This window comes from Microcaecilia unicolor, chromosome 8 (genome assembly GCF_901765095.1).
Source record: "Microcaecilia unicolor chromosome 8, aMicUni1.1, whole genome shotgun sequence".
NCBI classification, from domain to species: domain Eukaryota; kingdom Metazoa; phylum Chordata; class Amphibia; order Gymnophiona; family Siphonopidae; genus Microcaecilia; species Microcaecilia unicolor.
The window spans coordinates 46,346,920-46,419,008 of record NC_044038.1 but is presented as its reverse complement, the minus strand read 5'-3'; positions in this window follow the sequence as shown (position 1 = coordinate 46,419,008).

The window sequence follows — 72,089 nt, the reverse complement described above, 5'->3', positions numbered from 1 at the left end:
TGCTGGTTACTCTTATTGACACATAATGCCTTTACATGCCTTCATGGATGACATTTAACATATTTTAAACCCCAATTATTTCAAACACTTAACACTAAACCGAATACAAACCTATGGAAACAATTCAACTGTGGACCAGAACCTATTGACCCTTCCCCCACCCTCTGTCCTTCACCTCAAAGCCTGGAGGAACTCCACCTTTAGATACATATGACCCAAACTTTGGAACAACTTGCCCTTCTCCATCAGAAACCAACCAACCCAATGGTTTTTCTGCTCTTTTGGACCTTTAGCTCAAAACTAAAACTTGGCACTATCAATGGGGGCAACGTTATAAAGTGGCAATTCTATAACTGCATTAAGGCATGCCTATCTCATTATATTAAAGTAGCACAAAGCCACTGGGGCGCTGAAATTTAGGCATGTTATTTTATGCCAGCTCAATGGCAGACACTACCTGGTACACCTGAGTGCGCCTTGAGCGCGCCTTGCAACGCACACATCTGATACTATTCAATGGGCGGAATGCCCATGACACGTCATAAGTACTTAAGTATTGCCATATTGGGACAGACCAAAGGTCCATCAAGTCCAGCATCCTGTTTTCAACAGTGGCCAATCCAGGTCACAAATACCTGGCAAGATCCCCAAAAAAGTACAAAACATTTTATACTGCTTATCCCAGAAATATTTTCCCCAAGTCCAATTTAATAATGGTCTAAGGACTTTTCCTTTAGGAAGCCGTCCAAACCTTTTTAAAACTCTGTTAAGCTAACTGCCTTTACCACATTTTCTGGCAACGAATTCAAGAGTTGAATTACACGTTGAGTGAAGAAACATTTTTTTCCGATTTGTTTTAAATTTACTACATTGTAGCTTCATCGCATGCCCCCTAGTCCTAGTATTTTTGGAAAGCATAAACAGACGCTTCACATCTACTGGTTCCACTCCACTCATTATTTTATAGCCCTTTATCATATCTCCCCTCAGCCGTCTTTTCTCCAAGCTGAAGAGCCCTAGCTACTTTAGCCTTTCCTCATAGGGAAGTCGTTCCATCCCCTTTATCATTTTCGTTGCCCTTCTCTGCACCTCCACTATATCTTTTTTGAGATGCGGCGACCAGAATTGAACATGATATTCGAGGTGCGGTCGCACCATGGAGTGATACAAAGGCATTATAACAGCCTCATTTTTGTTTTCCATTCCTTTCCTAATAATACCTAACATTCTATTTGCTTTCTTAGCCGCCGCAGCACACTGAGCAGAAGGTTTCAATGTATCAACGACGACACCTAGATCCCTTTCTTGGTCGGTGATTCCTAATGTGGAACCTTGCATGACGTAGCTATAATTTGGGTTTCTCTTTCCCACATGCATCACTTTGCACTTGCTCACATTAAACATCATCTGCCATTTAGATGCCCAGTCTCCCAGTCTCGTAAGGTCATCTTGTAATTTTTCACAATCCTCCCGCAATTTAACTACTTTGAATAACTTTGTGTTGTCAGCAAATTTAATTACCTTACTAGTTACCCCTATCTCTAGGTCTGCTCTGTGCCCAAATTCATTAGATAATGAGGCATTGTAGGCAAATCCATCTCATGTATATTCATTGTGGATATCCTGAAAAACAGACTGGCTTGGCGTGTCCAAAGGACTGGGTCGAGAACCCCTGATATAGAGGAGTAGGGTAAACGGAATTGTCCTGCAGAAGAAGTAGGAGTTATCTTTACTAAATTCAATAACAAGTTCAAACAAGGTCTTCCCTGAAAGGCCGAGGGGACGCAAAACGTTGGGAGGCCAATGTTAAAGACCAAATGTTGCCTAGAGACTTGGCGTAGTTTTGGATTAAGTTCATTTGAATCTCAAAACTGGTGTCCGTAACCTTATCCCTTTTCTTTGTGGCTCATCGATCATTATGGATGTTGGTAAAAGTAACTAAATTAAGCAATATTTCTGATGTGTCACTTGGACAAGGGAACACTTGATCATATAGGACTAGATTGAATAAATCTCAACCAAACTTAGATGCTTGGATGATTGATGCTAAGTTAATATTAATAATAAATCTTTATTTCTAACCCGCTATATCTCAAACAATCCAAGCGGGAAACAAAAAAAACCATTCATAATAAAATTCAAATCAATAAGCTGTGTGGACAGCCTTTGGAAAATACTAGCTTAGTGCCTGTTTCACAGCTAACTTGGGGTGTGAGCATTTATGCCTGCCAAAGACTGGTTTAAATGCTCATGTCCAACTAATGGCAGTTAGGCGTGGAAATGCAGGCATTCTATAACAGCGCAGCTACATTCTGGAAACACCCTTGACTCATCCATGAACCTCCCATGACAGCACCCCCTTTTAGCCAATTACATTGCACATGGATCTATGATCCATGTCCACAATCTGAGGAATACCGTATTGTTCTCTTGCAGAAATCTTTTGCATTTCTGGGCTGCAGTCTGGGATCGCATTGCACAGGCTTATCCAAGTTCAGTCCTTCAGGGCTGCAAATAGACCAGGTTTTCAGGATATCCCTAATGAATATGCATGAGAAAGATTTGCATACCTACTACATCCATTGTATTCAAATCATATATATTCATTAGGGATATCCTAAAAACCTGGTCTGCAGCCCTGAAGGACTGAACTTGGATAAGCCTGGAATAGCCAATATTTTAAGTCTGCAAGAGCCATTGTACTCCAAAATAGGGCTCAATATGAAATTGAATAAAGACAAGATGTATTTACTAACTTTCTATCTTTCTGCAGCAATAAAATTAATTGTTGATCATTGGAAGGACAATGCCAGAATGGATATGAATATGTAGTGGATTTCGATGTGTTTAGCTGTTAGATATAAGCTAGCAGCTGCTGAAAAGAATAACCATTTTCTCAGCTGCTCTGAAAGATGGGCTGCTGTCCAGGTCTGTTTGGATTCTTGAAAGAAACTGTCACCTCTAATCTATTCTTTGTTTTCCTTAGTGGTTTTCCATTCTTTGTAGCACACACAATTTGTTAGCAAAACAAACAAACAAACACACATAAATTTACAAAAGAAATAGGGAAGCATTTAAACTAAATTTTGGTGTGAAGTCAAAGGTCTCTGAGGCACACATAGTTTGGAGTACGATATCTTCAAAAAAATGCTGGTAAAACACTGATTTTAGAAAAATCCAATACGGAATTTGTGGTAAAGGCGCATTTTTAAGTAAAGAACAGACAGAGCTAAATGATACCAAATTAAAGCAGGTGGGATTACAAAACATTTCAAATTTTCATTAGGTACACACCAAGGGCTAAGATTTACTGTAAGTAACAGCTCTGGCTGGAGCTGGTGGTTGTGGTTATTTTTTTTTGTGAATGAAATGATATAAAAATGAACAAATTTGCCCTCATGGGCCCGCAGGTTATTTATTGACCTTTTGAGTTGCAAACTCTGCTCCATGGAGGAGTAGTGGACCAAATACTGGTTTGGGTGGGGTGGGATTACAGAGGAAATGGTATCATGTATGCCATTCAATGGGTGGAGGAGTGGCCTAGTGCTTAGAGCACCTCTCTTGCAATCCAGAAATGGCCAGTTCAAATCCCACTGCTGCTCCTTGTGATCTTGGGCAAGTCCCTTAACCCTCCATTGCCTCAGGTACAAACTTAGATTTTCAGTTCTCCTGGGACAGAGAAATATCCAGTGTACCTGAATGTAACTCACCTTGAGCTGCTACTGAAAAAGGTGTGAGTAAAATCTAAATAAATATTCTGTTTTTGCAAATGTAAGTGTTGAAGATGTTTGTATTGTTTCCTTTAAATTAATAAAAAGGATTTAAACATAAAAATGAACAAAATTGTTTATATTTCTTTTGTATTAGAAACAAAATGAAACAGAGAAACAGAGGGGTAGATGTTTAGTTGGCAGTGATGAACATTTTTTTTTTTAGCGGACACCAGCATTATTCCTGGATATTCAAAGCTGGGTGATGTCTAGGCACTGGCATTGGATATTTTGGTTTATGTGGCCACTATCTTTTATGAAGTTTATTTATTTGTTACATTTCTATCCCACATTTTCACACCTATTTGTAGGCTCAATGTGGCTTACATAGTACCGGAGAGGCCTTTGCAGGCTCCGGTGTGAACAAATACAGGGTGATGTTGTGGTAAAGATCGGGTTCATGTGGCACAGCCACATTAGGGAATCGGAGAACGGAAGAGTTGTGTTATGTCCATTTCGTGCTTTAGTTTGGTTGTGTTGCAGAGATTAGGCATTTAAGTTGGATTGGTAGGGTATGCCTTTTTAAACAGGTTGGTTTTTAGTGATTTCCGGAAGTTTAGGTGTGCGTACGTTGTTTTCAAGGCTTTTGGTAATGCGTTCCACAGTTGTGTGCTTATGTAGGAAAAACTAGATGCATAAGTTGTTTTGTATTTAAGTCCTTTGCAGCTTGGGTAGTGCAGATTTAGATAAGATAGTGTTGATTTGGATATATTTCTAATTGATAAGTCGATCAAATCTGTCATGTAACTCGGGGTTTCTCCATAGATGATTTTGTGAACCAGGGTGCAGATTTTGAGGGCAATGCGTTCTTTGAAAGGGAGCCAGTGTAGTTTTTTGTGGAGGGTTTTTGCGCTTTCAAATTGCGTTTTACCAAATATAAGCCTAGCTGCCGTGTTTTGAGCGGGACCAGAGCTTGAGATACAGAAAGGAAGGCACGCCGAGCAAAGAACACGCGCTTCGCTGCCGACGCACGCCGCCAGAATGAACTCCGAGGAGGTACGCTTTTAAAATTTAAGAGGAGAAGGGGGGGGGGGGGTTCCTGGTGCTGGGAGGGAGGGACGGACGGGCGGGTTGATGGTTGCTTGTTTGGTTGGAGGGAGGGCGGGCGGGAGGCAGGCCTGGTGCTGGGAGAGAGGGAGAGTGGGCGGACCAGCGATGGCGCGAGTGCCAAGGGAGAGGGCTCTGCGTGCCCTCTCTGGCACACATGCCATAGGTTCACCATCACTGGTCTATTGTATACCTATGGGCTACATGGCACTTAGTGGGCCTTTTACAAAGGCGTGCTAGCGTTTTTAGCATACACTAAAAATAAGCATGTGCTATAGGAATATATGGGCATCTCTAGCATTTACATAGTTACATAGTAGATGATGGCAGAAAAAGACCTGCATGGTCCATCCAGTCTGCCCAACAAGATAAACTCATATGTGCTACCTTTTGTGTATACCGTACCTTGATTTGTATCTGTCATTTTCAGGGCACAGACCGTAGAAGTCTGCTCAGCACTAGCCCCACCTCTCAACCACCAGCCCCGCCTCCCACCACCGGCTCTGCACACAATCATTACCGTGTGAGCTAAAAATGCTACTGCTCCTTTGTAAAAGACCCCCCCTTAATGTACACTAATTCTTTACCACATGCTAAGTCTGTTAGCACACCCTAGTAAAAAGGACCCTCCACATGAGTAATTTCCCAATCAATTTCTGGGACCCTTTTATTAGTGGCGTAGCCAGACAGCCAATTTTGGATGGGCCTGAGCCCAAATTGGATGGGCACAACATTTTTTCTGCCCCTGTCCTACTCCCACATGTCACCCTCTCTCCTACTTCTATGTCCAACATTTCTCTCTCTCTCTCTCTCTCTCTTCTTCTGCATCTCTCCCTCCCTCCCACTCCACATCCAGCATTTCTTCCTCTCTCTCCCCCTCCATCCTCGTGTCCATTTCTCCCTCTCTCACCTCTACCCCCCTGTGCAGCATCTTTTCCTCTTTCTCCATCCCATGCATGCAGCAGCTCTTCCTCCCACCCCACCTCCAACAGTTGTCTCCCGCAACCCATGTAGCATCTCTCCCTTCCATCCCATGTCCAACTTTCTCCCTCACTCCTTACCCCCCTGTGCAGCAACTCTCGAAGAACTTCTGCTTGAAATTCTTCTCCCCGCTGCTGCTGGTAAGCTACATTTGGATACAAGGATTTCAGCGGCGCAAAGGCAACAGGCAAGACAGGTCCACAGACACAAGTCAAAGTTGATACTCAACAGGCAACAAAGCGGAAAAAAAGGAGGCATGGAGAGAGAAAAGAAAAAGCGAGAAAACGAAAGTATTCTATAGATCAGAACGTTCCTACATTATTATTGTAAAGTGTTCGGAGGGTTAATATTGCAAAGCGTTGCCCGGTTTCTAATAATCATCAGCCTCTCAAGCCCACAGTCAAGAGCAGCAGCAAGAATCTCATCCTGGAGCAGCGACCGCACAGACTCTCAGAGAGAAACATGTACGTTTCAAACAATCTTCCATGTTTATCCTTACGAATGCTCCGCTCCTCTTCACTCTCAACGGACATCGACGTGTCAGGAGGGGAAAAGCGAGTAGAATTAATCAGATAGGCCTCTGCACACGTCCAATGGGCTTAGCAGGTTGTTGCACAAATTGCCTCAAAAAGTGTGGCACCAGTCAGCCCCCTTTGGAGGAGGAAGTTGAAGTTCCCTGCAGCATTCTTTTTTTCGCCTGTCGCCGGCAGCGCTACGATTCACAGAGGCCGCTCCGCTCCCCCCTGCAGCGTCCATCCGGCCCTCTCTGATGCACTTCCTGTTTTCATAGGGCCAGATGGACGCTGCAGGGGAGAGCGGAGCGGCCTCTGTGAATCGTAGCGCTGCCGGCGACGGGTGAAAAAAAGAATGCTTCAGGGACCGAGGCAGCAGCGGGGAGAAGAATTTCAGGCAGACAACACTCCCGGCAGCGATGTTGTTGGGTTGGGGCTAGTTAGGGTGGGCCTGGAGCAAATGTGGCTGGGCCTGGGCCCGTCCAGGCCCACCCATGGCTACGCCCCTGCCTTTTACTAAGGTGCATAGGCGCCTATGTGTGTCCAACGTGTTTCAAACTGGAACTACCGCTTGGCTACCTTGTGCCCTGGATGGTAATTCCATTTTCGATGTGCGTCCAAAACATGAAGTAGAAAATATTTTCTATTTTTTTACCACGTGGCGCTTCCCCCATGGTAATTGGCAGTTTAATCATGCTGACGCTGTTCGGTTGGCGCATGAGACCTTACCGCTAAGTCAATGGGTGGCGGTAAGGTCTGAGGCTGAAAATGGATGTGTGCTGGTTTTAATTTTGACGCACGTCCATCTTCAGCCACAAAAAAGGCCTTTTTTCCAGGCGCACTGAAAAAATGGACCTGTGTGCGTACAAAACACGTACCTACACCAGCGCAGGCCACTTTCGATGTGCCTTAGTAAAAGGTCCCCTCTATTGTTAAAACAGTGCTTTATGCGTGGAAATGGGCTTTATGGAAAATGATTTAACTGGTAGGCCAGCAAAAGTGTGACCATATAACCTGGGGGGGGGGGGGGGGGGGGGAGGGGAATAGGGTGAGACATTACTCAGAGCAGGGTTAACTTGGGATTTTCATTTCTGTGCATACTTTTGAAAACCTGTCTGGCGCTCTCCAAGAAGCGGGTGTAAACGTTTGTGCACCATTTTCCTGATGTAATTTTCAAAGCAGGAGTGCACATAATATTTCTCTTTGAAAAGTCAGCACAGTTTGCACAGAGGAAAATACTCATATTCCTCCCCTCCATTTTTTTTGTCTGAACTGCTACCAATTGCTATGCAGTATCAACGGACTCTCGGAGATGATAGCCATGCACAATGATAATAGCGTTTTAAATAATCAACAGTTTACCATGTCTAAAGAAAGACAGGGGAATAATTACATGCTGAAGGGCAAAGGAGAGCCATCCTATTATGCCATATCAATTTATAACCCATCTCGCATGATTATGCTTTCAGCCTCAAAGCAGTCAATTTCTTCTTTTGAAGGCTAGTATTTACTGTTGATTAACGTGCCCATTTTGTTGGTAGCTTTCAAGAATACTAAATGAAATTGCCTCTGGTTAACCATCAAGAGAATTGTGTCTACTGGATGAAATGAAAGGTATGTTGCTTCAGAGGTTGCACATAAGCTGCCCTCGGTTCTCAATGCAAATATAATTAATCTTCAGTAAGGACTGAAAGAGGAATCCCTTTAATCCCATGATCAGACTTGGTGGAAAACTTTCAGGTGATGTGGGGGTTTTTTCCGCTTTTGTTAGTGTCCTCTTTAACTCGGTATATAATTTTCATAGGGGGCAATATTCAAATTCCTGCCCAGTTAAATCGCCTGTGCGAGGTTATCTGGGGATATTCAGCAGCTCTTAAATAGATAGTGCCACAGAATATCCCCTCTAACCTTCTAAGCTGAAACCAGCTATGTTGTTGGTGATTCCTAGGAATAATTACACCAATTGTGACTTCCCTACATTGGTTATATATAAACTTTACATTGTTAGACTCAGCATTTAAAAGGATCCTTTTACTAAGCTGCACTGAAAAAATGGCCTGCAGTAGTGTGGACGTGTGTTTTGGGCGCATGCAGAGTTATTTTTCTGTGCACCTACAAAAAATACCTTTTTAAAAAAAAATGTTTTGCCGAAAATACATGTGCGGCAAAATAAAAATGGCTGTGCGCCCATTTTGGGTCTGAGAACTTACCGCAAGCCATTGACCTAGCAGTAAGGTCTCACACGGTAACCGGGCAGTAAGGGTCTACGCGCATCAGAAAATAAAAAATATTTTTTTGGACGCATGTAGCGGATGCGTGCCAAGATTGAAATTACCTTAAGAGCCAAGTGGTAACTGGACAGTAACTCCAATTTGGTGCGCGTTGGACGCATATAGGCACCTACACAGCTTAGTAAAAGGGACCCAAAGTTTGTCATGGTAATAGTCCAGTTCTCTGCTTGATAAGACATAAGCATCGCCACACTGGGACAAACCAAAGGTCCATCTAGCCCAGCACCCTGTCTCCGACAGTGGCCAATCCAGGTCACAATCACCCGACAAGATCTACGGAGCAAAGCATTTTATACTGCTTGTCCCAGGAATAGTGGATTTTTCCCTACGTCCATTTAATAACATTCTATGGCCTTTTCCTACAGGAAGCCGTCCAAACCACATTCTCCGGAAACGAATTCCAGAGTTGAATTACATGTTGAGTAAAGAAAAATTTTCTCTTGTTTTAAACTTACTGCATTCCAGCTTCATTGCATGCCCCCTTGTCAGTATTTTTGGAAAGTGTAAACAGACGCTCCATATCTATTTTTTCCACTCCATTCATTATTTTATATACCTCTATCATATCACACCTCAGCCGCCTTTTCTCCAAGCTGAAGAGCCCCAGCCGCTTTAGCCTTTCCTCATAGGAAAGTCATCCCATCCCCTTAATCATCTTTGTCGCCCTTCTCTGCACCTTTTCTAATTCCACTGTATCTTTTTTGAGGTGTGGCGACCAGAATTGAACACTATACTCTAGGTGCGGTCGCACCATGGACTAATACAGTGGCATTATAATATCCTCATTTTTGTTTTCCATCCCTTTCCTAATAATACCTAATTTCAACGTATCATCAATGATGACTCCCAGGTCCCTTTCTCGTTCCGTGACTCCTAACGCTGAACCTTGCATGAGGTAGTTGTAGTTTAGGTTCCTCTTTCCCACATGCATCACTTTGCACTTGCTCACATTATGTATCTGCTTATTCTTTACACTTGCAGCATGAGCAGTTGTTGTCTCTTGTGCCTGGAGGTATGTTACAGCTTGTAAAAGCAAGAGCATGTGGTAGTCTACTATTGGTAAACTAGTAAAAAAGCCCTGTTTCTGATGCAAATGAAACGGGGGGCTAGCAAGGTTTTCTTCAGAGTGTGCATGTGGGAGTGTCCCTGCCCTCTGCCCTCTCTCCCTCCCCCTCCCCCCTCCGAGTCCAGTCCTTCAGTGTTAAGTTTCCTGCTGTGCTGTGTTTGTGTTACAGAGAGAGTGAGGGCATCTCTCTCCCCTCCCCCCTCTGAGTCCTTCACTGTTTCCTGGGATTTCGTGCTGTGCTGTTTTCCTTCACTCATGGGGAAGCCGGATATCTCTGGCGCTTCACACTTCCGGCTGGAGGCTTCATAGAACGTTGGGGTTGCCTTTTATATATATAGATATATAGATGTTTATATTCAAAATTATTAAGGTGCTATGAGGAGAATTGCACAAAGCAATTCAATCCTTTTGCATTTCATAAAAAAATCAATACATAAAAATGTCTTCAGATGGCCGGTTTTAATTTTTCAGCTATCCTGCAAACATTCATGTACAGTTTTGCTACTCAGCTCATTTGAATGGGTTGAAAAGTTGTGCACAAATGAGGCCACATTGGCATCCGATTTCTGTCTTCAGGTCTGAAGATGTGCTTCACATCTAAAAAAGAGACCTTTGTGATCTCCAAAACCTTTGGGTTATTACCTTTTTTCTTTTTTTCCTTGAACCAGAAGAAGATGTATCACAAGCTATAGAAATTGCAATTTTCTCCAGAATCATCGCAGATACTCTGCATTATTGATTCCTCTGGATTTTCGTGGCTGAAACTGCATTTAAAAAAGGCAAAAAGGTTGGCCATGTTTTCTGTATGCTTTCCTTCAGCACTAAGGTCAGTGTGATATCTTACATGAATTGTAGCAGGACACATTCTAAGATCTCCTGCAAAATGGGTGTACACACAACCTCCAAGATGCCTCTAACCAGTGTTAGGGGCCCTTTTAACAAACTATGGTAAAAAGTGATTTTAGTGCATCCTTAACGCGGGTCATTCTCAAGCACTAAAGCCATTCTTTCTGCAGGAGTAAAATGGCTGATATTTCTGTATTAATGATCATGTGCTAATTTCCCATTAGTGCGGTAATGGCTTACATGCTAACCATGTTACTCGGTTAGCGCACAACAATGCAGCTGAGCCAGTGGCTTAGCTATGTGGGGCCTGGGGGGGGCCTGGGCCCACGTAGATTTGGTCCTGGACCCCTCTGCCGAAGACCCACCTGACCCCCCCCTCCCGCCGCCAGCCCGCCGTCGCCTGCCTTTGCTGGCGGGGGACCCCAACCCCTGCCAGCCGAGGTCCTCTTCTTCTCGCAAAAGGCTTCCTTCTGTTTCTGACGTCCTGCACCAGACTCACAGAACGAAGCCTTGCAGAGAAGAAAAAGAGGACCTCGGCTGCTGGGGGTTGGGGGGTTGGTGGCAGGAGGGGGTGGGAGAGGGTCGGTGGCAGGGGGGGTAAAGTCAGCAATGGCAGGGGGGGGATCGGAGGTGCCGGGGGGGGGGCTAACATGTGCCCCCTCATCTCGGGCTCTGGACCACCCTCCTGCCGAAGTCTGGCTACGTCCCTGAGCTGAGCTAACTGATTAACACAGAACACTTCCACTCTCTGCTTCCAGACCCACCCCAGCACTGAAAAATGGCTTGTGGTAGTGTAGGCACAGGTTTTGGGCGCGTACCAATTTATTTATTAGCGCTCCTGTAAAAAAGGCATTTTGGGGTTTTTTTGTCGAAAATGGATGTGTAGCAAAATGAAAATTGCCACGTGTCCATTTTGGGTCTGAGATCTTACTGCCAGCCATTGACCTAGCGATAAAGACTCGCACGGTAACTGGGCGGTAATGACCTACATGCACCAAAGGCCACTTGGCACGTGTCCATTATGTGTGCCAGAAAATAAAAAATATTTTTCAGATGCGCGTAGCGGACACACATCAAAAATGAAATTACCGCATGAGACACACAGTAGTCAGGCGGTAACTCCATTTTGGCATGTGTTGGGCGCATATAGACACTTACGCGGCTTAGAAAAAGGACCCCTAAGGCGTGTAGGTGCCTACGCATGTCCAACGTGTCTCAGTTTGTAACTACCATCTGGCTACCGCTGGCCCCAGGCGGTAATTCCATTTTTTATGTGCATCCGATATGTGCGGCAGAAAATATTTATTTTCTACCGCATGGCGCTAAACAGAAAATAGGCATTTTACACGTGCTGACAAATTACCGCCCATTTAATGCGTGAGACCTTACCGCTAAGTCAGCTGGTGGCGGTAAGGTCTCTGACCAAAAATGAACACACACCAATTTTTATTTTGCCGTACGTCCATTTTCTGCCCCCCAAAAGGTCTTTTTTTGCATGCGTGCTGAAAAATGGACCTGTGCCCGTCCAATACAGGCACCTACAACAGCACAGACCATTTTTCAGTGCACTTTAGTAAAAGGACCCTACCATTTTTTAGTGCTTGGGTAGCGTGCATCAATCCCAAAATTACCATGAGACTCCTGAGCATGTTCCCCAGTAAGGTATATTTAACTGCGGTAAGCATGCATTTGTATTTTATTTTATTTTATTTGTTACATTTGTATCCCACATTTTCCCACACATTTGCAGGCTCAATGTGGCTTACATAATACCGTGAAGGCATTCGCCAAGTCCGGTATGGGAATAGTACAAAATGTTATAGTGGGATAGGGAAGATAAGATTCAATCAAGTTGGGTTTGAGGTAAAAGGGTTTGTCAATGTTCAATATGATCTTTGATAGTGAAGTGTTGCAGGGTTGAGTCACCTAAGTTGGGTCATTCAGATATGCCTTTCCGAATAGGTGAGTCTTTAATAATTTTCTGAATTTTAGGTGATCATAAGTTGTTTTCACCACTTGTGACAGTGCAGGCGCGTGCTTATGTAAGAGAAGTTGGACGCATGGGTTGTCTTGTATTTTAGTCCTTTGCAATTAGGGTAGTGGAGATTCAGATAAGACCGTGATAAACTGGTACTATTTCTGATTGGGAGATTGATTAGGTCAATCATGTAACCTGGGGCTGCACCGTAGATAATCTGAGGGACTAAGGTTCAGATTTTGAAAGAGATATGTTCCTTGATAGGAAGCCAGTGCACTTTCTCACGGAGTGGTGTGGCGCTTTGGAATCGTGTCTTACCAAATATCAATCTGGCTGCTGTGTTTTGTGCTGTCTGGAGTTTCCTTGTGAGTTGTTGCTTACATCCCGCATAGATCCCATTGCAATAATTGACGTGACATAATACCATTGGTTGAATTAAATTACGGAAAACATCTCTTGGGAAGAAAGGCTTTAAATGCTTGAGTTTCCACATTGAATAGAACATTTTCTTTATGGTGGAGTTGACTTGGACTCAAGTGTAAGATTTCGATTGATAGTAACACCTAATATTTTGAGACTATCAGAGATGTGAAGGGAATGATCTGGAGTAAACGATCTTGTACTTAATGCAGCATAGTAAAAGGACCATTTAATTATTAATATATATATATAAGATCTGATTTGTTTTTCAGGGAACATTGTCCTATATAATAATTCTCACCTCCAACAGGATGTGCTTGGGACCGTGCCTGCCGGAAGTGGTCTTCTAGGCAGGCAAGCACTGACCTCAGTGACAGACAATTTGGCAAAGCAAAACAATCTGCTGGCCATTAGGACACGGTTGATAGGAGAGTTTTAAAAGACTGAAGGAACCCAAAGTGTTAAATGGGGGGAGGGGGGGAGTTCTGAAGGACTGAAAGACATGAACATTTGGGAAAGGAAAACAATCTGAATGCTGGCCATTAGGACACAGGGTAGATAGGAGAGTTTTAAAAGACTGAAGGAAACGAAAGTGTTAAACTGGAGAAAGGGGGGGGGGGGGGAGTTGTGAATGACTGAAAGACATGCAAATTTGGGACAGGAAAGCAATCTCAATGCTGGCCATTAGCACACAGGGTACATAGGACAGTTTTAAAAGACTGAAGGAACCAAAAGTGTTCGGGGGGGGGGGGGGGGGGGGGCAAGTTCTGAATGAATGAAAAAAATGAAACTTTACGAGAGGAACACAATCTGAATGCCGGGCATTTGTACACAGGGTAGATAGGACACTTTAAAAAAAAAATGAAGGACGTGAAAGTATTACATCTTGGGGGAGGGGTGAGGAGGAAAGCGGTGGGGTATCCGGATACTGGGCGTTAGGGCCACGGGGGTACATAGACTTTTGAAAGCCTTAAGGAACCCAAAGTGTGGGAACGAGGAGGAAAAGGAGGGGAGGGAACGGGTTGAGGGGCATTAGGAACAGGGGAGGGGGCCCTGTCACACACTCTCATTCTCACACACACACTGTCACACAGACAGTCTCACTCTGTCACATACCCGCACATTCACTCTGGCTGGCTCTCTCTCTCAAACATACACACTCCCAAGAAAAACCTTGCTAGCGCCCGTTTCATTCGTTCCAGAAACGGGCCTTTTTTACTAGTTCATCTATAATTTTCTCTTGAGCCCAACTTTTATTTAATTAAACTCGCACCTATTTTATTTTAATGTATAAAGGGTGGCATATAATACCTGCGGCTTTAATTACTGCACAGATAAGTTTTCTTTATTGATGCCTCAGCACTGCAGTTCTGAGGAGGCTTTTTCTATTTTTTTTTCTAGTAAACCATCTGACATTTGAAAGCTTTTGAAATGTTTTTTATTTGAATTCTTTATTTTAAATCTGGAAGCACATTATTTGAAATGGCAATGCTGAATTTATTTGCAGTGCATAGTTTCTGACAGTTGGTACAATAGATTAGCTGTTCAATTAATTCCTAAGGGGTCCTTTTACAAAGCTGTGGTAAAAAGTGGCCTGCAGTAGTGTGGGCGCTTGTTTTGGGTGCGCGCTGGGCCATTTTTACCACAGCTGGGAAAGCTTCTTTTTTTTTTAATGGGCCAGGTAATGGGAGTGCGCTGAAATTAAAACTAGCGCGCACCTATTTACAGTCTGAGCTCTCACTGCCACTCATTGACTTAGTGGTAAGGGCTCATGCACTACCCACATGGTAACCATGCAACACGCGCCAACTAATGATTACCACCAGGAACGCCCTCCCTTTCCCGCAGTAGATAATAGAAAATAATTTTCTACCACAGGATTCAGCTCACGCCAAACTCATAATTACAGCCAGGCGCACGTGCTAGCCTGGAGGTAATGCCAATTTGGCACATGCTACCTGTATGTTAGCCCTCTTGTGCCTTAGTAAAAGGGCTCCTAGATTATTCATCATTGTGAATTTTAGATATTAGGAAATTATTTTATGGCAAGCAGATTTAAAATAATTAAATTGTACATCTACATCAATACACGTGTCTACACCAGCGCAGGCCATTTTTCGGCGCACCTTAGTAAAAGGACCCCTCAGTCCGCTAACCAATTAAGCGGATAAAGTTAGGACAACCAAAAGAGCTAACTGAGTGGTGGACTGAATATCATCTGGTACACAGTTAGATTCTATGTTGCTGCTCTAACCTGGATATTCAATGGCAGAAGTCAGACAAACCCCTGCATTAAATATTTGGGATTAACTCCGCCCATGGCTATAAGTGGCTCACAAGCCAATTACCACCGTGGGCTGAATATCAACCCCTTTTTTTCTACCTTTGGGGCCCCTTTACTAAGCAGCGCTAAAAAGTGGCTTGTGCTATCACTAGCACAGATCTTTTGCATGCACTAAAGGCCACTTTTGACTCACAAAATACTACACCTTGGTACACTATCTTATCTTGCCTCTGTAGTTAAACTCTACACCCCCTTCTCATGCTCTTCATTCACTAGATTCTCATCGGTTAGTTCTCCCGTCTCCCAGGATTGCACACAAAGAATCTACCCATTCTTCTCCTTTTTATTTTCTTGCACCTTCACTTTGGAATTCACTGTCCCCCTACATCCAATCTGAGTTGTCTTTTACTAAATTTAAGATTTTGTTTAAAAATGTATTTATTTGATAGAGCTTTCAAATTCACATCATGCTGTTTTTCGGCTTCATGGTAATCTGTCTGTTTCAACAGCTCAACACGTGTACCTAGACCTCGTTGGTCTATATAGTATGTAAGTGTGAATGACTTTTGCTGATTGGTCTTTTGCTTTCCCATTTTAATTTATAAATTTGTATTTGTTCTAATTGTTATCCTCTATGACCTGAACTCAGAAATGGTAGGATATCAAGCTTTTTAATAAACATAACCATAAACTTTTAGGTTGAAATTTACAACACAGGCATTCGGCATTCACTCAGTCACCCCCTTCTATCCAAACACCACACCAGAAGCCAATTTCATTAACGAATGTGGATTTATTTAGGCCGCAGCCAGGTCCGCAAACATTTATTTACCGTAAACCTTCACATAAACAATCATTGGTAAACATCATTGATAAACATCTCCCTCCGAGTACACAGCCCTTCTTGCTTATATTACTACAGGCTGTGCCGTCCAAGCACCCTGTTCCTCCTCAGTGCTGTCTGCTATAGCTCGCTGTCCAATCAAATGCATCCCGTACAAGGATGCATTTACCACTTTAACCAAAGCTATTGGCCCCCTGGCCGTCCAAGCCAGGAGACTAGCCGTGTCCATCTTGTTCTGTAATCCTGCCCGCATGCAGGCATAACATTTCGCTCAGTATTGTAACTTTCAACAGGTCATTAACATATACATAGTAACTCACTTTGCCATATTATCCGCTGAGGTGCTGTGTACTCGTCGCTAATGTTACCTAAGTTCCATAGCTTATGCCTTGCTGCGACAACGACCCTTTCCCTGTACCTCATGGGCAGGAGGGCGGGTCAACACTGCTCCCTCTGCTTGCTGAAATCCAAATGGCGCTGTGTTTCCCTTCATAGCCCTTCTTCACCCCTCCTCCCTACCCGCCCCTTTACCCATCACCCTTCAATCTCCTATCCTTCCTATCCACTCCCACTCCTCCCTCCCTCCCCCCACCACCCCAGATTCTTCCTGAGCCTTCAGCCCGGTTGTAATCGGCTCCCCTTTAAGGGTGAGCCTTTCCATTTTCTGCAATAATGGCCACATGCTAATTTTCCTATTAGCTTGTGGCCATTACCAAATGAGTCCTCAACTACACCTAGGTGTCCTTTTACTAAGGTGCGCCAAAGAGTGGCCTGTGCTGTTGTAGACGCGCACAGGTTCATTTTTCAGTGCACCTGCAAAAAAGGCCCCCCTTTTTTGCCGAAAATGGATGTGCGGCAAAATGAAAAATTGGCACGTCAATTTTGGGCCTGAGACCTTACTGCCATCCATTGACTTAGCGGTAAAGTCTTATGCATTAACCGGGTGGTAACGTCAGCATGCGTACAATGCTGTTACCACCGCATGCCGGAAATTTTCTGGTGCTTGTAAAAAAAAAATGAAATTACGTCCCGGGCCATGTGGTAGCCGGGTGGTAGTTCTGAAGTGGCGCGCATTGGGTGCATTTAGGCGCCTATGCGGCTTAAGAAAAGGGCCCCCTATTTTTTAGGCAGTAAAGACTCGTGTGCTGGGCACACTAATCAGATAGCGAGCGGGCGACGTGTTTGCGCTAATCAGTTAGCACAACTTCACCTACTCTCTACCCCAGACCTGCCCCAGCACTACAAAATAAAAGCTATATTTTAGCATGTGGGTAGCAAACATACATGAAAAAAACTACCATTGAATGAAGGCACCCCATGTTAGTGCTTTTTAGCCTGCGGTAAGCACATGTGATGCTTACTGCAGCTTAGTAAAAGCGCCCCTTACCTTTTAAGAATATAATATTTTTAAAAAAGATCTGGCCTTATTATATAATCTGAAAGCACTTTTGTTTTAGAAATGTACAAACAGGGCAAATAGAAATCATAGAAATGTAAAAAAAAAAAAGCATAGTATCTTGTAGAAATCTGTGCACCCTTCTATATTTTTTACATTCTGCAGTCTAAAAAATACAATTTAAAATTAAGTAGGAGTTTTTCACTGGTCTAAACAATAAAGTCTGCATTTTCAGTGTGGCAGAGCAATTATTGAATTACACTGTAGACCCTATATAAAACGGCTCGATATACTGCAGGATCGCAGGTGTGGTCCCCCTTTTTCTGTTTGCTATTAGTTGTTATTCTTGACTTTGGTCCATCCTATAATGCGGATTCACTTATTTAATTTTTTATTTATAACCATTTAAATGTTTACAAGTGATAAAACAACTTGCCAGAAATACAGAGAAAGTAATATAGGAATTATTTCAATCAGGTAATTCTATTCTCTTCCTTTGACCACTAAATAGGGAGAGTGAAACAAGACAAGGAGATCAATTAAACAGTAAACAGAAAAATAAAAGTGCTATTAACCTGATTATCCCCAGATATTACTCGTCTAATTCATTATTCCACATTGATCATCTGGTTGGCTTCTTCAAGGCCAATACGGTGTATAGTCAAATCATTTCATTGAAAAACATACTTATTGTCCAATATTAGTTAGAAATAATACATCTGATGGAGGATTCACTTATAATGTGTTCAAATATCTTGGAACCCAATCATCAGCATTATATGGGTTCTGCAGTATATTCACAAAGTAATCATTTTGCTACTTTCAGATCCTCGGATGCCATCATGCCACGGCCTCACTCCTGGACCGTGCACATCAGCTTTTCTGTCACACACGCCTCCTTTGGATTTCTGCACTTCTCATTAAACTTAACTGCCAATCACTTGAACAGTCTTCCAGTTTTTATATAACCCTCTTCTTATTTTGTCTACTTCCTCAAGGGTGTCTACTTTGTTGCATACCTTCATGTCGTCCACAAAAAAAATAAACTTTGTCTTTTCATCTTTGGCAATATTTTTCATAGTGTTGAACAGACATGGTTTTGTGACCAGTCCCAAAGGCAATCTACTATTCACCTTTCTTTCCTCTGAATGAATACCTGAATATCATTTACCACTATCTTCTGTCAATCAACTAGTGAACCATAAACATGATCTTTGCTGTCATACTTTATTCATAAGGTTTGCTTTGACAAATAACCTCTTAACTGTTGTCTGACAGCCAACACATGAAAGTAGTGAAGGAAAACAGCCTGCCGTGCACTGTTCCAAAATTCTAATCAAGATCTAGGTGCAAAATGAACTCAAAATAAACGTGACTGTCTTAAAGGATGATTTCTCATCTGTGCTTTTCATTACAAGAGGTATCTTCCAGATTGCTAAATTATTGTGCCAGAGCTGTTAAATCTTTGAGAATAGTCATTGTAAGAAGCTTTACTGAAAAGCTTATGCAGCAAGCATTTTATAGATGAAGCATTATGCAAACATAGAAATTGATGGCAAATCAAGGCCACTAGACACCTACTCCACACCTTAATTGATTTATGGCTTTAGTCTTGCATACTCATCACTAAAGATCTTCTAAAACAGTGGAAAATGTATAGAGGAGGATGGCATGCATGAAAAGTGAAAGGGAGGAAATTGGTAGAGGGTTGCTGGGAAAGAGCAGAAATAATAAATGATTTTGTTAAATGTTCTTTAAGGGTCCCTTTACTAAGCTGTGGCAAAGAAGTGGCCTTAGCGCGCCCTTACTCAGGTCTTTCCCACGTGCTAAGGCCATTTTTACTGCAGAGGTAAAATGGCCGATTTTCAGAAGTTTCCATTAAAGGCCACACACTAATTTTTCCATTAATATGTGGGCTCCTACCACCATCTATTTTGTAGGAGGTAGGGACTTGCATACTAAACCTGCACAAATCAGCAAGGGCGCATCCACTCTTGCCCCCGCATTAAAAACTACATTTTATTTCCTAGTGTGTGGGTAACACACGCACATGACAAAATAACGGTGGAATGCCTCAGCATGCCATGCGGTATGTCATTTTCTTGCAGCATTAAGTATGCATTAATGCTTATTGTGGCTTAGTAAAAGGGCCCTAAGTGATTAGACGTAGCAGACTGATAGTTGGCAGGGATGTTGGAAGTCTGCCGGAGCAGAGGAAGACTGAAATCCCACGAGGACAGACAGACAAACAAGGATAGTGGGAAGTAGACAAAGCTGCCCAGGAACAATGCGGAGACTTCTAGTGATAAAACATTTTGGAGACTCAACACAGACCTGTGTTTCGGTGGTAAGCCTGCTTCAGGAGTCTTCATATAATATGTGTAAAACACAAATGGGTGAATGGTGGTTGGCTACAGTGGACTTGAAAAACTTTGTAGGGAAAATGAAAATATAGTAACAGCGAGCTCCGAAATGAATGGTTTATCATCATTAGAAGTCTCCGTGTTGTTCCTGGGATGTAGGGATGTTGGAAGTCACATCGACTACTGAAGTATGAAAGTGTAATATCTTAACTCTTTTTCTATCCTTCTTAATGGGGGCTAATTAGTCACTTCAGATTTTAACAAATTCTGTAGTCAATAGATTGTTCCATCCCTCCCTCAATCTTCGAGATCCGATTGTTCTGTATCTCTCCCTCAATCTTCCAGATCCTACAGTAGATTAAACTATAGCCAGAGATTTATGATCTGTGGTATAGAAGTGCTTACATGTCAGTCAAGAAATTCAATCAAGATAAATGTGCTGTGAATATTTATGGTAAATTTTTGTAAATCAGTTAATGCAAAATTTTACTCTTTGCTCATTCTACTATCTACAGTTTGCTAGCAATGGTAATGTATAGTGACGGCTTTGAAAATGAAAGATAATTTCAACAGTCCATAAAGGGGTGGGGTTGTTTGTTCTGACTGGTCATAAAATGACCTGAAGCATTTTCCAGTCTCTTGAGTGTATGATGCACGCTTATTCTTGCAATTGTTAATTTATGAATTTTTATGTTCAATTTCTTGGATTGATGTAAAAGATGGAAATAGAATCATTAAAATACTTAATTGAAAAGATGAATCTTACTGTTAAGAAATATAGAAACTGAGAGGAACCCCTGAGGGTCAGGGAAGAAGGGATCCGGGAGAGGAGCAAGATGGGTAGGTTTCATACCCAGGATTCCAACTACAAGTCCCAGGATCCTAGGGGCTTGCCCCCACGGAGGCATAAGTTTCCCAAGAGCCGGAGGACTACAGTTCCCAAGAACCCCTGCAAAACCCTGGGGGCAAGCAATGGAAGCAGCAAGGAAACTACAAGTCTTAGGATCCTGAGGGAGAGGAGGGGGATTGGCTGAGGAGGAATAATCATGAGGGAGAGGAGTCCATGGAATGAGGGAGAAAGAGGTCGTACAGGCGATCCAAGCCCAAGATGACTGGGGAAGTGAGCCCATGGAGATTGCTGTTCTAGCTCAGGTACAAGAGAAGAAGTTGAAAGGCTTCATAACAAATCTTCTTCAAGGCTGGGGAAAGCTTGGTGGAAAAGTTAAGCAGCTGTTCTACTCAAGGGGGAGAGAGGTGCTGTGCTGTAAAGCAGTGAATGATTTCAGCTGTGGCGAGAAGTCAGACCCGGCTGGAGAAACAGGTAGTGACTTGAACTGTGTCCAGGAACCTGGCCATGCTGGGGAAGCAGTGAGTGATTTGAACTATGTCCAGAAGTCATGCCATGCTGGTGAGGCAGTGAGTGATTTAAAATGTGTTCAGAAGTCATGCCATGCTGGGGAAGCAGTGAGTGATTTGAACTGTGTCCAGAAGTCATGCCATGCTGGGGAAGCAGTGAATGACTTGAACTGTGTTCAGAACACTGCCATGCTGGTGAAACAGTGAGTGATTTAAAACTGTGTCCAGGAATCAGGCCATGCTGGGGAAGCAGCAAATGATTTAAACTGTATCCAGAAACTGTGGCCAGCGGGGGTAAGGAACAAGGGGTGATATGTGCTGTAACCAAGGACTGTGTCTGGAAGAGGAAATGTGTTGGCCTTGCAGTTTTAAGCATATTTTGGAGTCTGTTTCTGGGAGTGCTGTGTCCAGGGAAGGGCCCTTCCAGGGTCAGCCGAGTTCATACCTACAGGAAGGCCTGAAGGTGGTGGCCTGCTGACAAAACACAAATGATGTCTTGAGGACCACTTGATCCACTCAGTCTACCCATTATGCACTGCTCTACCAAAGAAACTGAGGGGCCCTTTTACCAAGCTGCAGGAAAAAGGGCCCTGCACTGACTGCGGGGGCCATTTTTCCTATGCGCCAGGGCCCTGTTTACCGCAGCAGGTAAAGCCCCCAGCACACATGGCCATGCGGTAAGAGAACTCTTACCGCACGGCCATGCGATGGGGAGCCCTTACTGTCAACCACTGAGGTGGCGATAAGGGCTCCTGTGTTAACCTGGCTGTAACCAGGCAGTGTGCGGCGATGCCCGGTTACTGCCACACAAGCTATTTCAGGGGGTTTTCTTTTTCCCCTGGAAATGGCGCATGCTCAGGGCGGGATTACCGCCGGCGGCTGCATTGGGCAGGTAGCAGTTCCAAAAGAGCGAGCGGTAAGCTTACCACTGTTTTTTTTAAACTTTGAATTTTTATTGAAATAACATCTCAAACATAACAACGAGCCATTGGCTCCAGCACATGACAATGCAATAATTTAATTTTTATTTTAACATTATGCTTATAACCCTTTTATCCCCCCTATTCCCCCCAACAGGCTTACCACTGTTTTGGGCTTACCACTGTTCTGTAAAAGGGTCCCTTAAACTCTACTCTTCCTTCTTTGTTCTGTAATTAAGACTTCCTTGTGTTTGTCTCAAGCATGTTTTTTTGTATCTCCTGTGCTATAAGTCTCTTCCAAGTGTTATGGAGGCAGATTTAAATCGGAATTTATTTATTTATTTATTGCATTTGTATCCCACATTTTCCCACCTCTTTGCAGGCTCAATGTGACTTACGATACATCATGAATAGCGGAAGCATATAAGAAGATATACATTTAGCATTATAGAAGGATCTTGGGTAACATGATAATGATAAAACATAATTGTAGTTTAACAAGCAAATATTGTAAGGCATTTCTGGATATTTGTATTGGAGTTCATATTTGTTGGTCTTTGTGGTTGCCTTGTTAAAGAGATGGGTCTTCAGTAATTTGCGGAAGTTGTTTAGTTCATAGAGCGTTTTTAAGTTGCGCGGCAGTGTGTTCCAGAATTGTGTGCTCAAGTAGGAGAATGTTGACGCATGCGTTAGTTTGTATTTTAGACCTTTACAGTTGGGGAAGTGAAGATTAAGGAATGTGCGGGATGATTTTTTGGCATTCCTGCGTGGTAGGTCTATCAGGTCTGACATGTAGGCTGGGGTGTCTTCGTGGATGATTTTGTGAACTAGGGTACATATTTTGAACGTGATGCGTTCTTTGAGTGGCACATGTCTAATTCTACTAGTATTTCAGAAAAGGGTCTGCCAATATAATGCCTTCTAAAATAAATGCAGGAATGCATGTATGTAAACTCAGCAGGGACAACAATTTTATGTTTGTCAATGTCTAAAACATCAATGGAACTAGCTTGGTAATGTACACTTCTAAATGGTAGCACTTACACATGAGCAAGCAAAAAAAGAGGACGATAAAGTCCCTCAAATGGACTCACAGAGGATGTCAAAAAGCCTTTAATTCTAAAAAAAACCATAAAATTGACCAGACACGGCCGTGTTTCGGTACAAAGGCCTGCTTCAGGGTTCAAGTGGATCTCTTGTTTTGTTGCGAGAAAACTTAAGTTTAAAAGTGAAGTTCCTCGATAGGAAAAAAAGTGCAGTAATTCGAACACCGTCTGACTGGCAACCGTCGGTAACGAAAACTGTGCAAAGCACTTACACACTTAAATGAGTATTTCAGAACTTACCAAAAGAAACGAACAAAACTCCACACTCTGCAATGCAAAACAAGAAACAGAGGAGGTGTCAAAATAAGCACATTTAAAAAAAATGCATCATTAGATTTATTTGTATTTGTTATATTTGTATGTCTTTATGATATGTGCATATGAACTGTACTTATTTATATTTGACTTTTTACATAGGTGTCCTTTTACTAAGGTGCGCTGTTTTGGGCGTGCGCAGAATCACTTTTCAGCGCACCTGTAAAAAAATACCTTTTTAAAATTTTTGCTGAAAATGGACGTGTAGCAAAATCAAAATAGCTGCACGTCCATTTTGGGTCTGCGACCTTACCACCAGCCATTGACCTAGCAGTACACTCTCATGATCACCTACATGCATCCGATAATTGTGTCCATTTTGGCACATGTTGGGTGCGTGTAGACATTTACGCGGCTTAGTAAAAGGGCCCCATAGACTCCTGAGGCAGGCTTTTAGCCAAAACACGACCCGTGTTGAGTCATTCTATTGCTGTGAAGAAATGTATTAAAGGACAAAAGTGCACCAGATGTTCTTTGTTGCCTCCTACTGTTTCTTGCTTTGTATTTCAGAACTTAGCCTTTCAAGTGTGAACACTTAGGGGCCCTTTTACAAAGCTGCAGTAATCACGATCGTGTGCTTAACTGGCTGAGGTGTCCCACGACAATTTTGCCATGTGCACGTGCTACTCGTGCACTAAAAAATAGGGTTGTTTTTTTTCGGTGCAAGGGTCATGTCTGAAGGCAAAGAGTGAGCGTGCCTGCACTAATCGGTTAGCGCAGCTATATTGCTATACACTAACCAATTAGCACAGGTTTAGCGCGCAAATCCCTACGCTTGGAAAATAGGTAGCGCTAGGGGCTCATGGGCTAAGGGCCACGTGTGAAGATTAGGGTGTGGCTATTATTGAAAATTTAAGAAAATCAGCCATTTTACCCCAGCAGCAAAAATGGCTTTAGAACGCAGGAATGACCCAGGTAAGGCTGCGCTAAGGCTACACTTTACTGCTGTTTGGTAAAAGGGCCCTTTAGACTTGTATATGTGCCATTTTGTAAACCTACACATCTAGATTCTCCGGGGGTCCCTTTTACTAAAGGGTCGGTGCACAACAGGCTTGTCGAGCGCCAATCCAGAACTACCACCGTGCTACCCACCCTCGGCGCGCACCATTTCTGGCGCTAATCTGGAACTACCACCGGGTTACCCCCCCTTCAGCACGCACAACTGCTGTTGCTACAAAATATTTTCTATTTTCGTAGCACTGGTGCTTACCCAGTGGTAATCGGGCAGTGCCGTGCGCTGCCTGGTTACCGCCGGGTTAGCGCAGGAGCTTTTACTGCCACCTAAAGGCTGCAGGGCAAGTAGTTCACTTACCACATGGCCATTTCATTTTGAGAAATAAAGCCTTTTACTCCTCTGCAGTAAAAGGGGGCCTTTAATGTTCATCAAAAAAAACCACACCCTGACACTAGCGCAGGCCTCTTTTTACCGCAGCTTAGTAAAAAGACATCCCCCCCAATTAGGTACAGAATCTGCAATCATTTGGCACTTTGATTTTTTTTTTCTTTTGGTGGTAGGAGGAACACTGGAGACTAAGGGGCAGAGCTCCCTTAATCCCTCTTGTAGGATGTTGGCCAAATTGAGCACAATGACCATAGATATCTATTCTCCTTCTGAAATGGGGAATACACTTGTCATTTTTGGCCCTCTCTGAATTCTTTTCCGGTTATAAAATAGCTTAAGATTCTCTATAATTTTCTTATCTGGTGACATACAGAGCTAGTGTTAAACTCAGTGGGTGCACTGCTGCAATTTTAATGTTCCAAGCAGGAAAAAATTTAAAACACTCATTTCTGAGCAAAGCCCAGGCTAAGCTGTCAAGCCCTGAAGCCTTTAAATCTCAAATGCAAACTTCTATAAGAAATATCAAAGGAGCACCAGAAATGAATTTTCATGCTACTTTAATTTTATATCTTTATCCTTGCTCTCTCATTCTCAGCAATGAATCTTTAATGTTCTAGCAGAAGTGAATTAAGTTACTAAGGGGCCCTTTTACAGAGCGGCAGTAAGCCCAACGCGAGCTTACCACAAGCTCTTCCGGGAGTACCGCCGGCCCAACGCGGCTACCGGCAGCAGACCCGCCCCAAGCATGCGCCATTTCCGAGGGAAAAAGAAAACCACTGGAAATGGCTTGCACTGTGGTAACCTGGCGGTAATCGGGCATCACTGCGCACTGCCCGGTTAGCTCCGGGTTAGCGAGGGAGCCCTTATCGCCAACTCAATGGGTGGCGGAAAGGGCTCCCTGTTGCATGGTCATGCGGTAAGAGCCCCATGTGTACCTGGGGTCTCTATCCATTGCAGTCAAAAGGGCCCTGGCGCTGCGTACGTCTAGTAGTGTTATAGAAATGATTAGTAGTAAGTAGTACAAACAGCTCCCACTGCTAGCCCAAAGCCCTTTTTCCCACACCTTTCCCTACATCAGCGCCTGTTTGTGGAATAGTTTACCCAACACAGTAAAAGCTACCTCCGATAAACAAGCTTTCAGAATTTCATTGAAGACCATTTTATTCAGGAAAGCTTATACTGCAGCCCCGCATAGCCTTAGTGTTTTCTGACTTGTTACTGTTATGTGACCCTACTGTATACCTTACCACCTTACTCTGTTCTCTCCCTCTGTCTCCCCCACCACTGCCTTGCCCTTAAAGTGTCTGTTTGTTTATTACTAGATTGAAATGTCATTGTATACTGCTGTTAGCCTTTTTGAACTAATCTAAGCCACATTGAGCCTGCCCATGGGCGGGAAAGTGAGGGATATAAATGCCATAAATAAATAAATAAAAGGACCCGTAAGCGCAGTAAGATTTTGCAGTCAATACATATTATTTCTCAAAATTAACATGATGTAACTGTAAAAACCTCTGTATTAACTCTTGATGCATTCCAAACAATTTCCCATTCAATTAGCACAGACAAAAGGTTGTGGGGTCCCCCCCCCACACTTCATGTTAACTCTTTCTATTTAGTTGGTGTTTACTGCACCATATTATCTGCTGAATTAACAGGGTCCAATATTCAGTAAAAGCTGAATTCCTACATTTGGATTCCTAAGTTATGCCCCTAAATTTTTGCTCTATTTTCAGCTGAAAATTCTCTTTTGTACAGAATACAGCAGCTCACTTGCCTGCATGAACAAAAAGATTTGAGCATGTTTTTCCTACCTTGAAATGTTTACATTGGTTGCCGGTGAAATTTCATATACCGTACAAAATATTGACATTGATTAATCAACAGCAATGTATATATGGTGTTAAACAATATTGTATGGATTCTTTGATCATATAGGAAGCACAATGAGATCTTCGTTCCATGTCGAAGTAGCTATCTGTGCCTGTCTGTCATTTCTCAGAAACGCGGAATCAAAGTTTTTCAGTAGTTTGGGGGGGGGGATTTGTGGAAGTTATTCCTATTATATTTTTGATAGTTGAGAATTTTTGATAGATGAGAATTGTAATATTATGTGATTTTTAATGTATGTTTTTCTTTTGTAACCCGCGTTGATGTTAAAATGGGACATAAATCTCTGAAATAAATAAATATTAATATTCATTTACTTAGATGTAGGAAATTAATTTATGAGCCTAGTGCTGAACATCTATGCTAAGCTGATAATTTTTTTTCTGCTCATTAGCCAATTAAGGGCCCTGTTTACTGAGCCACACTAGAGGCACGCTATGGGCATCTATACGGTTAGCACGCTTTAATTTTTAGCATGCACAAAAAACAATAAGTACATAAGTATTGCTATACTGGGAAAGACCAAAGGTCCATCAAGCCCAGCATCCTGTTTCCAACAGTGGCCAATCCAGGTCACAAATGCCTGGCAAGATCCCCAAAAAAGTACTAAACATTTTATATTGCTTATCCCAGAAATAATGGACTTTCCCTTTAGGAAGCCGTCCAAACATTTTTTAAACTCCGCTAAGCTAACCGCCTTTACCACATTCTCTAGCAACGAATTCCAGAGTTTAATTACATGTTTAGCGAGGAAAGGTTTTCTTCGATTTGTTTTAAATTTACTACATTGTAGCTTCATCACATGCCCCCTAGTCCTAGTATTTTTAGAAAGCGTAAACAGATGCTTCACATCTACCCGTTCAGTGTCTGTTTGCACTTTCCAAAAATACTAGGGCCCTTAGTTACATGCACTTGTCAGAAGTACACCCAAATCTGGTCATCATATATAAAACCTGGGGGTAAATGAAATTTTCAGCAAAGATTTAAGCATTCAACCCTAGCAGATTTTCAGGGAGACCAGTTTTAAGACTATTAAGCATGATATTCAGTCTGCAGCAGTAAGTGGCTTGTAAGCCATTCACAACCATGGGCTGAACTAACCCTAGATACTCAATGTTGGGGCATATCCAGCCTCCTGCATTGACTAACCAGTTAATGCAGCAACCCAGTTAACCGGGCACTGGCATATAATCGGACAGGCCCAGAGATCTTACATTCTGTTAAGAGAAATGGAGGCCTCCATAAGGCCTGGTGCCAAACTCATCAGTGTTAACTGTATCCTAGGAAGAATAATTCATTTTTGTTCATTAGCTGCCTGATCTGTGTTAACACATACCTAGGTTTAAATGCTATGTACTACTTTTAGCAAAATTACCAAATGAAGGCATTATAACAAATTTGGTCGTGATGCCCTCATGTGCATGCATGTTAGCATTACCATCACCATCTGTGAAATCAGCTCAACTTCATGTGATATGTCGTCGTACATTACAAGCATTTAATAAACCTATTCATAAAAGCCATTTAAATTTGCAATTGTAGAGCAGAAGTAAAAAAAACATTTAAAAAGCCAATATCAAACAAAAATAATAACAAACCCTTTATGGCTTTGTTCCTCATTCCACCTTCTGCTGCTCTTGCTGGTGGGGAAGGGGATTTGGGAAGAGGCCCTGTTTTTCCCTCTCCTCTTAACTTGTGGCTTTAGCCACTCCTGCAACTGCAAAAGAAGAGAAACTTCTTAAGATGCTAGATACCAGAACAGGGGCGTAGCCAGACACCCAATTTTGGGTGGGCCTGGGCCCAAGATGGGTGGGCAGAAGAACTCTGCCTTACCCACAAGTGCTTTGGCCTCTCCCTCTCTCGCCTTTATACCATATGGTCTCTCAGACATCCCCCTAACCTTTTAAATAGCAGACTTTCACCGGCAGCAAGCAGCAACTAATACACACTGCTCATGTTGGCCCCATAGCCTTCCCTCTGATGCAACTTCCTGTTTCTGCATAGGTGGGAATACATCAGAAGGAAGGCTGTGGGGCCGGTGTGAGCAGTATGTATCAGTTGCTGCTCACTGCAGGTGAAGATCTGCTATTTACAAGGTATGCAGGAGGGATAGTTGGGAGTTTTCGGCTGGTGGGGCTTAGGGATCCCTGCCAGCCACATCATAGGTGTGCTGCTACTGGGTGGGCCTAAGCCCAAAGTGGGTGGGCCTGGGCCCACCCAGGCCCACCTTGACTACGCCACTGTACTAGAAGCGCCTCTTTAATCTGGCTCACACCTGGTCTGTCCCAATATTAACCAGAGAACGCCACAATAATAAGAGTTAATATTCAGGTGAGTCTCATAAATGCACAGGAGGCAAGTCTCTTTCAATGAAAGGAAGCTCTGTCACGAGGGGTCATAGGATGAAGGTGAAAGGGGATAGATTCAGGAGTAACCTAATGAAATACTTCATGCAAAGGGTGGTGAATTTGAGGGACAGCCTCCCAGTGGAGTTGGTGGAAACAGACTGCATCTGAATACAGGAAAGCTTGAGGCAAGTACATACGATCTCTAAGGGAGAGAAAAGGATGGTAGATGGTACAGATACCAAAAAATAACTTCCACTGCACTGTAAAAAGCAATCTACATGTTAGTACAAAACTGTACTTCCTCTATTGACAGTTGTGACAACCAAGGGGGAAAAAGCCTCAAAGTGCCTGGGAATATTACAATCCCACTGAACACAAGACAATCCAGTTGACTCAGTAACTGGTCAATGGGTTCGTCTTGTTTCCGGTGGGATTGCAATATTCCCAGGCACTTTGAGGCTTTTTCTCCCTTGGTTGTCACAACTGTCAATAGAGGAAGTACGGTTTTGTACTAATACGTAGATTGCTTTTTACAGTGTAGTGGAAGTTATTTTCTGGTATAGTGTTTATAGAGGTACTCCCACTACCACTTAACAGAAGTGTTTAGAGGATGGTACAGATATGCAGACTGGGTAGGCCATATTGTCTTTAACTGCCAGAGGATCACCCACTATAATATCAGGAATATTCTCTTCATTTGTAAGCACTAAGGGCACCTTTTACTAAGTGGCGGTAAACCCAATGCAGGCTTACTGCTCGCTAAACAGGAAGTACCGCAGGACTACCACAGCAACCACCCCCCACGCACCATCACATCCGGCACTACAAAAATATATTTATTTTTGTAGCGCTGGTGTGCACCTGGCGGTAATCGGGCAGTGTCGCGTGCTGCCCGGTTACCACTGGGTTAGCGTGGGATCCTTTACTGCCACCTCAATAGGTGGCAGAAAGGGCTCCTCCCCCCCTGAAATGGCTGCGTGGGAAGTGTTTACTTGCTGCAAAGCCGTTTCCTGCAGGAAAGAGAGACTTCCCTTTTATCTGCTGCGGTAAAAGGGGCCTCGGGTGTGCGTGAAAAACACACACTGACGCCAGTGCAGGCTCCTTTTTGCTGCAGTTTGGTAAAAAGGGGCCTTAGTCCTGTATGATTCTATCCCAAGTGAATTCCATTACCAACTGCTGGAACAGTTCACCCTATAAAGAATTCAGAATCTCTATATTTTTAGAAGATCCCCACAATAGGGGATACCCTAATCAACATCTGGCATATTAAAATCACCTGTCTTCTGTCTGTGAAGCAGGTCTGTATATCACACTAATGCAAATACATTTTCCACTCCCTCTTATGTGAGTGTGGGGCAAAATATTGAACATCTATGATTTTTTAAAATTTATTTCCTCATTGTAAGTTGGTTCTGAAGATGCATTTATATATTTTATGATATCCAGGTAAAGTCAAGCATGGGTTTCTAAGATACAGAAGTTTAACTTCAAACTGTGTTTTTTTTGTTTTTTACACAGGACTGTAAAACCGAAGTAATGGATTTAACTTCCAGTGTTAGAAACAATCATTGTGGTTCGGTAAGTGCCAATAATTTTTGCTGAATAAATTTAATTCTTCAGAGTCCATTTACATTTCTTTAATATTTTTTTAATATCTCATGTCTTATCCAGTAGAAATTTAGCTAATGCACATGAAAGGTTAATGATGAAAGTTGATTGGCTTGAAAAACAACCATGCTACAATAAAAAGTCTTGCAATTTAATTCATCTATGACATTTTGCCATAAAGTATGTGATCTTATCCGTATGTGGTATGTTGTCAGCCTTAATTTTAAAAACAACTATTATTCTGGTATAATGGCAGCATTTTAAAAGATGGATTCCATGATGTTGCTCCTATTTTCACAATTAATTGTCAAGATTTTTGCAATACACAGAAAGGTACAATACTTTCCTTTAACAGTATAGCTTACTGCAGATTTTCGGTTCCTTTTACTAAAGTGCACTAACACACTTAAGTGGGGTGGGAACTGGGTTAGTTATGGACAGAGAATGGAAGTGGACTGGATATTGTCAAGGGGCGAAGAACAGATTTTGCCATGCTTGCACTGCTACCCTGAGGAAGGATCGAAACTTTGCCATGCTAGCATTGTCTGAAAATTGGCAGCAATGCTAAAAAAGTACTTAGTTATGAGAAGACATAAGAAACAGTTTTGAAATAATTTTTAAATGTTTTAAGTCTGCCATATTCTGATGGTCATAAAATCTTTTATGTTTTTGTAATTGAGTATACAGTGATCTGCAAATATGCATGATTGATTACGCTGGGACTATATGATAATGTTGATATGATACCCCCGCATTGAAAATATTGTCCGCATAATTTGATATATTCAAGGGGAGACATTATGGAGGTAATTCTTATAAATGGGTATCTTCATTTGGTGCCCTAATGTCATGGGGTGAGAATTTATTCTGGGTGCTCAGATGCCATTATAGAATACTAGCATAACATGGTATTGGGAGCGTAGAATCTAGGGTGCCTGCAGTTGCACCAGCCATAAACCTGGTGCAAGGCAGCCAACAGGATTGGACCAGTCCTGGGCTTACTCCAGTGCATGCTGGGACCTGTAGTCCTACTTTTCATAGGGAATGCAATGAGGAAATTGGAACTACAAGTCTCTGCATGCAATCGGTAAGCCCAGTACTGGATCAACCCTGTCCTGCGAATCTGGATCCAGTTGGCAGCCTTAATTTGGTGTTACTGTGAGCACCTAAAGGTGGCAAGAGCACACGTAATGTACAGTATTCTGTAAGGTGCAAGCATAAGTGGCAGCTTTGTTTATGCCCTTCCTTTACTCTGCCCCCTTTGTATGCCCTCTCCCCCCCCTTGCATTTAGGAATTGGTTTCATCTGAATCCCAATGTTCCTCATCACTCATCTTGCTTGTAGATGTCAATACTCTGACTTCACTAGATCTCAGCTTTGACTTTTACTGCTGAAAATGGTCTTTCTTAGATAATATCTGCACCCCTCTCATAGCTGGCCATTCTCTAGACACAGGGCCCTGTTTACTAAGCCATATTGTAGGCATACTAACATTTTTAGTGTGCATTAAAAATTAGAACACACTAATGCTAGGGACACCCAGAGGAGTGGCCTACTGGTTAGAGCACTTTTCTTGACATCCAGAGGTGTCTGCTTCAAATCCCACCTCTGCTCATTGTGATCTTAGGCAAGTCACTTAACCCTCCATTGCCTTAGGTACAAACTTAGAGAAATACCCAGTGTACCTGAATGTAACACACCTTGAGCTACTACTGAAAAAGTGTGAGCAAAATCCAAATAAATAAATAAATATGCTCCTATGGATATCTCTAGCATTAGTGTGCACTAAAAATGCTAGCACACTTTAGTAAACAGGGCCCATAGTCTTTGCCATAAGCAGCTTTTAAAATGCTTAATCTACTCTACCACCTCCTTGAACTGATCACTTCTCAGGGGAGAAAGTATCACATTAATTTACGACTTTAAGTTGCATTATTTTCCCCTTAACGTGACTAAAGGGGCCCTAACACAGCTTGATAAAATTTACCACGACAGTATTTACGTCACTGCTGATTACATAGCAATGAGATAGTGGTAGTCATGCAAAATTAGCGCTAGGGGTGCCATTTTGCTGTCAGTGCCAGACTGGGCAGAAATTAATGGGCATCACTCCTGCCCAGAGACACCCCCACCAGAACCCACCTAGAACACCAATGGTTGAAAAGGTAGCCCTTTTAGAGGGTCAAGGGTTATCTAGGAGGTGGGCATTGGGGGGGCTTGGACCTTTTGGGGAGCGAGGCTTGAAATGAGGAGGCATATATGGCCTTTGGGGAGGTTGTAAGGCAGGGGGAATCCTGCTCCATTGGCCCGGGAGCACCGGGCTATTGCTTTGCAGCCTGATGTTTCTGGGCTGCTGGTATAACACCACTTATGAGGTGGATCGCAAACAGCATTATTCTATTAAAACGGTATTCAGCAACCTGTGAAACTGAGATACCACAGGTTACTGAATTCTGTGGTATATCACGGTGCAGTACAAGGCGATCTTTTACTGCATCTTTATAATTAGACCCCTAAAATTTAATTTAGATGGGAAATCCCTTGTGAAACTTCAGAATCCACTATTCTTACCAGGTACACCAGGAAGCCTCGTTTGTTGGATGCTGAGGCCTTTCTTGATGACTTAGCAGCTCTTCCTCTGATAAAACAGGCAGCAACCTGGGATTTAGTCTTCTGATCAGCTCTAAATAAGGTTGTTCCACTAAGGGAGTTTACTACCTTGACAAAGTTATCAATAGAAATCAAACAAAATAAAACATGGAAAAGAAAATAAGATGATACCTTTTTTTATTGGACATAACTTAATACATTTCTTGATTAGCTTTCGAAGGTCGCCCTTCTTCCTCAGATCGGAAAATGGTGACCTTCGAAAGCTAATCAAGAAATGTATTGTTATGTCCAATAAAAAAGGTATCATCTTATTTTCTTTTCCATGTTTTATTTTGTTTGATTTCTATTGATAACCTTAAGAGTGGACTAACACGGCTACCACACTCCTCTACCTTGACAAAGAAAGGTAATCCTTGGCTTCGTCATATACTTTGGCTTCATCTCCTTAAGACTGATTTGCCATTTTGACTGTCTGTTGTTCAAACAGATATTCAGTCCTTAACCACAGAAGATAACCGATTAAATTGTGCCACATAAATACAGTCCTATCTTTAAGCAGTTCAACTTATGCATAAGCATTAGTGGCCAGCCTATAACTGAATATGTAATGTTGATGCTCAGACATGGCACAGCATTGAAATTTGGGAATACAACTAGTGGCAGACATAAAAACGCTATCGGCCGGATTGTGATTATCACCTCTATTTTTACAAATGCCATGCTAGAATTTCTTATGACAGTGCTAACTGCAAAAAAGTTTATTTACTGTATTTCATCAAGCGTTCATTTTAAAGAATATCCTGATGGGATCATCGTGACAGTTATAGAAAGGTGAGTAATCTGGAGAAGAGTAGGGTAATGCATGTGAGAAAATTTTAAGATACTGTTCAGATCAGGAAGATTTGCTATTCTTATGCATCACTGGCTAATGATGAGGTGTAGGTACTCACCAGTGTTCCCTCTGAACTGTGCTGGAGTCCTCCATCTACATTTCTGCCAGTGGCAGTGCTGTTTCAATATCGCATTTTCAATAGCAAGGGACAGGTAAGTTCTGCAGAATGCCAGAGGACCTGCCTGACCCTAGTGATTGAAAATGCAATATTGAAGCATCACCCCTACTAGCAGGAACACAATTGGAAGACTCCTGCACAGCTTAGAAGGAATATTGATACTCACAATAATCTGGAAATGTATTATGAATTCAAGCAAAAACCTTGGATTGATGGGCAACATAATTTGGGAGGAAAGTGTTAACTAATTAAAGTACTGGTCTAATGGTCTAAATAATATGCCACTAGAGATTAAGAAGCAAGGATGCAGGAAAGGCAATGTAATTGTGCAATGACAATGTACACTTGTACTGGACGCTTGATGCTGGTAACTGTGTGATGTCCGAATCTAATCATATGATTTGTGAAATGTTTGTTGTAAACTGCCCAGAACAGTAGATGGATCAGGGTATAAATGCTTTCAAATTAAACTAAATTAAAATTAATGATTCATAGCGGTGCAGGTTCAGAGGTATTGCTAATGTCATGATTCATGTAGTCCACTAGACTTTGTACAATTAATAATGCCCTCTCTGCATTATAAAGTGGTGCTCCATGTTTCTTCCTGCAAAGATGGCAATATACTTCTGATCTAACCCATGTGTTCAGATATTGCATTTCCATCCTATCTCTTATGAGTACAGTGATCGAGCTAGCTGCATACTAAAACTATTTTAAAGAAAATTAAGGCTGGTATTTTGTGGAAGCAGTGTGACATAAAAATGCCTTCATTTCTTATTTTCTCCGACATTGAATTTCTGGGTATATGGAGCCAGCCAAAACATAGCCATTTAAATGCGAAATTCAGCACTTAATCGGCTATGACAAATTGCATAAAGAGAGGACTATTTATGCAGCCCTATTTATGCAGTTAGCTTGGCCAGTTAATTTATTACATTTTTATTATAATATTTCTATGCAAATTCATAATATTTTATGCAATTCATATTATATGTCCTGTGCAATAAATATATGATACAATTATATATATATATTTTTTATAATTTTGTTTTCAATGAATTGTATATTTATTTATATATGTGATGCATTATGACTTATATGTGTAGTACAATTTGGATGAAATGCTATTTCTTATGTTTTCAAACTATTTGCTTTTATGTTTTTAGACCCCTGATGAAGACTTTATAGCCAAAACACGGACCATGTAGAGTCCCAATAAACTTTATTTTGGTGCTCTTGCTTCCATGTCTTCTGGACTGGTCTTTTTGGATTTTGGTGTTCTTCCACTCTTTTGTGTTTTGTCTCTCGAGTTACATTCAGGTACACTGGATGTTTCTCTGTCCCAGGGGGGCTCACAATCTAAGCTTGTACCTGAGGTAATGGAGAGTTAAGTGGCTTGCCCAAGATCACAAGGAGCAGCAGGGGATTTGAACCAGCCACCTCTTGATTTCAAGACCAGTGCTCTAACCACCAGGCCACTCCTCCACTCCACTGGGTGCTAACTGGAATTTTCAGTGACACTATCCAGTTAAGTGCTACTGAATATAACTGGTTAGCTCAGAACAAACGATTTAACCAGACAGGAGCTGTTTCTGGCCGGTTAAATTGCTTTATCAGCCCCATATATGTCAATTATTGGCGCTACTGATGCATGTCAATGCTTCTATTCTATAATGCCCTCTTGACGCCTAGTAGTAGTAGTAGTAGACACCAAGATGTAGAATGAGGGGGTGAATGTCTTGGATCTCTGATGTATTCAACTGCACAATTTATCAGGCCATCCCCTCCATTTCACAAGACCCTTTACCTGTGCTGCCTTGTAATCTTTAGAATCTGTTAAGAGCTGAATTCTAGAAATTCTTCAGGATAAAAAGAACCTTGAATGGCTTCTTTGTTATAATAAGTATCTTGTACAATGTTTTTTTGGCCTTGTTCATCATTTTTTTTTCAAACTTCCCTTGTGAAGTGGAGGAGTAGTCTAATGGTTAGAGTATCAGGCAATAAACCAAGAAGGCCAAGTTCAAATCTACTATTACTACTTCTTATCATTACCATAGCGCTACTAGACGTACACAGTGCTGTATACTGAATGTGTAAGAGACAGTCCGTGCTGAACTGCTTATTATCTAATCAAGACAGACAAAGAGGACAAATAAGGATAAGAGAATTACTTAAGGAATTACTTAAGGTTGGAATGATAAAAAAGACATGGGTACTGAACAAGTGAATAGGAGTTAAAAAGCAGCCTGAAAAAGGAGGGCTTTTGACCTAGATTTCAAGATGGCAGGGCTGGAACTTACTGATTCAGGAAGTCTATTCCAGGCATATGGTGCAGCAAGATAAAAGGAATGGAGTCTGGAGTTGGTACTGGAGGAGAAGGGTACAGATAAGAGATTTACCCGATAAATGGAGCTCCCAGGGAGGAGTGTAGGGAGATATAAGAGTGGAGAGGTACTGAGGAGCTGCAGAGTGAATGCACTTGTAAGTCAATAAAAGGAGTTTGAACTGTATTTAGAAACGAGTAGGGAGCCAATGAAGTGACTTGAGGAGAGGGCTAATATGAGCATAGTGACACTGGCAGAATATAAGTCATACAGCAGAATTTTGAACACATTGAAAGGGGAGACAGTTGGCTTAGTGGGAAATCTGTGAGAAGCAAGTTGCAGTAGTCCAAGCAAGACTATCGTGCCTTACATGCAAATTTTAGGTATTTTTCTGTCCCCCAAAGAGCTTAAAATCTATGATATCTGAATGTGACTTGTCCTGAGGTACAACTGAACCCCTCCCCCCTTGATAACATAGAACAGTACTTCTCAACCCAGTCCTTGAGGTACACCTAGTCCCTTCAGGTTTTTAGGATATTCATGATGAATAAGTATGACATAGATTTACCTACCAAGGAGGCAGTGCATGCAATGAGACAGCTGGGGGGAGTGGGGAGGGATATGGTTGAGGTCTACAAATCTTCAGGGCAATACATAAATACAATACACCCCTCCCCCCTCCCATTTACTAAGCCGTGCAGCAATGCTGACACATCCCATTCAAAGTGAGTGGACTGTGTCGACATTAGAGCACTGCCGCCAGCAGCACAGCTTAGTAAACTGAGGTGGTTTAAAAAAAATAAACCGAGCCTTCATAGGCAACCAATGCAATGCACCCAGGAAGGGGCTTATGATCTAACCACTTTTTTTTTTTTTTTTTTTTAATATTAACCTAGTGGCTGAATTCTGAATCATTTAAATTCTAGAAAGTTGCTTGGAAAACAGTCCCAGATATAGTGAATTTCCACAATCCAATTATGATAAAATTGTTAATTGTATAATAGTCTTAAAGTAATCTTTAGAAAATAAGGTCTTGACAAGCGGAATTGTTTCAATTTAAAATAGGCTTTTGTAATCAAGCCATTGATCTTCAGATCCATAGTCAATGATGAATCTAGAACCACTCCCAAAATTTTGATTCCAGTTTAAAGTAGAGAGAACCACCAGTCATTATCCAAGATCATCTGGGGAATGGCTAAGTCCAGTGAAAAACATAATATCTTAGTCTTGTAAGTGTTTTAAGTTTAACCTTAGCAGACCAATCTTTGATCCTATTTCTACAGTTGTTGATTTTGTAAGAAACAGAATCTAAGTCTGACCAACTGGAAATAAAAAGAAAATACCATTCTGACAGGACAACAGGTGTCGACAAAAATTTACCAAGGGAGCTCTTATACAAGTTTTTGGGTTTTTGCCGGGTTCTTGAGGACTGGATTGGCCACTGTCGGAGACAGGATGCTGGGCTTGATGGACCCTTGGTCTTTTCCCAGTATGGCGGTGCTTATGTTCTTATGTACAGGTTGTACAGGAGCGGAGAAATTGGAGAACCTTGAAAAACCCCTCAAGAAGATTCCCATGAAGATGAATGTATTTGTTTTTTTTTTTTTTTTCCAGTATTGTAGTATATGCTGAGCTTAACTTTTTGGGGTTCCTAGTTTAATTTTTGTCTTCATATTTCTATCTCTAATTTGGGATCCCTTGTTCTGTATTTGGTGAAAGGGTCTGTCTTTGTTTTGCGTGTGACTGAGGTGTGATATTTGTTTTTCAAATAGAATGTTAAGTATTATTAGGAAAGGACTGGAAAACAAGAATGAGGACATTATAATGCCTGTGTATCACTCAATGGTGTGACCTCAATATTGTGTTCAATCCTGGTCACTGCATCTTAAAGATAGAGTGGAATTAGAAAAGGTACAGAGAAGGGCAATGAAAATGATAAAGGAGATGTGACAACTTCCCTATGAGGAAAGGCTAAAGCGGCTAGGGCTCTTCAGCTTGTAGAAAAGATGGCTGAGGGGAGATATGATAGAGGTCTATAAAATAATGAGAAGAGTGGAACAGGTAGACGTGAATCGCTTGTTTACTCTTCAAAAATACTAGAACTAAGGGGGCATGCAATGAAGCTACAAAGTAGTAAATTAAAAACGAATCGGAGAAAAGTTTTCTCCACTCAATGTGTAATTAAATTCTTGAATTCATTGCCAGAGAATGTAATTAAAACAGTTAGCTTAGCAGAGTTTAAAAAGGTTTGGATGTCTTTCTAAAGGAAAAGCCCATAGACCATTATTAAAATGGACTTGGGGAAAATCCACTATTTATTTCTATGATAAGCAGCATAAAATGTATTGTACTTTTTTTGGGGATCTTGCCAAGTATATGTGACCTGGATTGGCTACTGTTGGAAACAGGATGCTGGGCTTGATGGACCTTTGGTCTGTCCCATTAAGGCAATACTTACTTACTTACGTACTTTTGCATTGAGATCTATAGCAGTCTCACCTGTTCTGTTGTACTTGTATTGATGTTTTGGTTAGGTCTTGAGTAAGATTTGTAGTGCTGCTTATTCTTAGGTTACTCCTGGTGGAATTCTGCACCACTATGCAATACAGAATTTGTGCAGAATTCTGTAATTGCCTTGCAGAATTCTGCACAGGGACAGAAGGGAACAAAACACAAATATCGAAGTACAAATGTTGGCAAGTAAATATTTGTAGTTATTTTATGAAACATCACATAAAAATTCTAATTTTAAACAGTGAATAATTGAAAGTTTGGGAGGTTTTCGTATATATTCTGTAGTTGAAGTGAAGGAACATCAGTTAAGTAAGATGGGCTTTAAAATCTGATGTGTGATGGTGAGGTGCCATCTAGTGGCAGCCTATTGGAAGTTTTTATATTTTCCATGTTACTGCGTTTTTCCTTTCTATTCGACCACTAAGGCCTTGATTTTAAGAACAAAGCTTGAAAAAAAAAATGAGGACCTCATAATTGAAGGATTTTTGTTTAGAGAGAGAAAAAATTAAGCATGTGCATTCAGCATGTGGTTTCCTCATAAAACTTTTGTGTGCATAAAGAATACACATTAATGGGTCCTTTTTAATAAGATGCAGTAATGGGCCTTCTCAACCCAGTCCCCAGGGCACACCAATATACATGAGACAGATTTGTATACCAAGGAGGAAGTGCATGCCAGTCTACCTCATTCATAGTCACTGTGGATATCCTGAGGACTGGATTGAGATGCCCTGCACTAAGAAACAGGTTTAGTATATTTTAACATGGGGACTTTTCACACGTGGCCAAGCCTATTTCTAGTATGTCCCTAAAATAAGGCTTTTTTCTTTTTTCTATTATTGCAGGTCCTGCACTAAGTTTTCCATTAGTATGCAAGACCTACAAAAATATTAATACAAGAGCACTTACTGCCTCTTATTTATGTGGTGTTAAGTGCTCCTGCATTGTCGACGTTATTCGGTCAGCACACATTAATGCGAACATTGGAGCCAACTCTGTGGGTGCTTGAGCACACCCAATATTGAGAAAAGTCCTTGTATGTGTCCAGGGAGGGGTCATTTCCATTGGGCTTAGCACCCCCAATAATTTTGAAAAGTCGGCTTCTATGAATGCGAATGCACTATTTAGATAATACTTCCACTCCCATTCCCTGCCCATGACACTTACCCTCCTAATTGTTTTTTGTAAAATAGCACGCGATTACCCCCAGATTCTATATAGCGCGCTAGAGATCCATGCCGAAATCAGTGCGGATTCTATAACAATGCGCACAACTCAATTAGCTTAATAAGCTAATGAACGTTGATAATAGCACTTAATCAATAATGAACACTAATTGGCACTGATTATAATTTAGGCACACAACTCACTAAGTGTATTCTGTAAAGATGTGTGCTGAACTTCTAACTTGCGCAGGCAAAAAGGGGCATCGTTATGGGTGGGGGAAATGGGCATTTCATGGGTATACTGAAATTTATGTGCCTACTTATAGAATATGGACCAGTGCACCTAAATCTACATGACAATTATAGAATATGCTTAGGGCCCTGTTTACTAAGCCACGCTGTAGGTGCGCAGACTTTTTAGCGTATCCTAAAAATTAGTGTGCGCTAACACTACTGGCCCCCCTAGGAATATAATGGGTGTCTCTATCGTTAGCGTGTTAATTTTTAGCACACGCTAAAACGTTAGTGCACCTACAGCACGGCTTAGTAAACAGGTCCCTTAGTTGGCACTGATTTCAGCATCGATTTATTAGTCGTCATATATAGAATTTCCCCCTTAGTGTTTACTGATGGTAAAATTACTGTAGAATGCTTTAACACATTTTGTGGTAAGCGTTTTTCCACACACTAAACATGCATTAGTGCTTAACGCAGTAAACAAGAGCTCCTAAATCAACTTTCTACACGGCTGAGGGAAGACATGATAGAGGTATATAAAATAATGAGTGGAATGGAACAGGTGGATGTGAAGCGTCTGTTCACGCTTTCCAAAAATACTAGGACTAGGGGGCATGCGATGAAACTACAGTGTAGTAAATTTAAAACAAATAGGAGAAAATGTTTCTTTACCCAACGCATAATTAAACTCTGGAATTCATTGCCGGAGAACGTAGTGAAGGTGGTTAGCTTGGCAGAGTTAAAAAAGGGGTTGGACGGTTTCCTAAAGGACAAGTCCATAGACCGCTACTCAATGGACTTGGGAAAAATCCACAATTTCGGGAATAACTTGTATAAAATGTTTGTACGTTTGGGTAGCTTGCCAGGTGCCCTTGACATGGATTGGCCGCTGTCGCGGACAGGATGCTGGGCTCGATGGACCTTTGGTCTTTTCCCAGTATGGCATTATTTATGTACACAAAATATTTAAATTAATATGTATAAAATAAAATTGATGTACATATGATATCCCCCCCATCTGTAATGCCAACTCAGCCCATTCAAATTGAATGGGCTGTGTCAGCATTACCGTGCTGCTTTGTAAATGGGGGGGGGGGGGAGTTTATTGGTTTACATATCTTAGTTAATTTTTGCATTATTAATTTCTGAATAACAACAACAAAAATCTAAAAAGGCCAAAAAATTCCAAAAATGAACTGAAATTTTTTTTGCATGCAGTCCCTTACAAGAAATTGTTTTAGCAAAAACTTGTGCAACCCTTCACCCTCTTTCAAGAAAAACCATAGCAGAAGTTTCACCTTAAAGGGGCTGATTTTATGATCCACTCGGTGGTCTGCAGTAATTTTTTTTACAAAGTTTTCCATATTTTTCTTTTGTTAATTTTGTCTTCAAGAAATTGCAGGACATTAAGGCCATAAACAGGTGATCCTGCTTTTTTTCGTTGTTGTTTTGTTTTTTAAAGCCAGGCTAAAACCAGGTCACTAATGTTTTAGGCTTTTTTTGCAATATGTTCACCTACTTTGGCTAATCCTTAGATCTAACCCTAAATAAGGAATGCATGATATCGTTACAGGAAGACTACATGCTGTCACCTTTTTTGCATGTTAGTTGTCTTATGGATACACACTGTTTGACTAGACCTTAGAAATGTTCCGTAAGAATCTACACAGGCTACAATTTTCAGTTCCATTTGGCTTTTTCCCTAGAGCTGATTTTATTTTGTTGTTGTTGTTGTGGGGGATGAGGTTCATTCTCCTGTTCTTTTGAATGCAGGGTCCCTTGCAATACCACAAGAAAGCATACCCTGTGTCAATGGGGATAAAGGTTTTCTACACATTTATAGAAACACCATATGTTTTCTAACAGAGGTACATTTTTTTCATTTGTATAATAGGAATTAAGCAAAAATGTGAGTTATATGAAGCTTGTATATCTAGTGACTGAATACATCACATATTATTTAAATTTAACTTTTCTGGACCCGTTTATAGTTGTTTTATTTAAGTACTTTAGAAATACTTTACGTGCATGTGGAGAGAATTCATTCACATACATATGTGTATTATTAACCTCTTATAAAATACAGACATGATGGCATGTACTTTGCAGGTAGGCATGCATAAGAGCAGAGTTGGGGCAGAGTCCCCCTGATTCTATAAAGGTTGCCAAAAATAATGCATGCAAATCTAGGTGCATTCCCGATTTGCACATATTTAATAGAATAATGAGCCAATCAGTGCCAATAATTGATTTACTAAGGTCCGGGAGTGTTTCTAATGCACCTTTAAAGTTAAGGCACGTTAAATGGTAATGTGCTATACATTTCTTTGGGCGCATGAAATCAGCTCCTCAACAATTCATACTAGACCTAACGAACCACATAAACTTCATGCTACAAAACGGACTTTTCCCAAAGGAAAAAGGAAAAAATTCTACTCACCCCATTACCTAAAGATACAAAGAAAAATGCAAGTGAAATAACCAATTACAGACCAGTAGCATCTATACCACTAATAACCAAAATAACTGAAGGGATGGTAACAAAACAACTTACAAACTATCTAAACAAGTTCTCAATACTGCATGATGCCCAATCAGGATTCCGGTCGAATCACAGCACAGAAACAGTATTAATTACCCTAATGACTAAATTTAAACAAATGATTGCAACCGGCAACAACATACTTCTCCTACAATTTGACATGTCAAGTGCCTTCGATATGGTCAACCACGGAATCCTATTACACATACTTGAATATTTTGGAATCGGAGGAAATGTCCTAAACTGGTTCAAGGGGTTCCTAACCCTGCGCTCATATCAAGTCACATCAAATTCAACCACGTCTGCTTCATGGACACCTGAATGTGGAGTACCGCAAGGATCACCCCTCTCACCAACTATTTTCAACCTAATGATGATCCCCTTGGCAAAACTTCTATCAAACCATAACCTCAACCCGTATATATACGCCAATGATGTAACAATATACATCCCCTTCAAACAAGACATTAAAGAAATCTCCAATGAAATCAACCAAAGTCTACACATCATGAACTCCTGGGCAGATGCATTTCGATTGAAACTGAACGCAGAAAAAACTCAATGCCTGATACTCACCTCCCAGTACAACACGAATGAATTTACTGCTATAAACACACCAAAGCTAAACCTTCCAATCTCAGAAACTCTAAAAATCCTTGGAGTCACTATTGACCGCCACTTAACACTTGAAACTCATGCAAACAACACAACCAAAAAAATGTTCTACTGCATGTGGAAACTGAAAAGAATAAGACCATTCTTCCCAAGATCCGTCTTTTGCAGCCTAGTGCAATCCCTCGTACTCAGCCATCTGGATTACTGCAACTCACTATACGCAGGTTGTAAAGAGCAAATACTGAGGAAACTTCAAACAGCCCAGAACACAGCAGCCAGACTCATCTTCGGAAAACCAAAATACGAAAGTGACAAAACTCTTACGAGAGAAGCTACACTGGCTCCCACTCAAGGAACGCATTACTTTTAAAGTATGCACATTAGTCCACAAAATCATTCACGGTGAAGCTCCAGCTTACATGTCTGACTTAATAGACCTACCACTCAGAAATGCTAAAAGATCATCCCGAACTTTCCTCAACCTTCACTTCCCTAATTGCAAAGGCATGAAATACAAAACGCTGCACGCGCCAGCCTTTTCTTATACGAGCGCGCAATTCTGGAATGCGCTGCCACGCAACCTGAAAGCAATCTATGAACTAACCAACTTCCGCAAATCATTGAAAACTCATCTCTTTGATAAGATTTACTGCAAGGATGAAAACACATGAAGTCCACACACACTGTTAGTGATACAACAATACACTCCTTCTGAATTTCCCATCCCCCGTAATTTCACCACATTTATACCTCTAATCACAGAAAAAGGTTATACCGAATGTTCTCCTACTATTGTTCAGCTGCCCTGTCAGTTTCCCGTTATTTCCTTCCATTGTTCTACTCCATTGTTCTATTCCCTTAAAGATACTTTGACTTGTTTTCGCATAACTCCTCACAATGTAATCCATAACCAAGTTGTAACAAACTGTATATCCACCATTCACAATGTATTGTAAGCCACACTGAACCCGCAAATAGGTGGGAAAATGTGGGATACAAATGCAATAAATAAATAAATAAATAAATAAATTTAATGCGTGTAAAGCATTTATGAGCAATAAAAACGCTAATGCGCCTATAGCGCACCCTAGTAAACATAGGCGTAAATTTTAACTGGGACTTACCTGTGTAAAGTTAGACATGGACTCCACACCTAAAATTTACATGTAGATCAAAAAAGGGGGCATGGAAATGGGAGGGTTATTGGTATTTTGGGGCAGATCAGGGGCTCGGTTTTGAATTACGTATTTAATTTATAGAATAACAGTGTTTCATGTGTAAATTTAAGTGCAGGCATTTGCACCATGTTTTTGTTGGTGCAAGTGGCCGCTCCTAAATTTACGCACAGACTCTCCACTTAAGCATTAATTCTCTAAACCGTGCTAAATTTTAGGTGCGGCGTTTAGGATATCACTTACGCAAGTTTTTTTTTGCACAGATATTTTAGGCGCTATATATAGAATGAAGTTCAGTATGGGTGAAGTTAGAATGTAAATTATAAAATACCTTTAATCTATGCATATTTGCGCATAAAATACACACATTACGTCTTGAGCAGGTACAAATGATGACATCTATATTCAAAATGTGTTCTGTGCCATAAACTATAGTATTTTACAAAGACAAGTAGATGCTATTGTCTTTGTACTATAGCGTCTACTCAAGAGACCTAATTCCTAGTTATCACTTCTTTGATCATTCAAACTTCTACACATAGGCCATCAATAAATGGGGATAATGCCTAAGACTAAACTTAAAACTGTCGTTTGCCTGTCAGGCTGCTCTGTATTGGAATTTTTTGCCGCTTGCTATTAGGAAAGAAATTCAATATCAGGTTTTTTTTGTGCTAAAAGTCAAATCTATTTTAGTTTCAGAAATTCTTGTAATTTATTTTTTACTTAATTAGGCTGTATCTTATTTTTTATTAGAATTGAGTATCATATTATTCTTAGTGTATGGCTCTCCTATTAATTTGTAATTTGCACAGAACTGTATCTGTTCTGCCCCCATTTGTATGGAGGCAGGCTGTGTGTGTGTGTGTGTGTGTGTGTGTGTGTGTGTATATATATATATATTGTAAACACTTTCCCGCCGCTTGGCTGTGCTTTGACTTTCCCAGTCCTAGGCCCAACTCCACACCAGGTTTACTAGGTAACTCTGGATGCTCAAACAATATCAAACCAGTCAGTAATTTCCTGTATTTAATTAGGAACAGTCTCTTCCCTGGGGCTATATGCCTCCCCGGGCTTAGTAGATAGCTCCAGCACTCTTGTAGCTTCAACTCAGCAACAAAAAGGAAAACAGTCCAAATCCTTCCCTCCCCGAGTTCATCAAGTCTACTAATCCTTGGGCAAAAATTTCCAGCACTTTCCCCAGCAAAAAGGTTCCCAAAGTTCTTTCACCCAAAAGTTCCCCAAAATTCATTCAGTCAAACAGGTTCTGCTGTGCGCTTCACACTCACCCTAGCAAACCCTCACCTCAGAGCAACCTGAGGAGGGGACCCCCTCACATTCATACCAGCCATCCTCCCCAAGGGTCATGCTTGAGCCCAGGGCCAGGTGGAAGCTACTTTCCCAGGGAACCCGCTCAGATACTTCTCTGGGCTTTTCTCTCAATGAATTGAATTAACTGATTCATCAAGGTCGCTAAGAGGCCCTGAAATTGCCCCTTTTCTACCCGGGCTAAGGCAGAAATATCCATGAGCTCTACCTGCATTCCTTCACCAACCTCTTTGGCCTCGGTAATCACCTCCTCAGGCATCCATTCCATAGGCTCTATCTGTCTCCCCCCTCTCCCCAGCTGCTCCCAATCTTTATCATGAGCCTGCTCAAAAGCCTCCTCCTCCTCCCCTCTGGGAACCTGGGAGTTGTAGTCTGGTTCACCTTCTGTAAGGGAGTCTAGTGGCCTCCTCTGGGTTTCAGGGGCATTGCAGCGCTGGTTAGCCTTTCTAGAGGGTTTAGGAGATCCTTGCCGAGGATGCTGGGATCGGTAGTCCCTCCATTGTTCCCACCCACGCCGGCCTTTCCAGTGCCCCAGTCCGGAGTTCCGGCTCCTGGATCTACCTAACCCTTCACAAGTATCACAATTGCCTGTATCTTTAATTTACAAATTCCTGTAATCTTGTAGTTCTCTGCAATAGGCTCTTCCTGAGCACATGTCCCAGATCCCTGTGTCTTTTGTGACTCTTTCTAATGGCTTGCCTTGTTCTTTACTGCATGCTCGCCTAGTTGCCCCCACTAACTCTCTCCATCGGGAAAATGTGGGATATAAATGTAATAATAAATAAATAAGAGTTAGTCTGCAGGATTCTCCTTTGTGAATGAATCTTCCTATGCTGTACTTTGCTGTATGACCCCTTTCAAGTTACTGTGATGATATTAAGGTTTCACCAGTATAAAAGTATATACAACATTACTCTCGGTGTGTTGCTGAATTCCTCCGAGCCCCTCTCTTGCAGGGAGAGAGAGAGAGAGAGAGCTGGTTGAGAACAAACTGCCAGTAATTTATTTTTCCTTGTTTGGTTACTACATTAAAGACAATTTTGGCTCTAGAGTTCTGAGTCTTCTCATTGTGATGTGCTGTACTCTGGTTTAAGCTTCATGCCATTAACGCCAGACCTTTGAAAGGGCAGAACAATATCATAGGATAGGAGCAGACAAGAAGTGTTTTTGCTGCATTGTATTTTATTGTATTGCTATAACACCAACAGCAAAAACAAGAGAACAGCACTAAGAGCCCAGAGAACCAGAGGTAACTTGAACAAAGTTTATTCATCTTAGAAACTGCGCCTGGTGTGGCCATGTTTCACTCAAAAGGACTGCATCAGGGGTCATATAATAACAAAATGAATGTTGTTTACTGAAGTCATAGCAATAAACTAAGGGACCCTTTTACTAAGCCGCATAGGTGCCTACACGCGTCAATTTTGAACTAACGCCTGGGTACTGTGTGGCTCGGGCGGTAATTTCAGTTTTTACACGCATCCACTAAGCGCGCCAGAAATGTTCTGGTGCGTAGAGGTAAGTGGGCAGTAATCAGCATTGTATGCGTGTAGACCATTACCGACCGGTTAACACATGAGACCTTACCACTGGGTCAATGGGTGGCAGTAAGATCTCAGGCCCCAAGTGGACACATACCAATTTTAATTTTGCCGCACGTCCATTTTTGGGCTAAAAAAAAAGGCTTTTTTTGCAGATGTGCTGAAAAATAGATCTGCGCACGTCCAATACATGCGTCTTCACCAGCACAGGCCATTTTTTGGCGCACCTTAGTAAAAAGACCCCTAAGACACAACTGTCACTTCCTCAGAGCAATGTTCTCAAGCTCCTTTTCACACGCCGCTGTTGCAATGCTTGTGCAACACATGTAAAGGTCACTATTAAGTGCCACTGAATATCCTGGGATAGCCCTGAATAAACAATTTAAATGACCAGAAGCCTCTCCTGGCTGTTTAAATCTCTTTGAATATTGACCCCTTTGTTATCTGTTGTAAATCACTTCGATAGGTCTTAACCAGACTTTGAGGTTTTTCAAGCACTATATAAACTAAAATTTTAAAAGACAATAGGATATTTTTAAACATGGAGAAATATGTTCGCTGAAACCTACATTTGATGAATTTGCCTTAAGGATGTAAGCCATTTCAATTTGACCATTAAGTTGTTCATTTGAAAATTTGAGAGGCAATATTCAGTCCACAACGATCAGTGTTCTTTTTTAAACACTGACTGCCGAGGGCCGAAAATAAAAAAAATTGTACCTGGATATTGAAGGGCCCTTTTTACAAAGCAGCGGTAAACCCAACGCGGGCTTATCGCCTGGTAAAAAGAAACTATGGCCCGGGCTACTGCAGCAGCCCAGCGGTAGTTCCCACCCCCAGCACACGCCATTTCTGGCACTACAAAATTTTTTTTATTTTTGTAGCGCCGATGTGTACCAGGTGGTAATCGGGCAGTGCAGCATACTGCCTGGTTACTGCCGGGGTAGCGCGGGAGCCCTTACTGCCACCTCAATGGGTAGTGGTACTTGCTCCCACCTGAAATGGGCACACGGCAAGTGCTTCACTTGCTGCATGTCCCAAAAAAAACCCCTCCCTATTACAGGCTGCGGAACAAGGGGGCCTCAGCGTGTGTCAAAAACATGAGCTGATGCCTGCACAGGCCTCCTTTTGCCGCAGCTTCGTAAAAGGACCCCTAAATGCTGGGCCTAATTCATCTTCCAGCGCTGACTATCCAGTCTTTGCAGGCTACCGTGAGTTATTCAGGTCTAGCCAACATTCAGCCTAAGACCCAGACAGCTAACTGGGCTAGTTAGGACAGCACTAACTCTAGATATGAAGGTAAAAATTGTGCACACAAATTTGGGTGTATGCCCAATTTTCAAATCATTTAATTGAATAAAGAGCCAATTGGCACAAATAATTTGATGCTAACAATATCAGCGCTAACTGGCAATAATTAAATTTTAATCATCCATCATTTAGTCGCTATTCTATATAAGATGCACACGTAAATATTTACATGCAGATCCAAAAAGGGGGCGTGGCCTTGGGAGATTCCTGGAATTTGCACCCAGTGTTATAGAATTAAGCCGATCCCTGTCTAATTTAGGCATGAAGATTTCCACCATTTCAGTTGGTGTAAAAAGTTTGGGTACGGATCCTGGCAGCAAATGTTATTCTACAAACAGCACCCAACTCGGATTGTGGCACACTTTTTTTGGGGTGGGGGGGGGGGAATGCCTTATACAGAATTTAGTTCTATATATGGTCCTACTTGTCTGATTAGTTATGCAGGCATAGGCACTTAATATCAGTGGTGCCTGGGTATGGTCTGACTGTGCCCGGGCACAGAGAGTGCCACACTGGTCAGAGCTGATATTTAGTGACACTATCTGACAAATGCCACTGAATATTAATGCCTAAGCTGCATAGCCCTATTTAACTGGGCAGGAGCCTCTCCTGCCAGGTTCCATAGCACTGAATATCTACCCCAAAACTTGGGGTAGCCTAGTGGTTAGTGCAGATCCTGGGGAACTGAGTTTGATTCCCACTGCAGCTCTTTGTGACTCTGGGTAAGTCACTTAACCCTCCACTTCCCCTGGTACAAAATAAGTACCTGAATATATGTAACCCGCTTTGAATGTAGTTGCAAAAAAACTCAGAAAGGCGGTATATCAAGTCTCATTTCCCTTATACCAACACAGAACTTTTTTCTGCCAGTAGGGCTTTTTATTTCCTGCTTTCCAAAGATGGCTTACCAATCTCAACCCCACCCCACCCCCTTATTCGTACACCAGCCTCAAACCTGTGACCCTCATTTTCAGAGGCAGCCACCTTTTAGGTAGAGCTACTCTGGATCTTGTGGCTGTATCCACTGTACCGGCTGAAAAAAGCCCTGCTCACCCTACCTCCTAATGTTGACTTTGTATGAGTACCTGCACCTTTTTTCCTAGGAATAAAAGCACTATATGAACACTACAGAAAGAACATAGTAGACATCAGACCATTTATTTACCTTTGCTGGCATATAAAACATCTCCATTTCAAAGAATGATTGAAGTGAAAATGCACTCTGGCTCATTTTTTTGTTCACTGATCTTTGGAAATAGTCTCTGAGCTAACACAAAATATGCCACCAGATGGCGTTGTGGATGAGGAGAATTCCCCTCTCGTGTTTGCTGAACAAAACAGCATAACTGTGCAAAAGTGAAAGGGAACATTTCAAACCCTGTGAAGTAATATAAAGCTATGAGGCTACTTTGTTCACAATAGTTTATTTAAATAATGTTCATGTTTGTGGTTATTGGTTCTTGATATATCACTTTTAAGGGCTTACCAATCAAAGTGGTTTACATAAAAACAAAGAGGGAAAGGAATGCCAAATTATTAACAGAAAAGGGTCAGTCAGTCAGGTAATCAGGATATCCACAATGAATGTACATGAAATAAATTTGCATGCACCGCCCATTGTATGTAAATCTTTCTTATCATTGTGAGTATCTTGAAAAGCTGACTGGCTAACTATGTCCTGAGGACTGGGTTGAGAACCCCTGTACTAGACAAATAAAGCAGAAAACACTAGCCAGAAAGGTTAATTTCAGTCCTGCCAAAGTGATGTGATGGTCTAACAGTTCTTTAGGCATCCTGGTCAGAGAACAAGCACTTACACAAAGCAAATATTTTGGGTGGAGATCTGCCACAAAGTGAACTCCATCTTCCATTGCAATAGGGATGCAGAAGTGCTGAAATGGAGGAAACTGGGACACAATGCAGAGGAAGGCAAATGGCAGATCCCAACACACCCAAGAACATCTACTTGCTGAGCAAAAGCATCTTGGCCTGGAAACCCTTGATGAGGAGTTCCTGTATGTGTGTGTGCGTGGGGGGTGAGCCTGACAGTGGCAACATGATGGGTCAGCATGGCAGCGGGTCCCAGAGTACTCTTGGTTCTCTAGGGGGCCCAGAGTACTCTCATTTCGCCCCTGTTGGCAAGTAACTGTAGACTTACTGTATAACTCTATTTGGCATAGAACTCTGCTGTTATAAAATACTAGCTGAACACCGAGATTTTTGCTGCCTAACTTTTAGCAGCCTATACAGAATTTACCTCTATGTGTGGGTACACATGTAGTATATAAAATATGAAGTGAGCAGATTGGAGGGAAACAACAGAAATAATAGTGAAGCACAGCCAGTATAGCGGACCTCAGATGGAACAACCAGGCGGAGCCAAGATTTGGCACCAAAAGAAGCATGTCTTCATATGTTGTTATCCTGCCATTGTGATTGTAGACCCCCATTGGAGGATATATTAAACCTACTCTGATATCCCCCATTGGAGGATATATTAAACCTACTCTGACCCCTGATACAGGCATTTGCTGAAATATGGGCAGTATTGGGCCTTTGAAAAAAAAATTGCTTCCTCGACATCTTGGCTCCGCCTGGTTGTTCCATCTGAGGCCCTCTACACTGGTTCTGCTTATATAAAATATGCTCATTCCTTGCAGCTCTAGTCCTGTGCCACCGAAACTCCACCTCTAGCAAAGTATGCAAGCTCTAGTTGATGATTTTATAAGTTATTTTCCCCCTATGTAAAACATACTTTTCAAGTAGAAAATGCCTACTAAAATTACCCCACGTACGCCATTTTAGGGACCATTTTACTAAGCTGTGGTAAAAAAAAGTGGCCTGTGCTAATTTTGGAGCGTGAAACTGGCATGCGTTGGGCCATTATTTTTACCATGGTACTCATGGCTATTTACTGCCTGAACCATTACTGCCACCTATGTAGATGGCGGTAAGGGCTCACGCGCTTCTCGTGCAGTAATTGGGCAGCGTACAACAATGTGGCCAAGTTGCTGATTAATGCCGGGATTGCCCCTACCCCCCTCGGTAGAAATTAGAAAATTATTTTCTACTGCAGGAAACTGCATGTGCCAACTTCAGAACTAGCATCAGGCACCCGCGGTACCCTGGTGATAGCGTTGATTTGGCGTGCACTACCTGCACAGTAGCCCTACCATGACTTCATAAAAGAACCCCTTAGAGAATAAAAGGACCCCTTAGAGAATAAAAGGACCCCCTTTCTTCAATTATGCCAGTCTGTCTGCTTTTGAGGATGAAACATGGGAGTTATCTTAAATATATCCCTGTTCAAAGAGTAGATTTGTGAGAACAGTCATTTCATACATTAAAATACATTTTCAAGGATGCCACGGTTAATTTTTAAAAATGTGGATGAACCGATAACTGCATTTGCTAGAGTCTTGATTTAATCTCAAACTTGATGGGCAGCTTAAGTCTACCATATAATAAAAAATCTTCAAAGTCACATAATTTCTAATTTAGTCCTTGGCATATCTTTTCATTTCTTCTCTTTGATACTGAAGTTTAATTTCCAGTCTTTCTTATGTATTCATTCTGACCAGCCGTAAAGGCATTTTTAATCAGAGGCAAACTCAGCACGCACATTTTAAGGGTAGCGATTTCTTTTCAAATCCTCTTTTTGAATGCATTCTCACCAGAACATTATGCTTTCCCAGGGATTTTCTTACCATGAATCATCTTTGAAGGATGTGCTTGTGATCAGTTATTAACCTCGCATGCTTTTAGGGCTCTTGGAAGGCATTTTTTTTTTATTCTTCAATGCCACCGACACTGATCTCTACAGGATCATGTAGTAAAACTGACACATTTCCCCCAATTATTTAAAAGAAAAAAAAAGGCCAAATTCTTAGCTTGTCTGATGAATTGTGCAGTTTTTTGGGGGGTGGGGGTGGGGAAGTTATCTTTTCCTGTTGTTTCAGTGATTTTTGCAGGAGCAATCTCCAGTTGCTCCCGCCCTGCCTATGCTGTCTCCAAAATGGCACCCCCTAGCAGTAGTCTTATGCTACTACCGCTAGGGGTTATGTTTCCATTTTAGGTAAAGGTCTGCCGGGCCCATGAGGATGGTTGGGGGTCCTTTGGGGTGGGGTGGCGGATGTGATTAGGGGTAAGGGAATGTGATTGGAGATGGGGAGGCAGGTTTGATCGGAGGTGGGAAGATGCGATTAGGGGGTAGTGGAATTTGAGAGGCAGGGGTCAGCACTGGCCCAGGAGGTGGGGGGTGGTTCATTGATTTTTGGCAAGAGCAATCTCCAGTTGTTCTTGCCCTGCCTGTGCTGTCTCCAAAACGACACCCCTAGCAGCAGTCTTATACTTCTAACACTAGGGGTTATGTTTCCATTTTAGGTAAAAGGCTGCCAGGCCCATGAGGATGGGGGGGGGGGGGGGATGTGATTGGGGGTAAGGGAATGTGATTGGAGATGGGGAGGCAGGTTTGATTAGAGATGGGAAGATGTGATTAGGGGGAAGGGGAGTTTGAGAGGCAGGGGACAGTACCGGCCCTTTAGGCTGTGGCCCAGGGGCATCAGGCAGCAGCTTTGAGACCCCATGCTCCTGTGCTACTAGAATAACATTGCTTGTGAGGTGACTTAAAGCGGTGTTATTTATTTACTACAGTAGCAACCTATGGGACTCTTAAACCACAGGTTGCTGAATCCTGTGGTAAATCAAAGTGTGGTAGAAGATTGCCTTTTACTGCATCGTGATAACTTCCCCCACCCCCTTACTTGGGTAAGTGGGTGTTCTAGAGCAAGGGAATCAATACATGTACATCTGTGGCACTACGGAATGAGCAAAAGCAGAATGTAGATTTGGAATTTTGAAGCTTTTATAGGTTTCTGTTCTTTGCATCACATAATCATTTGAACATTAACAAATAATATTCACATTGAACATAGTCATCCTAGTTTTCAGAATGATTATGTAAATGCACTCTTCTTTGATCTCGTACAGTAGCTATGGTAGCAATCTGCCACAATTATTTTTATACAGTTACAGTATCTTTTTTTATTAAACACTTAAGCCTCATCTCAGTATAGCAGAGTCTTGTGGGTGTAGTGCACTTAGAGCTAATACTGCAGACTCTTCAGAAGAGGGAGAAAAAAAACCCCCTCTTTTTAATGAGGTTATTTTCTCTTTAATGTAGAATTCTTCTGATGTCCCCATTGTTGGCAGCTTGCCAATTTTTTTTTCTGCGATATTAGGTATCAGTTTGGGGAGTTAGGGCTTCTTAACAGACTGTAGCAGAAGTGGACCTTCAGCTGGGGAAAAACAATCTCTGGCATCTGCTCAGCTCCGAGATATAGCAAATTAGATTTTATTTTATTTTGTTTTCTAAGTCACATAATTTTTCTTCGCTGAAGGCTAAGGGGGTACATGATACAAGGAACAAATCATTAATATACCGTATCTTGGGACTATAATAAATGCCAGGTTACGGAGTGTTTCCTACTTTGGACACCTTCAGCTGAATCCCCTGATTGGACTAGAAGCAGTTTAACCAGGATTGGTGAGACTAATTTATTTGTATTTAGCTCACACTTTTTTCAGCAGTAGCTCATGCTGAGTTGCATTGGAGGGCTCATGATCTAAATTTTGTATCTGAGGCAGGGGTGTAGCCAGATTTTGGGTGGGTCTAGGCAAGAAGTGGGTGGGCAACAAGTGTTCTCCCCCCCCTCCCCCCCAACACCAAAAATGTATCTCAGCTGGTGGGAAAATGCTTCTGGAGTGTAAGAGTAGCCTAGTGGTTAGTGCAGTGAACTTTGATCCTGGGGAACTGAGTTCAATTCCCACTGCAGCTCCTTGTGACCTTGGGCAAGTCACTTAACCCTCCATTGCCAATATATGTAAACCACTTTGAATGTAGTTGCAAAAACCTCAGAAAGGCGGTATATCAAGTCCAGTTTCCCCTTCTCTCCACCTTGGCAGTCTGCAGCAGGCATGCACTGAAAACTGAACATGTGCAGGTGCCAGTATCGTGGAGAGCAGTGTTTACGTTACCATCAGGGGGAAGTTTTCAGCTGGCGGAGCTTGGGATCCTCACCAGCTACTGCCAAACGTGTGCTACTGTTGAATGGGCCTGAGCCCTAAGTGGGTGGGCCCCAGCCCACCCGTGGCTATGCCACTGACCTGAGGCAGTGGAGTGTTAAGTGACTGGCCCAGGGTTATAAGGAGTGTTGGTAGAATTTGGAACCTTGGCTTTCCTGGTTCTCCACCTCCTGGGCTAATTCTAAGCTACCTGTATCCTCATTTGCTCCTCACTGGTGCAACAGTTTTGTCTGGACTTGTTTTGGAATCCCTGCTTTCCTCACATCATGGTCAATATTCAGCTGGCGGCAGTGAGCCTATTGCTGACCGCTGCCAGCATTATTACTGGGTATTTAATGTCGGGCCATTATGTAGCGCCAACTAGCATACGACTGGCTAAGTTGATATTCAGAATTTAACCCACCATGAGTTGCCATATGAAGGGGTCCTTTGAATAAGCTGCAGGAAAAAGGGCCCTGCAGTAGTGGCAGGGGACATTATTTTCTGCGCGCCAGGGCCCTTTTTACCACTGTGGGTAAAAGGCCCCCCCCCCCAAATGGCCATGCAGTAAGATAACCCTTACCACATGGTCATGTGGTGGGGAGCACTTACCGCCATCCACTGAGGAGGTGGTAAGGGCTCCCTTGGTAACCGGGCAGTATGCGGTGATGCCTGATTACGGCCGGGTTAGTGCTGCGCTAGAGAAAAAAAATTTCTGGAGCACCGGAAATGGCGCACACTCCAACTGGAACTACCGCCAGCATCAGTGTTGGGCTTACCACCGCTTTGTAAAAGACCCCCCCCCCCAAAAAAAAAAAGATCGGACTGACTTTTATGCAGTCCCATTTATGCAGTTACCCTGGCCACTTAAGTGGTGAATATTGACACTTAATCGGCCAAGCGCTGATTCCGCCTTGGAATGCCCCCAAAATAGTCAACTTTCATGAAGGTGTGAGCAAAATCCAAAAAAATAAATTTAGTCCCGAATAAGCAATTTAACCAGTCAGTGGCCATTTCTGGCTGCTTAAATCGTTTTGAATATTGACCAGATGAATTTTTAAACTTATTCAGACCTATTGAGCAACATTGCATACTACTGAACAATAGGATACAAGGTTGGAAAGTAGTGTGCACTAATGACAGTGCGTGTTTTCTAGCAATAAAGGTGCCGGTACTCAAATGCCAGGCTACCCATCAGGGGTGGGGTGATCACTGAGGGACCCACCCCACAATAGTCAGGCCCCCTACAACCAGTCACAGAATCTATGACAAGGCAGAATTGGTGTGTAGAGCCTGAGCTCCATGGGTCAATTTTTGCAGACAATGGAAAAGGTGCTGGTACTCAGTACTCCCAAGTATCCCCTCAAAAAAAGCCCTGACTATTGATGACACAGGAAACAAAATGAAATTTTGGATTTTCCCCATTGTTTGAGGTTAAAAAATTTCACTGATTCCTCATGTCATTTCAAACAAGTGCACATCCCTAATATATGTTGTAAGGAGGTTGGAGGGTCTAAGCAGCTCAGGAGGAGGTATGGGGCCAGACTACATTCCCCACAAGGCCCTGAGAGAAGGGATTGGGGTGGTAGGTCCCAAAACCCGGTATGGCCCCCATGTGGAAGGGAGGGGGAAAAGGACTGGAGAGAGCAGCTGCTATGGCAGGCGAGGGCCAGAAGGGGGAGCAGGGATGACAAAGCTCAATACCCTTGGGTTAGAAATCAGTACAAGATTCCTTCCACCTGGGAGGGAGAGGAGGTCTCCAACCAACAGCCTAGCAGAGAGGCAGAGTTAATGGAGTGTTTGGAGGAAGGAGAGGCTGGAGAGACCAACACACCAGGTTTGGAGGAGCCAGTTGACATGGACTGTAATTGTACTTTGGGGCAGAGTTGCAGGGACTGAAGGCAGTGGGTGGTCACAGGAGTCAATTAGCTGTGTTGTGGGCGGTGTACTGCCATTCTGCAACCACCCAAGCGGAAAGACTTTTAAAACTGAAACCCAGGCTGTTGAACTGGGGGAGAACTTGGATTTAAAGGGAAGTTTTTTTCTTGTTGCTTTATTTTGGAAACTGAATGGGACTTTAACCCCTTGAACTGAGATTTTGTGGAGGAGGGGAAATAAACTGTTTGGAACTAAAAGCTGTGTTGTCTGGAAGGACTTTGTTTGTGGACTGCTAAAGGGAGCCTACCACCCCTGAAGGTTTGCTACCGGGATTACAGTTATTACAATGTAGATTTCATAGCATTGAACTGGAAATGATCACACATTTTATTGCTGGATATGATGTTCTGATATCAGAAAAACTGTATACAGAAAGGTACAATAAGTAGCTCGTCTTATCTAAACTATGAAAACACCATGGTGCCAATTTAAGAAACTATTAAACACAAGCTTTTCTTTGATTATAGTACTGATTTTGAAGCTTAGGACAGCAGCACTTTATGTTTTGGGTTATGTTAGCAGTATTTATATTATATTTCTGTTAATTGAAGATGATTTGTTTTACATTGGTACGCATGTTTTTTATGAAAACTGCCTGGTTTATAAGCGAGTTAGAAGTGTTTTAAATACAAAAAAATCAGGCAAAGAATTTCAAAAATTTGAATCAGCAACAGAAAAAGCCATTGACGTGTGTACTGGACAGAAGGAAAAGCTAAACAAATTTATATATATTTTTTGAATACAAATTGTATTTTGATATATACTGCCACAACAATTTGCATAGATAAATTGTGTGTGTGTGTGTGGGGGGGGGGGGGGGGGGAGATGGAGGATCTCTTTAATGCTTTAAAAATAATCCTGTGCACAATAGACAATGAATAGAAACAATAAATAACAGTTGAAATGTAATCACAAGGACCACAACTAGCGTACAAACTTACAGCTGCATTCTGATAAGTACATAAGTACATAAGTAGTGCCATACTGGGAAAGACCAAAGGTCCATCTAGCCCAGCATCCTGTCACCGACAGTGGCCAATCCAGGTCAAGGGCACCTGGCACGCTCCCCAAACGTAAAAACATTCCAGACAAGTTATACCTAAAAATGAGGAATTTTTCCAGTCCATTTAATAGCGGTCTATGGACTTGTCCTTTAGGAATCTATCTAACCCCTTTTTAAACTCCGTCAAGCTAACCGCCCGTACCACGTTCTCCGGCAATGAATTCCAGAGTCTAATTACACGTTGGGTGAAGAAAAATTGTCTCCGATTCGTTTTAAATTTACCACACTGTAGCTTCAACTCATGCCCTCTAGTCCTAGTATTTTTGGATAGCGTGAACAGTCGCTTCACATCCACCCGATCCATTCCACTCATTATTTTATACACTTCTATCATATCTCCCCTCAGCCGTCTCTTCTCCAAGCTGAAAAGCCCTAGCCTTCTCAGCCTCTCTTCATAGGAAAGTCGTCCCATCCCCACTATCATTTTCGTCGCCCTTCGCTGTACCTTTTCCAATTCTACTATATCTTTTTTGAGATACGGAGACCAGTACTGAACACAATACTCCAGGTGCGGTCGCACCATGGAGCGATACAACGGCATTATAACATCCGCACACCTGGACTCCATACCCTTCTTAATAACACCCAACATTCTATTCGCTTTCCTAGCCGCAGCAGCACACTGAGCAGAAGGTTTCAGCGTATCATCGACGACGACACCCAGATCCCTTTCTTGATCCGTAACTCCTAACGCGGAACCTTGCAAGACGTAGCTATAATTCGGGTTCCTCTTACCCACATGCATCACTTTGCACTTGTCAACATTGAACTTCATCTGCCACTTGCACGCCCATTCTCCCAGTCTCGCAAGGTCCTCCTGTAATCGTTCACATTCCTCCTGCAACTTGACGACCCTGAATAATTTTGTGTCATCGGCGAATTTAATTACCTCACTAGTTATTCCCATCTCTAGGTCATTTATAAATACATTAAAAAGCAACGGACCCAGCACAGACCCCTGCGGGACCCCACTAACTACCCTCCTCCACTGAGAATACTGGCCACGCAATCCTACTCTCTGCTTCCTATCTTTCAACCAGTTCTTAATCCATAATAATACCCTACCTCCGATTCCATGACTCTGCAATTTCTTCAGGAGTCTTTCGTGCGGCACTTTGTCAAACGCCTTCTGAAAATCCAGATATACAATATCAACCGGCTCCCCATTGTCCACATGTTTGCTTACCCCCTCAAAAAAATGCATTAGATTGGTGAGGCAAGACTTCCCTTCACTAAATCCGTGCTGACTTTGTCTCATCAGTCCATGTTTTTGTATATGCTCTGCAATTTTATTCTTAATAATAGCCTCCACCATCTTGCCCGGCACCGACGTCAGACTCACCGGTCTATAATTTCCCGGATCTCCTCTGGAACCTTTCTTAAAAATCGGAGTAACATTGGCTACCCTCCAGTCTTCCGGTATTACACTCGATCCGCTTGTAATTCATGCAAAGAGGTGACTGGAAGACCCAAATACCATATATACTTCTATATAGGCCACATAACATTTGACTTTTTTAAGGTTAAATGTCAGGGGGGTGACCTATATGCAAATTTGCTAGTACTGCTCATGTCGGTTCCAGCATCTCCCCTTCCCCTCTGACCCCCCCCCTCGTCGTCTAACTCCCTCCCACCACAGCAGCTAGAAGTGTAGCTTCCCCCCCCCCCCCCTCCATTCCCCATTTTGGTGCTTTCAAAGATTCCTTTTCCCAAAGCTGTACACCAGTTTTGGCACTGGCACTGGCATGGGGGCCTTCCTCTACAGGCCTGAACTCCCATAATGCACTTTTTGATGATAACTTTAATAAACAGATATATTTTAGCATTACCTTGGGACTCCTTGAACCTATTTTGGACCTCATTTTTTGTTTTGCTGTTTGCTACCTGTGAGGATCTTGCTCTCCTTCACCCTCCTTATTTATAATGTATTACCAGTATATTTACAATATGCTCTATGTGGGCCAGTCCCTTAATACTACAATAGTGCATAATCAAGACTTTTTGCATTTTCACTTGCTTCTAAACTTTGTCAAAGTCTTATGATCTCCCATCAGGAACAAGACCATTATTCTTGGATCAATTACATAAACCTATGGAATTGAGAAGGAATCCAGACTGCCACTCCTAAGATTACTAGTTCATAAGTATTGTCACACTGGGACAGACCAAAGGTCCATCAAGCCTAGCATCCTGTTTCCAATGGTGGCCAATCCAGGTCACAAATACCTGGCAAGATCCCGAAAACGTTCAACACATTTTATGCTGCTTATCCCAGAAATAAGCAGTGGATTTCTCCCGAGTCAATTTAATAATGATGTATGGACTTTTCCTTTAGGAAGCCGTCCAAACTTTTTTAAAACCCCCGCTAAGCTAACCACCTTTACCACATTCTCTGACAACAAATTCCAGAGTTTAATTACACGTTGAGTGAAGAAAGATTTTCTCCGATTCATTTTAAATTTACTACATTGTAGCTTCATCACATGCCCCCTAGTCCTAGTATTTTTGGAAAGCGTGAACAGACGCTTCACATCTACCCGTTCAACTCCACTCATTATTTTATAGACCTCTATTATATCTCCCCTCAGCCGTCTTTTCTCCAAGCTGAAGAGCCCTAGATACTTCAGCCTTTCCTGATAGGGAAGTCGTCCCATCCCCTTTATCATTTTCATCGCCCTTCTCTGTATCGTTTCTAATTCCACTATATCTTTTTTGAGATGCGGTAACCAGAATGCCAATAAAATTTTGGTCTGTTGCAAAGTTTATCTCCTAGTCATGCTGTTTCCACTCTCCATTGTTTTCATGGGTAGTTTGAGAAATGCAGAGTGCTTATTGAAGCAAAAGGTTTAACTTATCTTCTCCCTCATAAAATTCAGGACACTGTGGGAGGCAGGATCCTTCTTTCTACAAACAATAGTCATTTGTTAGTTACTTTAGACTAGCACAGCAAGCATCTCTGAGTCTGCCTTGTTCCCCCTTGGTGAGAAACTGTTAAGCCAATAAGAGAACTCAATGTACCTCAGGATATTAAATGTTAGGGGTTTTATTTGTACTGTTTTAGGGAAAGTTGCTTATAATTTCAAGCATGATGGAGTACTCACTGTGGATGGTGTGTAGAAAGGTTTTACTTTTTGTAAGTGGCGCTACAGCCTTAAGTTGGCTTTTAAGACCAAGGAGTGTTATGGTAAGAAAGTACCAATTGCGACCAGGTGTGTTCTTTTTCCCTTAGTCATAAGTAAAGTCTTCGCCAGACAATAAGGAACTGATAATGTAGTAAAATTCAACTTAACCTGGATTTGCCGTATATTATATTTAGATGTAAACAAAAATAGAAGGAAAAGATCCTCACGGGGTCTTCTGTTAGCCAGAGTAGTGAAATGTCAAAAGAGACAAGGAGTAACAGACCTTGTTGTTCTTAAAGCAGCCTTTACTGAAGCGATGGCAACAAGAATCAGACTCGACATGGACAATTGATGGTAAAGCAGCGTGTAGGCATTTGTGCTGCAAGCACAGAATTTCTTCACAACCTCCGAGTGCTATCGGTTTGGGAATCTAAGGGGCCCTTTTACAGACCGGTGGTAAGCCCAATGCGGGCTTACCACTCGCTCTTCTGGGACTACTGCCAGCCCAATGCAGCCGCCGGCGGTAGTCCCGCCCCGAGTGCTCACCATTTGTGGGGGGAAAAAAGAAAACCCCCAGAAATGGCTTGCACGGTGATAACCCTTCGGTAATTTGGCATCACCACACGCTGCCCAGTTACTGCCAGGTTAGCGCAGGGGCCCTTATCGCCACCTCAGTGGGTGGCATAGGAGCCAACTTTTCAAAATTATAGGGGGTGCTAAGCCCAGTGGAAATAACCCTTCCCTGGACACATACAAGGCAGTTTCTCAATATTGGGGGCAGGGGCGTAGCCAGACTTCAGCGGGAGGGAGGGCCAGAGCCCGAGGTGAGGGGGCACATCTAGCCCCTCCCGGCGCCGTGGGCCCCCCGCCACCTTTGACCCCCCTCCCGGCGCCCCTCCCCTTTTGACCCCTCCTTCCCACTGCTGCCAACCCTCCCCCAAGTCCCCCACCGCTGTCAGGTACCTGTGCTGGCGGGGGTCCCCAACCCCCTCCAAACGAAGTCCTCCTCAGCCGGTCTCCGGGCCGGCGCATTGCTGCAGCTGATGTGGAAGCCTAGGATTCTGTTTCTGTGTGAGGCATCCTGACGTCCTGCACAGAATCCTAGGTTTCCATATCAGCAGCATCAATGCTCCGGCCCGGAGACCGGCTGAAGAGGACTTCGGCTGACGGGGGTGGGTTAGTGGCGGCGGGGGCCAGGGCCAAATCTGAGGGGGCCCAGGGGCCCAGGCCCCCATGCCCCCACATAGCTATGCCCCTGATTGGGGGTGCTCAAGCACCCCCAGAGTCGGCTCCTATGGTGGGTGGCGGTAAGGTCTTCCCGCTGAATGGCCATGCGGTAAGAGTTCTCTTACCGCATGGCCATGTGTGTCTGGGGGCTTTTTTACCCACTGCGCTAAAAAGGGCCCTGGCACATGGGAAAAACAGCCCCTGCTGCTAGAGCAGGGCCCTTTTTCCCGCAGCATGGTAAAAGGACCCCTAAGACTCCTGACGCAGGTCTCACCTCTGAAACACGGCCCTGTTGAGACTGATCCTTGTTGCCATAAAAGTCCGTTGGATATTATATATTATATTTACACAATGGTAAACATGGGCAAAGAGGTTGTTCAAAATTAAACTTTATAGCTATAGACATAGTAACTGAATATCTCCACTATCCGTAAAGGCGGTAGCAGTTAACAGTTTCTATGTATATTCAGTACCACCAACTATCCAGACTGCGGTGCTGAATATACCTAGTCTTTTAAAATGCCACATCTGGTGTTTTAAAAGCCTGCTTGCTCTGAATATTGACCTAAGAGTGTTCCTTTGAAAATATGAGCTAGAAAAGTCCACTGGTAGAAATATATCTGCTTGCTTAATAAGTGGATGGAAATTTTCAGCCTGGTAAATTTGAACAATGTGCTAGTATTTTCAGAGACACCAAAGAAAGTTGAATATCATTTTCTGTTACTCCTTCATTTTGTCAAACCTAACCATTACACACTTAACACCTGCCTAGATTTATACCCAGTCATGGTCAATGGAAGAAAGAGACTATTAATGGTTAAATTTAAAAGCATGCCCTGCATGGGCTGCTTCAGAGGCAAAACAATACTGTAAGAACAAATAAAATAACGTAAATGTACAATCATAAAAATATATAAAGCTATGTTGAAAAAACAGAACACACATAAAATACTGAATATACTCATAATAGTCAATCAACTGTACATAAGTGGTCTGAAAACATAGTTAAAACATGCAAAGCGGCATAGAGATTGTGTAGGAACCAAAGCAGTGCTCATTACATACCCTTATAGTATATAATATTCACTTCACCAGAAGGTAATACTGTGAACAATGCAGTAGTAAATTTCAGTTATAACATATAACAATTGTAATAAAGCAAAACATTAAATTGGGTAAGGAGCAAAATAAAGTAAACTTACCGGGACCTCCAAGCTTTTGGATGGGGGAGGGGGGGTGTCACTGTTCAAACAGCATAGAGGAACTGTGAAAGTATGTGATAATAAAACCTGGTACTGCCTATGTACTTAAAAAGCATCAAACTATTTATTTTGTTAGTCTTTTGTTTTCGGATGCTTGTTTACTGTTTCCAAAAATACTATGTTTGTGCAGCGCTGCGTACGCCTTGTAGCGCTATAGAAATGCTAAATAGTAGTAGTAGTAGTAGTAGTAGTAGTAGTAGAAAAGGGGGCACACAATGAAAGTAGTAGATTTAAAACTAATCAGAGAAAATATTTCTTCACTCAACATGTAATTAAACTCTCAAATTCGGTGCCTGAGAATGTAGTAAAAGCAGTTAGCATAGCGGGGTTTAAAAAGGTTTGGATAGCTTACTAAAGGAAATGTCCATAGACCATTATTAAAATGGACAGGGGGAAAATCCTCTGCTTATTTCTAGAATAAGCAGCATAAAATGTATTGTACTGTTTTGGGACCTTGCCAGGTTCTTGTGACCTGGATTGGCCACTGTTGAAAACAGGATGCTGGGCTTGATGGACCTTCGGTCTGTCCCAGTATGGCCATACTTAGGTACTTACATAAGTAAATACATAGGCTGTACCAGGTTTTATTATGGTATACTTTCACAGTTCCTCTATGGTCATGTGGCCCTACATTGGTTTAAAAGGAAGCCTCATTTACAGTCAGAAAAACATGCTGTTTGACCAGTGACCCCTAGAGCTTGGAGGCCCTGGTAAAGGTATATGATGATCTCTGCTTTTGGCATTAGTGCAAGACCAATTTTTTTTAGCTGCAGTAAAAATGGCCTTAGCACATGGGGAAAAAGCCATGTAAGGGTGCACTTAAAGCCACTATTTGTTTTAATGCCAATAAATTTCTATATGCACAGTGTTGATCTCAATTGTTGTTAACTCGGGGGTCCTTTTACTAAGGTGCACTGAAAAATAGCCTGTGGTAGTGTAAATGCGTGTATTGGGCACGCGCAGAATTATGTTTTAGCGCACCTACAAAAAATGGGTTTTTTTTTCCGAAAACGGACATGCAGTAAGGTCTCACATGGTAACTGGGCGGTAATGGTCTCTGCGCATCAAATGTCACTTGATGCATGTAGCTGCCACGCGCCAGAAAATAAAAAAATATTTTTCAGATGTGCATAGCGGACGTGTGCCAAAATTGAAATAACCACAAGGGCCACATGGTAACCAGGCAGTAACTCCAATTTGGCGCATGCTGGGTGCACGTAGGCCCATACGCGGCTTAGTAACAGGGCCCCTCAGTTTTCTAATTGCCAGCAGAATGAGAATGAGAGAAAGCAAAACAACCAAAAAGGAGGGAAAAATAACCTCACGAAACCGTGACACGTAAAAAAGAGACGGTGAGGAAAATCCAAGGAGGATAACAAAGAAGTCTTTATTGAAGATACTTAAAACTTGACCCAACTTGGCCATGTTTTGGCCCGAAGGCCTGCATCAGGGCCTTGGTAAATCTCTGGTGTTGCAGTATACAACGGAGAAATTTAATACACCGATCTGGCAATCAAAATCCTTCGCTTATCCTCTGTCTTGTAAAACCGCTGAATAACAACTGACGAGTTGTTGGCTGATGTAAATGATGCAAAAAAAAAAAAATTGGGTTGATTTTTAAGTATCCTCAATAAAGACTTCTTTTTTATCCTCCTTGGAGTTTCCTCACTGTCTCTTTTATTACGTTATGAGAATGAGAGAACCCAGGGCCAGAGTGTGATGATTTATTCCCTATGAAGAGCCATCACCTCATTTCACTACAATACCCCACACCCAGTCATGGACTATTAACTGCTTCTACCTGTTAAGTATTTATTTGAGGAGAAGTAGCCTAATGGTTAGTACAGCAGTTTCCAAACCTAGAGAACCAGGTTTGATTCCCATTGAAGCATCTTGTGACTCTGGGCAAGTTTACTTAGGGCAGGATTCTATATATGGCAACTAAAATCTAAGCACATCCGATTCACAAGCCTAGTGATATTCTGTAAGCCGTGTCTACATTCAGACACAGTTTATAGAATAGCGCATAGGCCAGGTGGATGAGCCTAAATTTAGGCGCAGCCATTTGGTCAGTCAAAAGATGGTGTAAATGCTTGCTCCTAAATCTAGGAGTGCTCCCCCAATTTCTATAACCATGAGCATAGATGTGGTTGATGGCCCTGATGTGCCCACACTCTTCCCATGACTGCATCCCCGTTTTGGCTGCACATGTGGTAATTTACATGCACTGCGTTTTAGAATAGGCCTAAAAGAAGTGTATGCAAATTCTAATTATGCCCAGTTAGTGCCTAGAATTCTGCACCAAAATCTAAGCATATTCCATAACAATGCATGTAACCTAATTGGCTTAACAAGCTTTTCAGCGTTGCTACCAGCACTTAACAAGCAATAATTGGCAATAATTAGAATTTCTGTGCACAACTCACTAAGCGTGTTCTGTAATGAACTGCGCCTAAATTTGTGCGGTTCAAAAAGGGGCACGGTTAAAGATGGGGAATTGGGCGTTTCATGGGTGTTCCAAAATTTATGTGTATAGTTGTAGAATATGGCCCAGTGTACGTAAGCCTACATGCAGAGATTTATACCATTGAAAATCTGGTATAAATCCCTATGCGTAGATTTATGTGTACTGGCCCATATTTTATAACATGTAAATGCAGGCGCGTAGTTTTAGGTGCTGGGATATCAACTAAAGGCCCTGTTTACTAAGGTGTGTTAGCGTTTTTAGTACACGCTAAAAATTAGCATGTGTTAATGCTAGAGACACCCATTTGGGTATCTCTAGCATTAGTGCACGCTATTTTTTAGCACGTGATAAAAACACTAGTGCACCTGTAGCACAATTAGGTAAACAAGGACCTAAGTGTATTCTATATACTGCGCCTAAATCTAGGTGCCGCTTATAGAATACACTTAGGCGGAAATATTTACCGCATGTATTTTTTAGGCGCCTTACATAGAATCTGCCCCTTTTATAGAATAATGCTTGGTGCGGATCCAGCATCTAACTTTTGGGTGCTGTACTTATGCCTTCTAAAAGCAGGTGTAAATGCTGACACCCAACTTCGGCATGCTTCAGGCAAATTCTGTAAATCCATGTGCTACTTTTTGGAATACCCCTGATACACCCCCTTTTCAGATACGCGTGATTGAAGTTAGGCGCCATGGGCCCGATTCTATACATGGCACCTAAAATTAACATACGTTAGGCAATTGTATATTCTAAATACCATGCGTAAATCTATGCATGGTATTTAGAATACGCTTAGGTGTAGTTCATGCAAGTAAATCTACGTGCATCCATTTACACCAATGAAAATCTGGTATAAATCCCTGCGCATAGATTTATATGCACCAGCCCATATTTTCTAACAATGTACGTAGATTTTGGAATGCCAACAAAATGCCTATTTCCACACCCCTAAGCATGCCCCTTTTTGCCTACTTGTGTTAGAATTTAGGCGCAGTACGTTACAGAATATGCTTAGGAATGTAAGCTCATAAATTCTAATTTTTGCCAATTAGTGCTCATTATTGCTTGTTAACAGCTGTTAACGCTTAACAGCATGTTGACCCTTTAGTGTCCAATGTTCCCATCAATCTGTTCCCATGTGGCTTATTACGAGAACATTGGACACTAAAGGGTTAAAACAATTAATCTACCTGCATAGTTATACAATACACCTAGATTTACCTGTGGAATTGCATGGAACTCTAGGCGTGCTATATAGAATCAGGGGACATGTGAGATACGTGTGTAAATATTGAAGACTGACAATTAGCATCAATAATTGGTCGTTGGCACCATCAAATGTTAAAGGTGGGATTAGACTGGCAGTTACAGATAACTAAGATTGCTTTTGACCTAGAACAGATTGGAAAATCTAATTGTGTAGTGGTCCAGTGATGATTTAAAATAGCTCTTTAAACCTGCCAACCCACTGCCTAGATCTGTTATATAAAATTAAGTAAGAAATATACTAGGATGTATAATTAGAACTATAAATGTAATGGATGGCATCATTTTACCAATACAGATTAAAGTTTGCAATATCGAATTATAAAAATAATTTATCACTATGTGGTGAACATTTGTTCATATTAGAGTCAGAACAAAACATCTTTCTAAAAAGACTCTTCGTTGTTGCTTTTTTTACTTCAGTTCTAAGGTTGCACTCATGAAGGAAATGGGAGGGTCATGGGCATAATGGGGCTATTCCTAAAATTAACTCCCATTGTTACAGAACAGCGGGCATACCTGATTAATTTAGGCACATACATTTGTACCATGTTTTAGTTAGTGCAAATGGCTGCACCTAAAATTAGATGTGACATTCTATAAGCTGCGCCTAACTTTAAGCTCAGCTTATAGAATAGCGCTTTATTTCTTTGCTGATTTTTTTTTTTTTTGGCACCATGTATGGAATCTAGTCCTTAGTGTGCAGTAAAACGCCTTCCATGCCCACTCACTGCCCATGCCACAACTGCTGGCGCGCACACAAAAAAAAACATTTAGCATGTAGGGGTAGGAATGCACATTAAGGGCTAGATTTTATATAAGGTGCCTGAAAAATCCGCATGGTAAAAAAATACGCCTAGGCATATTCTCTAAAGTACGCCTAATCAGCTTAAAGTTCCATGCAGTTTATAAAATACGTCGAGTGGCTCTCCACGTGACCAAATTTAGGACCCTGTTTACTAAGCCGCGCTGTAGGCACATTAACTTTTTAACATGCGCTAAAAATGAGCACATGCTAAGATTAGATACACATGTAGGAATATATGGGTGTGTCTGGCATTAGTGCATGCTAAAATGTTAGCTTGCCTACAGTGCGGCTTAGTAAACAAGGATCTATGTCATATCCGTTTAGACCACATTTTACTTGGCAGAAATCCCGACGTCTAAACTAGGCACAGAACGGGTGTGTTCTGTAATAATGTGCATAGATTGTAGAAACACCCATGCCCCGCCCATGGCCACATTCCCTTTTCAACTATGTGACTTAGAATTTAGGCACACTATAGGAGCCAACTTTTCAAAATGATTGGGGGGTGCTGATTTTTTTTTAACAGGTGATGAATTCCCCCTCCTCCTGTCCCCTTCCCTCTCTCCCTGTCCCCCCTCCCTCCCTCTCCTCCGAGTTCCAGGCCCACCCTCCCTCCGAGTTCCAGGTCCCCTCCTCCCTCCCTTCGAGTTCCAGGCTCCCCTCCTCCGAGGTGCCATTCCCAACCTCAGCCCGACCTCTTCTCCCACAACAGTCCTCCACTGGTCCGCCCTTGCCTTCCTGCGTGCCGCCGTGAATTTTAAAACTCATCTTACCTCAGAGTCCCGGCGGCAGCAGTGAAAGGCGAGCAGGCTCGGCGCTTCAGCCTTCCCTTCTCTCTCAGCTCTGGTCCCGCCCTCATTTCCTGTTTCCGCAAGGGCGGGACCAGAGCTGAGAGAGAAGGGAAGGCTGAAGCGCCGAGCCTGCTCGCTTTGACTGCTGCCGCCGGGACCCCGAGGTAAGATGAGTTTTAAAATTCTGGGTGGCACGTAGGAAGACGAGGGCGGACCGGTGGAGGACTGTTGAGGGAGAGGAGGGCGGGCACCGGGCAGGTTGGGCTGGCTGGGAAGGGAACTTCTGACTTCTGGTGGGGTGAAAATATTGGGGGTGCTCGAGCACCCACAACACCCACGGAGTTGGCGCCTGTGAGGCACACCATATTACAGAATACACTTAGCGAGTAGTACACTTAAAGCTCAATGAATGCCAATTAGCGCTGATAATTGCTTGTTGACATCCAATTAACAGTGCTGATTGGTTTGTTAACTAATTAAGGCATGCACATTGTTATGGAATACACTTTGATTTCTGTGCTGAAATATCAGCGTGATATATAGAATCCAGGGGTAAGGGCTATTCTATAAAGGGCATTCAACCTAGAATCATTTCTATAGAATAGTGCTGAGTGCAAATTTTTCCCAGCGCCTAATTTATGTTGCCATTTACTGAATCCGGCCTTAAGTGCTTAATGTGCTTTAGTGAAAGAACCCATTTGTGTTAGAAAATACCTCTAGCAAATGCAAAATTCACTGGTGTTTTTAGTAAGATTTATCTTGTACCTAAATCTATATCTTGTGATGCAAGATTGATCTATGTTTGTTTTCGGAGTACTTAGGTCCAAATAGAACTACAGTTTCCTTTTTCCACACTTAAGGGGTTTGGCACAGGTGTTTCGTCTTAAGAGAGTGAAGCACCAACATCATTGGAGAAGTAGCCTAATGGTTAGTGCAATGGACTAAGCCCCTGGGGAACTGGGTTCTATTCCTACTGAAGCTCCTTGTGACTCTGGCCAAGTCACATAGGGCTTTTACTAAGCGGTGGTAAGACCAATGCAGGCTTACCACTCATTATACAGGAAGTATCACCGGGCTACCGCAGCAGCCCAATCATACTTCCCACCTCTTGCGCGCCGTCATTTCTGGCACTACAAAAATGTATTAATTTTTGTAGTTCTGGAGTGTACCCGGCGGTAATCAGGCAGTGCCAAGCACTGCCCATTTAACAACAGGTTAATGTGGGAGCCCTTAACGCCACCTAAATGGGTGGCGGTAAGGGCTTTCCCTCCCAAAATGGCTGCGTGGCAAGAGCTTTACTTGCTGCCTGGCCATTTCCTGTAGGAAAGCGAGACTTCCCTTTTACCAGCTGTGGTGAAAGGGAGCCTTGGTGCACATGTAAAACCTGCGCTGACGCCAACGCAGCCCCCCCCCCTTTGCTGCAGCTTGGTAAAAGGGGACCTTAACCCTCCACTGCCCCAGGTACAAAAACTCAGATTGTGAGTCCACTAGGGACAAAGAAAGTATCCGGGATTCTAAATATTGCACCTTAATTTCTGTGCAGAAATTGAATCGTATTCTGTAGCAATGTGTGTAACATAATTGATTAACTAGCCAATCAATGCTTCCAATTGGATGTTAACAAATTATCAGCACCAATTGGCTGTTCAAGCTTCTTCTACTAACCTATAAATGTACTCACTCTGCTGCTCCCCAGTATCTCTCCACACTTGTCCTTCCCTACACCCCTTCCCGTGCACTCCGCTCCATGGATAAATCCGTCTTATCTGTTCCCTTCTCCACTACTGCCAACTCTATGCGCCTTCTGTCTCGCTGCACCCTACGCCTGGAATAAACTTCCTGAGCCCCTACATCTTGCCCCATCCTTGGCCACCTTTAAATCTAGACTGAAAGCCCACCTCTTTAACATTGCTTTTGACTCGTAACCACTTGTAACCACTCGCCTCCACCTACCCTCCTCTCCTCCTTCCTGTACACATTAATTGATTTGATTTGCTTACTTTATTTCTTGTCTATTAGATTGTGAGCTCTTTGAGCAGGGACTGTCTTTCTTCTATGTTTGTGCAGCGCTGCGTACGCCTTGTAGCGCTATAGAAATGCTAAATAGTAGTAGTAGTAGTAGTAGTACATGCAAAATTTGCTAAGTGTATTTTGTAACTTCTAAGTCACATAGTTGAAAAGGGGGCATGGGCGTTTCGAAATCTATACATGTTGTTATAGACTACACCAGCTCTGCAGCCAATTTAGGCATTGGGATTTACGCCAAGTAAAACATGGTATAAATGGCTGCGTTTAAATTTGGTCACGTGGAGAGGCGCTCAGCTTATTCTATATACCGTGTGGAAATTTAAGCCTATTCTATAAAATATAGGCGTACTTTAGAGAATATGTCTAGGTGTATATTTTTTCTGCATGGAATAACCAGGCGCCATAGATAGAATCTAGTCCATAATGTGTATAGCACTGTGTACATCTAGTAGTGCTATGGAAATGAGTAACATACATAGTAGATGACGGCAGAGAAAGATTTGTTGTTGGTAGTGCTGTTTCTGGATTATATCACTGTGTCTTGACTTTTTAAGAATATTTTTTTAGTGATATTGGATTTAAGTTATCACATTGACTACTATTTTTATTAACTTTTAATGATCTCCTGATACAGGTCTTTGCTGAAATGTCGCCAGTGTTGCTTCCTGATATAGCTGTTTGGACGTCATTTTATTTTATAAAGTACTTGTAGAACAATGTTTTTTCCAAATTTGTCATTTATTATTTTTGTTTTTTACGTGTTTTGTCTCAAGATTTGTTGGTTTACTGAGATTCTATACCCACTTCTTGGGTTGTTGTGATTTGATATGCCTCTTTCCTCGTGTGTCTTCAAGATTAATGTCATGTAATGCCAGTTTGATGAATATTTTCACTTCTGAGCAAAAAAATAGGAAAGTTTTAATTTTGCCGTACACCCATTTCCCAGCCCACTATAAAAACCCTCTTTTTTTCTAGACACAGTAATGAAATGGGC